The sequence below is a fragment of the Vicia villosa genome, linkage group LG3 (assembly GCF_029867415.1).
Source record: "Vicia villosa cultivar HV-30 ecotype Madison, WI linkage group LG3, Vvil1.0, whole genome shotgun sequence".
NCBI classification, from domain to species: domain Eukaryota; kingdom Viridiplantae; phylum Streptophyta; class Magnoliopsida; order Fabales; family Fabaceae; genus Vicia; species Vicia villosa.
Window position 1 is genome coordinate 167,041,650 of NC_081182.1, and position 70,539 is coordinate 167,112,188.

The window sequence follows — 70,539 nt, forward strand, 5'->3', positions numbered from 1 at the left end:
TTCCGGGACCTCTGCGTTGCTCAGCCATCTCCCTGTCTGTCCTACGCATGGAATCAAGTTGATCAGGCTCAATACCATAAATAAGACATAAGGAATCATACTGATTATACACATATGAGGCAGAATTGTACTGCATTATGATGCGTCCTAGCAAAGTCGAGGATCGACCTGCTCTGATACCAACTGTAACACCCCACACATATTTGTCTAGAATAATATGCATAAAGTATTATAAATGGTTCATAAGACAACAAATACATAATGTTTTGCAGCGGAAAGTAGAAGTGTACGAATACAAAAGCCGAATGTATCATGGCCAAAATACAAGTACATCATAATAGTACATGTCCAAAATACATAAACTAGCAAGCACGATAAGAACTAAAAGAAACATCCAAGCATCGCCAAGAGATCTAATCCATCTTTCCCTTACCGCGATCTTGTCTCGAACCACCTGGAAAAAAATATAATTGGAATGGGATGAGATTACTAAATCTCAGTGAGTCCGCCTATCCTACTAGTCCACTCGGATCTAAAGGGAACATATTATAAATGAACGAATCCACCATTGATTCGGGGTTATTCTTACTTCCGATACAAATACGGAGCAAATAATCAATTCATCCGCCATTGGATGAATAATGCAAATGTACAATTATATAAGAAACCAAGTATGCAAAACCCGCATCCATATACGGGGAATCCAGAAACGCGTTAATGCCTCGACTAGGTTATAAAAACACACCCTCGATGAATCACGCCCATGCCTATTGTCAAGAGACTTGTACAAGCACACCGCAAGATGATTAGACGGGTTCGCACAAGCCTAAACGGCCGCGAGATGACCTTAGCCTAATTGGCGTCATTGTCCCATTAACCATCTTCACGCACATGTGTTAACACTGAGTACAATACGCCATATTGACACATGGGTCCATCGGGCGGAAGCCTAGTGATGTAGCCTACATGGCACCACTAGAGATGGTTTACCTGTCATGCGTAGGCCTACTTGGCCGCATAACGCCACCATACCGAGCACGCAAGTGTGTTAATGCCAAGTGGGAAATGCCTCAAGTCCCTCACAAGCACACTACAACGGTAGCTCAGGTGTGAGCCTAAGATCACGCGATCGGGGCTGTCCCATTGGTCACAAAGCCCGGGATGTAACGCAACCTAGCCCCCGGCCCGTTTCGATTCAAGCATACGAAAATATGACATAAAGTCAAGGTCACAGACAAAGCAATCAATCACATCGTTTAACCAAGACGATGGTGTCATCATATTTTCATGCATAGCATATAATGATATAACTCAGCAGTTGTAAATAATGAAGTGCATTCAGTCTAACATACATAAACCACATGTTATCAGTGTCGCACTTAACCAAGGGTGTGTCAGATATACCGAAAAATAATATTCAAGCACCGAGGCTAATTTTCCTAGATAATATACTTAAATAGCTTTCTAACGGTATATAGTACGCGTCGAACGGACGTACGAAACAGAAGATGTGAATTTTTCCTTCTGCTGAATTTTTTCCTTTTGCGCCCAGTGTAACCGGTTACACCAGGAACCGTAACCGGTTACGGTCACGCAAAATGCCCAGATTCTCAGTTTTTTAACAGCGTAACCGGTTACACCAAAACCCGTAACCGGTTACACTGAACCAGAACCATTTTTCTGCGTATTTAAGGGGTTCTATATCAGTCCCAAGCTTTAAGATGAATCCCTACATTTCCAACTCAGTTCTAACGAAATCAGAGTATACAAACACAATCAGAGACAATAGCAGGCAAGGATTACTTCAGATTAATCATGATTAGCAGTATTAATTCATATATTACTCACATCCCCTAAATCCCCATTTGAACCCTCACATGCAAACCCCAAGGTTACTAACTATGAACTCACCTTAGGAGTGAACAAGATGATGACGACAAAGCTGATACAAGATGGAGATGATGATGGGAACAAGTAGGGGACAGAATTCTGGTACATGCAGAGTTGAAGCTTGGACCAAGATGGGACTCCTCCTCCTCTTCCTCTCTTTCCACGCTTCTCTCCCTTTTCTTCTCTAACCAAAAATTCTGGTTTTTTAGAAAGAAAGAAGATGAGCAACCAAACATGCCCCATTTCTATTTAAGGGTGAAATTACTAATATGCCCCTCTTATTGCTACTAATAGGTTAAGCTAGTCCCATAAACCAATTAGTAGAAATATATATACCATATTTATCCACCTTATTTCATACTAATCATATTAGCAAATATAAAGATTGAATAAATATAATATCGGGTATTACAAAATACATTTATGAAAAATCATTCAACCACCAATACACTCCTCTTTATCATAAAGCATGCTCAATAGGCTTCATAACGCTTCGAACGGCACGTAGAAACGACCTCCGGTTCAAAAGATAGAGCAAAACGAAGTTTGGAAAAACAAGTTTCAGCACTGGCCGCTTAGCGGGTCGCAGCGGGTCGCTTAGCGAACATTCCAGTAGCATAATGAAAAAAAAATGCAAGAAGCTCCGCTTAGCGGCGCACTAGCGGTTTCTGCGAAATTTCCATAAATATCTTCTCCCGCTTAGCGGACCCAGGGCCGCTTAGCGAACCTGCGAAAACTCAGAAAAACCAGTTCTGCAACAGACCTGCTAAACCCAAATCAACCATCTCAAAACCTCATGTAAACTTCCCTACACCTCCTACACAATCCATACATGCCATATATTCATGCTAACAACCAATGATTCATGGTTCATTCACTAAATGTAAATAACCTAATAATTCCTTCATCAATAATAAAACATGGAGAAATGTAAAGCAACCATGATCAATGAAGATATCTATCATCATACAACACATACACACCACAAAATCATATTCATAACTTCAAAACTCACAAAACTCATAACCTAACATTTTTGGCCAAAGCATAGAAAATGTACAAGAACAAGAACAAACTATAAGGATCATACAATCAAGATAAACTAGATTCACCCCCTTACCTTCGTTAATCTTGATTCTAGCTTGGTTTGGATTTCTACAATTCTCTTCTTCTCTTTGTTTTTCTCTTCTTTCTCTTCTCTTCACAAGTTTTCTTTCTTTTTCTCTAAAATATCTCTTTTTCTCTCTATAACTCTTTCTATTTCTCTACTTATCATTTTCACCCACTTAACTCTCATTAATTCCAATTTTGGCCCAAATGTTACTAAACATTAATTCTAACCAATTAACACCCAAAACATAATAATTACACAAATGGAAAGTAATAATTAAAATATTAGCATAATTAATATTTACCAACTGACTCGACTCAAAAACGGTAAAATTTAGGAAATATAGCAAACATCACAATTAATCAGAAAAACACATTTACGGGCGTTACATGCCAGACCTTGGTAAAATGCATTATTTTCTCGGAGTTGAAGTAATTCCAAATGAGGAAGGAATTTTTATTTGTCAAAGAAAATATGTTCTGGAATTGTTAGAAAGGTTTGGCATGGAGAAGAGTAATTTGTCAAGAAACCATGTTGCTCCTGGATGCAAGCTAACTAAAGATGAAAATTGTGTGAAGGTGGATGCTACAAAATATAAGCAGATTGTTGGTTTTCGAATGTATTTAGCAGCCATAAGACCTGATCTAATGTATGTGTTAAGCCTAATAAGCAGGTTCATGAACTGTCCTACTGAGTTACATATGCAGGCTATAAAAAGAATTCTCAGATATATCAATGGTACAATAAATTTGGGAATTATGTATAAGAGGTATGGAAGTGAAAAGCTTGAGGCCTACACAGATAGTGATTATGCAGGTGATTTGGATGATTGAAAGAGTACTTCTGGATATGTTTTCTTGCTTAGTTCAGGTGTTGTCTCATGGTCTTCTAAAAAACAACCAGTGGTGACTTTATCTACCACTGAAGCATAATTTATTGCAGCAACCTCTTGTGCTTGTAAAGGTGGTTGGATGCGAAGAAATCTTGAGAAACTTGGTCATGCTCAACATGGAAGCACCATGGTGTACTGTGATAACAACTCAACAATAAACCTTTCAAAGAGCCCGGTGTTGCACGGTCGAAGTAAACATATTGACGTTTTCCACTTCCTTCGTGATCTTATAAAAGATGGAACATTAGAGCTAGTTCATTGCAATTCTCAGCATCAAATAGCAGATATCATGACAAGGCCATTAAAATTAAGAGCTGCTAGGACTACTGGGAATGTGTTTTATGCCTGATGTAAATTGATAGCAATTAGTGCTATTAGTTTAAGGGAGGGAATGTTGAAAGTGCTTAGCTTAGGTGTCATATTTTAGTAGTATTTATTTTTTTTAATAATTCCTACTAATTAGGAGTACTGATAGGATTGAATTGGTCTTCCCATGACTCACATGTGTATGTTAGTGGGGTGAGTTAGGTTAATTTCTTTTTATTTGTACGGCTTTATAAGCCCCAGATTGCACTTTAATAATAAGAAACATTTTTACTCTAATAGGATTAAGAAATTTTTTGCTTATTAGTTAGGCAATTCAATCCAATGTGGATTTGGCTTTGGTCGAATCCAAAAGACATGATTTTCTTTTGTTAATACATTTTTTTTAGTATTCTTTACCCGGTGGATATTGTGACTAACTTTCTATTTAACAATTTAGATTTGCACCTTTTTCTTTTTTACTATTCCCTTCGCTCACAATCGATGTCATCTTTGTAATTTTCACACATTTAAAAAAATATTAATTATGTTGATTTTAATGATAAAACGAATATCATTTACTAAAATAACCTTATTTATAATTGATAGTGGAGTTGTTATATGAATTAAAATACAATAAATAAGAGTAAGTTAGTGGAAATAAATAATAAATATCACATTGATATTCTAAAAGGAAAAATAATTTAAAACATATAAAAATTGGAAAGAAAATACCTATGGTAAGACGGAGAGAGTAAGTTTTACTTTCTTTGGACTTTCTGATAAGATTTTTAATGAGGAAAATATTGTTAATGGTTTGTTCCCAAGGATTTTGGTCTAAAGTTTATTTATCCTTATTGTATAAAAATAATTAGTAAAGCACCGGAAATGATAGGTGATAGTCGTGGAATGCTAACGAAGCTGAGATATCATATCATCGTATAATGATTCTACACTCTGACTTAGTTATTTCAAAATTTGTTTATCTAGTTATTTGATTTATTCATTTTTGATGATGTAACATCAAATATTTTGGATTTTACCTTCATTTAAAATTTTCCATGCTTCGTTTTAGTTTCCCTTAAAATTCAACTTTAATTTACTATGGTGGCCGTTTGACGAACTTTAAATAAGTACTTTTTAATAATAAATTTTGAACATTTATGGTCCATTTGTTTTGGGTTTTTTTAAAAATAATTTTTATAGTGTTACATAGGACTTATTTGTTTTGGTTTTTTTTTTAAAAATAATTTTTATAGTGTTATGTAATTTTGTGAAATTTTTTTTTGCAAAGAAACTTTTTCATAAAAGTTTCAAATGAAAATTTTGTTTAAATAATTATTCTTAATATGTGGTTTTAGGTATTTCATCTAGTTATGAAAAAAATTTGGATATCAAAATTTTAAAAAATCACTTAATTTTGAAGATATTTCAAATAGAATTTTATAAAAATTATTTTTAAAATACAACTTTTTTTAAAAATTGTAATTTTGACTAAGTTTTGATCTTCAATAATGTGTGATTATGTTATTGGATGTCAAAATTAGTGTTTCATTTTTAAAAAAAAAAAACGAGTATAATTTTTTTTTAATATTTTGAAAAACAATTTTGGAAAATCTATTTTCAAAAACATAAAAAAAATCTATTTTTTTAAAGCTGAAACAAACAAATTCATAATTTTATGAAACTTTTTTTTAAAAAGAAACTTTTTATAAACGTTTCAAATGAAAGTTTTGTTTGAATAGTTATTTTTATAATGTGATTTTGGATATCTCATCTATTTATGGGAAAAAAATTAGGATATCGAAATTTCAAAAAATTACTTAATTTTGAAGTTATTTCAAATAGATTTTCATAAAAATCATTTTTAAAATACAATTTTTTAATAAATTACGATTTTGACTAAGTTTTGGTCTTGAATAATGTATGTTTATGTTATAAGATGTCAAAATCATTTTAGAAAAAATGAATATAAAAAAACTTGTAATATTTTAAAAAAACGGTTTTGAAAAATCTATTTTCAAAATTATACAGAAAATATCCATTTTAAAACTGAAACAAACAGGCACTATAATTTTTTGTTGTTGTATGGTGTATTGAGTGTTGCATTTTTCATATAAACCCAAAATGTGGTCATAAAATTGGGATTAATAATAACAATAATTTCCAAAACAAATTTGACATGTAGTCAATTTGAATAACTTGGAAAATGAAATAATTCAAATTATGATAATCAAGTAATTTCATCTTATTTTTCTAAGAGTTGAATACAAAAGATGAAGCAGTCACACCCTTTCTTATTATGATTTTATGTATTATTCTCATCCAAATACAGCAACTAATCCATTATTCAGTTTGTAATTGAAGGTATTGGACTAGGAGTTTTATTGGTTGATGTTGGTGGAAGGTGTCTACATGCACAATGGTGGGCAACACATACGATCAGTGGGGGTGGACAGGGAAATCTTTGTCTAATACAATCTAGAGGTGTGTTACAGTTTGAGTCTAACTCCTCTTTCACTCTCATGGCCTGCGATTCCATATACATATCTACATACACAAATGATACAAGAAAATAAGAACAATGTTGTATAAAAAAATATGAACAAGTTTATTGGCATACGAAGTGAAAAATAAAAGACAATACATCAAAAAATTTCCAATAATAAATTAAGTTTAGACCTGATACAAGGATTAAAAATGCCAACAAAAATGCCAATTTCACAGAAGAATTTCTTGAAGTCTCCATTTATTTTCATTGAATATGTTACTTAGAAGCATGTTTATATAGACTTGGTGAACTCATCTTTAACATTAAATATCATTGATTGATGCATATGAAAGAAAGTGTAAAAAGACTAAATAAGATTTACTACACTTTAAATATTTTAATATATGCATGTTGAAATAGACTTGAATTATAAAATATTATATTTAAACCTTTTCCTAAAAAATAATTATATCATATGTATATAAAAATTATAAAATTTCAAAATTAATTAAAATATAGTCAAACGGTGCTCTCACTTTTAATTTTAAATAATTCTTAAATATAAAAAACATCCAGCATATATGATTTTAGAAGGAAAAGCTACATAGCTTTAATTAAAATATGTTCTTTAGAGTTTTTCATGTTTTGAGATGCATGCAATAAAATAAATTTAAATTAATTATATATATTATATTTACGACATATACATTTTTGACACGTATTTATAACATATATGATGATGTTTAAGATATAGTCAAACGGCGCTTTCACTTTTAATTTTAAAAAATTCTAAAGAAATATCCATCATATATAATTTTAGAAGGAAAAAATTACATTTTTTTTATTAAAATGTGAACAATAGGATTATTCATATCAATAAGATGAGAACATGTGTGCTTATAATATATATAAAGTAAAAAAGTTTGAATTAAATAAATACTAAATATTATATTCATGACTTATACATTTTTATGCATGTATTTATGAGGAATTCTTGCATGGAAACACAACTAAATTCATATTTATAAACACATCTAATAAGAAGAGAGGAAAATTTTAATTTATTTTAATTATAATTTCTTTTTTAATTAAATGTATGGGATGGAATGGTTCTGATAATAAAGGAGAGACAATTTTGTATTTATTATTTAATTAATTTAAAACTTATGATCAATTGTGTGTAAGACTATTTTTTATAGTTGTGTCTACCTAAGAATTTTCGTGTATTTTTTTGTTGTTGGAATGAGGGCCTAGGCCCAAAAGAAAACACAACTACACAAAAGCATCAGATGGAAAAACAATCCTGCACGAAATACAGGGGTACTGAAGCTTTGTGTATTTCGTGGAATTTTCATTTTAGATCACGTTTCCACGTATCAAAAGAGAACTTGGGCGGGAGGATTTGAATTTCGAAGTATTCTGTGTAACCGAACAAGGACAGATGGCGCCCCAGGGATTCGAGACATATGCATGTGAGCAACGTGGCATTTCGTTAGTGTAGGACCGTTAGGGTCGAAATTAGTATAAATAAGGGTCTTAATATCAGGATCCAGGGTGTTCATTTTGTACAAATCATTCACAAAATTACTCAAGTATCAAGTGTTAAGAGAAAGAGTTCGCTGAGAAATGTACGTATGACACCAACACCACTTTAAATACAGTTGTATTTTCCTTTATTCAAGTATCTTTCCAATTACTTTATCTTTCGTTTGATTTTTATTCGAAGCACTTTACATTCCTGCATTTAACATTCTTGCACTTTACATTCTTGTATTTTACATTTCTGCAGTTTACATTTCTTTTATGTTTCTTTCGAAGTTATATTTACGTGTATAACAAGTTTACTTAGCATGATTAGTCATATGATCACATTGTAAACGAGTTTCGAAGCAAAAACCAACAAATATGAACCAAATTATATCAAAAGACAATTGTTTGACTATGTCCCAGGATCAATCTAGTCGATCCTGCAAGTAACTAAAGTATAAATTATAGTTTGGAAGACCAGCGGTTGTTTACCGAAAATCACCGTAAACACCTATATACCTAAAAACAAGATAAAAAGCGACCTTAGAGGCCGAAGTAAAATACATGGTTGTCGAAGCCAAACATGACAAAAGACAACTGACAAGTCCTGGTAAAGACTTCGATCCTGAACCACTTGATAAGGTTCAAGATGAGGTACAAGGCCAGAGGCTCGACGCCATCTATGATGACGGGCCTTTGGGTTTCAAAAAAGATTCACTGGCGAAGAACACCAAGATGCTAGCGCAGGATCCCCTCAAAGAGAGAGACATAGGCGTAGGGGCGACCAAAAGGCCAACATATATCAGCGCCAACATTATCCCTTAACTCAAGATCAAAGTGATCCAATTGTTGAAAGAGTTCAAGGACTATTTCGCTTGGGATTACGATGAAATGACTGGTTTAAGCAGAGATCTCGTCAAACTGAAGCTGCCAATTAAGGAGGGCTGCAATGAATAAAAAGATACAGGCAATAGAAAATAATAATATTTGGGAGTTGACTAACCTACCAACAGGTGCAAAAATATTGGGCTGAAATGGATATTTAAAACAAAGTTGAATGAGAATGGAGAGGTTGAGAAGTATAAGGTTAGACTTGTAACCAAAGGGTACTCTAAAAAATATGGATTTGACTACACTGAAGTATTTGGACCAGTGTCTAGATGGGATATCATTTGAATGGTAATTGCTCTTGTTGCCCAAAAGAGATGGAATGTGTACCAACTAGATGTAAAAAATCACTTTTTTGCACTGAGAGTTGAATGAAGAAGTTTTTGTTGATCAACCACAAGGTTATGTGAAAAGGGTGACGATTTGAAGGTGTGCATATTAAAAAGGGCATTGTATGGTCTTAAACAAGCACCACAAGCATGGTACAGTCGCATTGAATCCTATTTCACCAAGGAAGGGTTCGAGAGATGTCCATATGAGCACACTTTGTTTGTGAAGCTTGGTGAAAAAGGTAGTATTCTCATTGTTTGTCTTTATGTTGATGATTTGATATTTACCCGTAATGATGAGAATATGTTTAAGGAGTTTAAGAAATCTATGGAAAAGGAATTTAATATGCCATGTAACACCCCAATTCTACCCAGACATATAGGTACAAATATCAGAGTATAAAATTAAATTCATAAAAACAATTAGGGTATTACACTTAAGTAACCACATCTCCAAACATAACATACTCGTAAAAGATGCGTAACACAAATAATCAAAGAGGATGGATTCTCATAAACACTTGATAGTATTCATACTTATATATGTGCATCGGTAAACAGAATATCCACAACATTCCTCCAAAATACAACGTATGATAAGGTATTCAAAATGCATAATATGAATAAATCCAAAGGATCAAATATACATCAAAAGGATCCTATAAGCATCATCTACAAAATAAGTGTTCGATCCCCCTAGGTGTTACGTATCACGAGCGGACGACACCAAAACGGACGACTACTAAAAGAGCACCTACACTTGCGGATCACCTGCACATTACCCACGAGTAGGTAACATTAAGGCAGAAGGGTGAGAATATAATTCATAATGAAAAGCATGATAAATATAGTAATGCCAACAAGTATCATCAAGAATCATACAACAAAGTAATCCACTAAGTCAACCACAATCAATATATAAGTAATGCAACACATGAATGATAACATAAATTATAAAGACAGACGATGATGCATGAGACTCGACTATGCATATGCATGTGGTACCAAATCCGGAGTAAAACTCCTCCTTGTCATTATGACAAATACACCTTGCCGAGCATTATGCTGGGACTTTATTCCACTCAGGAAGCCCGCAGGCTGTCGTCATCGAGCATTTAGCTCCCACTGATGACCTCTTGCCACTCAGGCTAATATACCGTTACCGAGCATTAAGCTCCTACTAGTAACCAATGCCCGCAGGCCATCTGTTAACAGCATTCCGCCATTAACGTATTGAAATGTTATGCTGTGCATACAAACGACTCGATTACACAACAACAACAATAATATAACTCGGTCACATATCCACATCACACCGGTTATATTAATCTACACGGATACATCACCAAAATTGCCACTCAGGCGTTCAAATTCACACAGCACACATATACCGTAAAACATACTCGATTAGCAAATATCATTTCACAAAATACATTTATGAAAAATCATTCAACCACCAATACACTCCTCTTTATCATAAAGCATGCTCAATAAGCTTCATAACGCTTCGAACAACACGTAGAAATGACCTCCGGTTCAAAAGATAGAGCAAAACGAAGTTTGGAAAAACAAGTTTCAGCACTGGCCGCTTAGCGGGTCGCTTAGCGAACATTCTAGTAGCAAAATGAAAAAAAAATGCAAGAAGCTCCGCTTAGCGGCGCACTAGCGGTTTCTGCGAAATTTCCATAAATATCTTCTTCCGCTTAGCGGACCCAGGGCCGCTTAGCGAACCTGCGAAAACTCAGAAAAACCAGTTCTGCAACAGACCTGCTAAACCCAAATCAACCATCTCAAAACCTCATGTAAACTTCCCTACACCTCCTACACAATCCATACATGCCATATATTCATGCTAACAACCAATGATTCATGGTTCATTCACTAAATGTAAATAACCTAATAATTCCTTCATCAATAATAAAACATGGAGAAATGTAAAGCAACCATGATCAATGAAGATATCTATCTTCATACAACACATACACACCACAAAATCATATTCATAACTTCAAAACTCACAAAACTCATAACCTAACATTTTTGGCCAAAGCATAGAAAATGTACAAGAACAAGAACAAACTATAAGGATCATACAATCAAGATAAACTAGATTCACCCCCTTACCTTGGTTAATCTTGATTCTAGCTTGGTTTGGATTTCTACAATTCTCTTCTTCTCTTTGTTTTTCTCTTCTTTCTCTTCTCTTCACAAGTTTTCTTTCTTTTTCTCTAAAGTATCTCTTTTTCTCTCTATAACTCTTTCTATTTCTCTACTTATCATTTTCACCCACTTAACTCTCATTAATTCCAATTTTGGCCCAAATGTTACTAAACATTAATTCTAACCAATTAACACCCAAAACATAATAATTACACAAATGGAAAGTAATAATTAAAATATTAGCATAATTAATATTTACCAACTGACTCGACTCAAAAACGGTAAAATTTAGGAAATATAGCAAACATCACAATTAATCAGAAAAACACATTTACGGGCGTTACATGCCAGACCTTGGTAAAATGCATTATTTTCTCGGAGTTGAAGTAATTCCAAATGAGGAAGGAATTTTTATTTGTCAAAGAAAATATGTTCTGGAATTGTTAGAAAGGTTTGGCATGGAGAAGAGTAATTTGTCAAGAAACCATATTGCTCCTGGATGCAAGCTAACTAAAGATGAAAATTGTGTGAAGGTGGATGCTACAAAATATAAGCAGATTGTTGGTTTTCTAATGTATTTAGCAGCCATAAGACCTGATCTAATGTATGTGTTAAGCCTAATAAGCAGGTTCATGAACTGTCCTACTGAGTTACATATGCAGGCTATAAAAAGAATTCTCAGATATATCAATGGTACAATAAATTTGGGAATTATGTATAAGAGGTATGGAATTGAAAAGCTTGAGGCCTACACAGATAGTGATTATGTAGGTGATTTGGATGATTGAAAGAGTACTTCTGGATATGTTTTCTTGCTTAGTTCAGGTGTTGTCTCATGGTCTTCTAAAAAACAACCAGTGGTGACTTTATCTACCACTGAAGCATAATTTATTGCAGCAACTTCTTGTGCTTGTAAAGGTGGTTGGATGCGAAGAATTCTTGAGAAACTTGGTCATGCTCAACATGGAAGCACCATTGTGTACTGTGATAACAACTCAACAATAAAGCTTTCAAAGAGCCCGGTGTTGCACGGTCGAAGTAAACATATTGACGTTTTCCACTTCCTTCGTGATCTTATAAAAGATGGAACATTAGAGCTAGTTCATTGCAATTCTCAGCATCAAATAGCAGATATCATGACAAGGCCATTAAAATTAAGAGCTGCTAGGACTACTGGGAATGTGTTTTATGCCTGATGTAAATTGATAGCAATAAGTGCTATTAGTTTAAGGGAGGGAATGTTGAAAGTGCTTAGCTTAGGTGTCATATTTTAGTAGTATTTATTTTTGTTAATAATTCCTACTAATTAGGAGTACTGATAGGATTGAATTGGTCTTCCCATGACTCACATGTGTATGTTAGTGGGGTGAGTTAGGTTAATTTCTTTTTATTTGTACGGCTTTATAAGCCCCCGATTGCACTTTAATAATAAGAAACATTTTTACTCTAATAGGATTAAGAAATTTTTTGCTTATTAGTTAGGCAATTCAATCCAATGTGGATTTGGCTTTGGTCGAATCCAAAAGACATGATTTTCTTTTGTTAATACATTTTTTTTTAGTATTCTTTACCCGGTGGATATTGTGACTAACTTTCTATTTAACAATTTAGATTTGCACCTTTTTCTTTTTTACTATTCCCTTCGCTCACAATCGATGTCATCTTTGTAATTTTCACACATTTAAAAAAATATTAATTATGTTGATTTTAATGATAAAACGAATATCATTTACTAAAATAACCTTATTTATAATTGATAGTGGAGTTGTTATATGAATTAAAATACAATAAATAAGAGTAAGTTAGTGGAAATAAATAATAAATATCACATTGATATTTTAAAAGGAAAAATAATTAAAAACATATAAAAATTGGAAAGAAAATACCTATGGTAAGACGGAGAGAGTAAGTTTTACTTTCTTTGGACTTTCTGATACGATTTTTAATGAGGAAAATATTGTTAATGGTTTGTTCCCATGGATTTTGGTCTAAAGTTTATTTATCCTTATTGTATAAAAATAATTAGTAAAGCACCGGAAATGATAGGTGATAGTCGTGGAATGCTAACGAAGCTGAGATATCATATCATCGTATAATGATTCTACACTCTGACTTAGTTATTTCAAAATTTGTTTATCTAGTTATTTGATTTATTCATTTTTAATGATGTAACATCAAATATTTTGGATTTTACCTTCATTTAAAATTTTCCATACTTCGTTTTAGTTTCCCTTAAAATTCAACTTTAATTTACTATGGTGGCCGTTTGACGAACTTTAAATAAGTACTTTTTAATAATAAATTTTGAACATTTATGGTCCATTTGTTTTGGGTTTTTTTAAAAATAATTTTTATAGTGTTACATAGGACTTATTTGTTTTGGTTTGTTTTTTTTTTTAAAATAATTTTTATAGTGTTATGTAATTTTGTGAAATTTTTTTTTGCAAAGAAACTTTTCATAAAAGTTTCAAATGAAAATTTTGTTTAAATAATTATTCTTAATATGTGGTTTTAGGTATTTCATCTAGTTATGAAAAAAATTTGGATATCAAAATTTTAAAAAATCACTTAATTTTGAAGATATTTCAAATAGAATTTTATAAAAATTATTTTTAAAATACAACTTTTTTTAAAAATTGTAATTTTGACTAAGTTTTGATCTTCAATAATGTGTGATTATGTTATTGGATGTCAAAATTAGTGTTTCATTTTAAAAAAAAACGAGTATAATTTTTTTTTTAATATTTTGAAAAACAATTTTGGAAAATCTATTTTCAAAAACATAAAAAAAATCTATTTTTTTAAAGCTGAAACAAACAAATTCATAATTTTATGAAACTTTTTTTTACAAAGAAACTTTTTATAAACGTTTCAAATGAAATTTTTGTTTGAATAGTTATTTTTATAATGTGATTTTGGATATCTCATCTATTTATGGGAAAAAAATTAGGATATCGAAATTTCAAAAAATTACTTAATTTTGAAGTTATTTCAAATAGATTTTCATAAAAATCATTTTTAAAATACAATTTTTTAATAAATTACGATTTTGACTAAGTTTTGGTCTTGAATAATGTATGTTTATGTTATAAGATGTCAAAATCATTTTAGAAAAAATGAATATAAAAAAACTTGTAATATTTTAAAAAAACGGTTTTGAAAAATCTATTTTCAAAATTATAAAGAAAATATCCATTTTAAAACTGAAACAAACAGGCACTATAATTTTTTGTTGTTGTATGGTGTATTGAGTGTTGCATTTTTCATATAAACCCAAAATGTGGTCATAAAATTGGGATTAATAATAACAATAATTTCCAAAACAAATTTGACATGTAGTCAATTTGAATAACTTGGAAAATGAAATAATTCAAATTATGATAATCAAGTAATTTCATCTTATTTTTCTAAGAGTTGAATACAAAAGATGAAGCAGTCACACCCTTTCTTATTATGATTTTATGTATTATTCTCATCCAAATACAGCAACTAATCCATTATTCAGTTTGTAATTGAAGGTATTGGACTAGGAGTTTTATTGGTTGATGTTGGTGGAAGGTGTCTACATGCACAATGGTGGGCAACACATACGATCAGTGGGGGTGGACAGGGAAATCTTTGTCTAATACAATCTAGAGGTGTGTTACAGTTTGAGTCTAACTCCTCTTTCACTCTCATGGCCTGCGATTCCATATACATATCTACATACACAAATGATACAAGAAAATAAGAACAATGTTGTATAAAAAAATATGAACAAGTTTATTGGCATACGAAGTGAAAAATAAAAGACAATACATCAAAAAATTTCCAATAATAAATTAAGTTTAGACCTGATACAAGGATTAAAAATGCCAACAAAAATGCCAATTTCACAGAAGAATTTCTTGAAGTCTCCATTTTTTTTCATTGAATATGTTACTTAGAAGCATGTTTATATAGACTTGGTGAACTCATCTTTAACATTAAATATCATTGATTGATGCATATGAAAGAAAGTGTAAAAAGACTAAATAAGATTTACTACACTTTAAATATTTTAATATATGCATGTTGAAATAGACTTGAATTATAAAATATTATATTTAAAACTTTTCCTAAAAAATAATTATATCATATGTATATAAAAATTATAAAATTTCAAAATTAATTAAAATATAGTCAAACGGTGCTCTCACTTTTAATTTTAAATAATTCTTAAATATAAAAAACATCCAGCATATATGATTTTAGAAGGAAAAGCTACATAGCTTTAATTAAAATATGTTCTTTAGAGTTTTTCATGTTTTGAGATGCATGCAATAAAATAAATTTAAATTAATTATATATATTATATTTACGACATATACATTTTTGACACGTATTTATAACATATATGATGATGTTTAAGATATAGTCAAACGGCGCTTTCACTTTTAATTTTAAAAAACTCTAAAGAAATATCCATCATATATAATTTTAGAAGGAAAAAATTACATTTTTTTTATTAAAATGTGAACAATAGGATTATTCATATCAATAAGATGAGAACATGTGTGCTTATAATATATATAAAGTAAAAAAGTTTGAATTAAATAAATACTAAATATTATATTCATGACTTATACATTTTTATGCATGTATTTATGAGGAATTCTTGCATGGAAACACAACTAAATTCATATTTATAAACACATCTAATAAGAAGAGAGGAAAATTTTAATTTATTTTAATTATAATTTCTTTTTTAATTAAATGTATGGGATGGAATGGTTCTGATAATAAAGGAGAGACAATTTTGTATTTATTATTTAATTAATTTAAAACTTATGATCAATTGTGTGTAAGACTATTTTTTATAGTTGTGTCTACCTAAGAATTTTCGTGTATTTTTTTTTTTGTTGGAATGAGGGCCTAGGCCCAAAAGAAAACACAACTACACAAAAGCATCAGATGGAAAAACAATTCTGCACGAAATACAGGGGTACTGAAGCTTTGTGTATTTCGTGGAATATTCATTTTAGATCACGTTTCCACGTATCGAAAGAGAACTTGGGCGGGAGAATTTGAATTTCGAAGTATTCTGTGTAACCGAACAAGGACAGATGGCGCCCCAGGGATTCGAGACATATGCATGTGAGCAACGTGGCATTTCGTTAGTGTAGGACCGTTAGGGTCGAAATTAGTATAAATAAGGGTCTTAATATCAGGATCCAGGGTGTTCATTTTGTACAAATCACTCACAAAATTACTCAAGTATCAAGTGTTAAGAGAAAGAGTTCGCTGAGAAATGTACGTATGACACCAACACCACTTTAAATACAGTTGTATTTTCCTTTATTCAAGTATCTTTCCAATTACTTTATCTTTCGTTTGATTTTTATTCGAAGCACTTTACATTCCTGCATTTAACATTCTTGCACTTTACATTCTTGTATTTTACATTTCTGCAGTTTACATTTCTTTTATGTTTCTTTCGAAGTTATATTTACGTGTATAACAAGTTTACTTAGCATGATTAGTCATATGATCACATTGTAAACGAGTTTCGAAGCAAAAACCCAACAAATATGAACCAAATTATATCAAAAGACAATTGTTTGACTATGTCCCAGGATCAATCTAGTCGATCCTGCAAGTAACTAAAGTATAAATTATAGTTTGGAAGACCAGCGGTTGTTTACCGAAAATCACCGTAAACACCTATATACCTAAAAACAAGATAAAAAGCGACCTTAGAGGCCGAAGTAAAATACATGGTTGTCGAAGCCAAACATGACAAAAGACAACTGACAAGTCCTGGTAAAGACTTCGATCCTGAACCACTTGATAAGGTTCAAGATGAGGTACAAGGCCAGAGGCTCGACGCCATCTATGATGACGGGCCTTTGGGTTTCAAAAAAGATTCACTGGCGAAGAACACCAAGATGCTAGCGCAGGATCCCCTCAAAGAGAGAGACATAGGCGTAGGGGCGACCAAAAGGCCAACATATATCAGCGCCAACATTATCCCTTAACTCAAGATCAAAGTGATCCAATTGTTGAAAGAGTTCAAGGACTATTTCGCTTGGGATTACGATGAAATGACTGGTTTAAGCAGAGATCTCGTCAAACTGAAGCTGCCAATTAAGGAGGGCTGCAATGAATAAAAAGATACAGGCAATAGAAAATAATAATATTTGGGAGTTGACTAACCTACCAACAGGTGCAAAAATATTGGGCTGAAATGGATATTTAAAACAAAGTTGAATGAGAATGGAGAGGTTGAGAAGTATAAGGTTAGACTTGTAACCAAAGGGTACTCTAAAAAATATGGATTTGACTACACTGAAGTATTTAGACCAGTGTCTAGATGGGATATCATTTGAATGGTAATTGCTCTTGTTGCCCAAAAGAGATAGAATGTGTACCAACTAGATGTAAAAAATCACTTTTTTGCACTGAGAGTTGAATGAAGAAGTTTTTGTTGATCAACCACAAGGTTATGTGAAAAGGGTGACGATTTGAAGGTGTGCATATTAAAAAGGGCATTGTATGGTCTTAAACAAGCACCACAAGCATGGTACAGTCGCATTGAATCCTATTTCACCAAGGAAGGGTTCGAGAGATGTCCATATGAGCACACTTTGTTTGTGAAGCTTGGTGAAAAAGGTAGTATTCTCATTGTTAGTCTTTATGTTGATGATTTAATATTTACCCGTAATGGTGAGAATATGTTTAAGGAGTTTAAGAAATCTATGGAAAAGGAATTTAATATGCCATGTAACACCCCAATTCTACCCAGACATATAGGTACAAATATCAGAGTATAAAATTAAATTCATAAAAACAATTAGGGTATTACACTTATGTAACCACATCACCAAACATAACATACTCGTAAAAGATGCGTAACACAAATAATCAAAGAGGAAGGATTCTCATAAACACTTGATAGTATTCATACTTATATATGTGCATCGGTAAACAGAATATCCACAACATTCCTCCAAAATACAACGTATGATAAGGTATTCAAAATGCATTATATGAATACATCCAAAGGATCAAATATACATCAAAAGGATCCTATAAGCATCATCTACAAAATAAGTGTTCGATCCCCCCTAGGTGTTACGTATCACGAGCGGACGACACCAAAACGGACGACTACTAAAAGAGCACCTACACTTGCGGATCACCTGCACATTACCCAAGAGTAGGTAACATTAAGGCAGAAGGGTGAGAATATAATTCATAATGAAAAGCATGATAAATATAGTAATGCCAACAAGTATCATCAAGAATCATACAACAAAGTAATCCACTAAGTCAACCACAATCAATATATAAGTAGTGCAACACATGAATGATAACATAAATTATAAAGACAGACGATGATGCATGAGACTCGACTATGCATATGCATGTGGTACCAAATCCGGAGTAAAACTCCTCCTTGTCATTATGACAAATACACCTTGCCGAGCATTATGCTGGGACTTTATTCCACTCAGGAAGCCCGCAGGCTGTCGTCATCGAGCATTTAGCTCCCACTGATGACCTCTTGCCACTCAGGCTAATATACCGTTACCGAGCATTAAGCTCCTACTAGTAACCAATGCCCGCAGGCCATCTGTTAACAGCATTCCGCCATTAACGTATTGAAATGTTATGCCGTGCATACAAACGACTCGATTACACAACAACAACAATAATATAACTCGGTCACATATCCACATCACACCGGTTATATTAATCTACACGGATACATCACCAAAATTGCCACTCAGGCGTTCAAATTCACAAAGCACACATATACCGTCAAAACATACTCGATTAGCAAATATCATTTCACAAAATACATTTATGACCCCACACATATTTGTCTAGAATAATATGCATAAAGTATTATAAATGGTTCATAAGACAACAAATACATAATGTTTTGCAGCGGAAAGTAGAAGTGTACGAATACAAAAGTCGAATGTATCATGGCCAAAATACAAGTACATCATAATAGTACATGTCCAAAATACATAAACTAGCAAGCACGATAAGAACTAAAAGAAACATCCAAGCATCGCCAAGAGATCTAATCCATCTTTCCCTTACCACGATCTTGTCTCGAACCACCTGGAAAAAAATATAATTGGAATGGGATGAGATTACTAAATCTCAGTGAGTCCGCCTATCCTACTAGTCCACTCGGATCTAAAGGGAACATATTATAAATGAACGAATCCACCATTGATTCGGGGTTATTCTTACTTCCGGTACAAATACGGAGCAAATAATCAATTCATCCGCCATTGGATGAATAATGCAAATGTACAATTATATAAGAAACCAAGTATGCAAAACCCGCATCAATATACGGGGAATCTAGAAACACGTTAATGCCTCGACTAGGTTATAAAAACACACCCTCGATGAATCACGCCCATGCCTATTGTCAAGAGACTTGTACAAGCACACCGCAAGATGATTAGACGGGTTCGCACAAGCCTAAACGGCCGCGAGATGACCTTAGCCTAATTGGCGTCATTGTCCCATTAACCATCTTCACGCACATGTGTTAACACTGAGTACAATACGCCGTATTGACACATGGGTCCATCGGGCGGAAGCCTAGTGATGTAGCCTACATAGCACCACTAGAGATGGTTTACCTGTCATGCGTAGGCCTACTTGGCCGCATAACGCCACCATACCAAGCACGCAAGTGTGTTAATGCCAAGTGGGAAATGCCTCAAGACCCTCACAAGCACACTGCAACGGTAGCTCAGGTGTGAGCCCAAGATCACGCGATCGGGGCTGTCCCATTGGTCACAAAGCCCGGGATGTAACGCAACCTAGCCCCCCGCCCGTTTCGATTCAAGCATACGAAAATATGACACAAAGTCAAGGTCACAGACAAAGCAATCAATCACATCGTTTAACCAAGACGATGGTGTCATCATATTTTCATGCATAGCATATAATGATATAACTCAGCAGTTGTAAATAATGAAGTGCATTCAGTCTAACATACATAAACCACATGTTATCAGTGTCGCACTTAACCAAGGGTGTGTCAGATATACCGAAAAATAATATTCAAGCACCGAGGCTAATTTTCCTAGATAGTATACTTAAATAGCTTTCTAACGGTATATAGTACGCGTCGAACGGACGTACGAAACAGAAGATGTGAAAATTTTTTCCTTTTGCGCCCAGTGTAACCGGTTACACCAGGAACCGTAACCGGTTACGGTCACACAAAATGCCCAGATTCTCAGTTTTTTAACAGCGTAACCGGTTACACCAAAACCCGTAACCGGTTACACTGAAGCAGAACCAATTTTCTGCGTATTTAAGGGGTTCTATATCAGTCCCAAGCTTTAAGATGAATCCCTACATTTCCAACTCAGTTCTAACGAAATCAGAGTATACAAACACAATCAGAGACAATAGCAGGCAAGGATTACTTCAGATTAATTATGATTAGCAGTATTAATTCATATATTACTCACATCCCCTAAATCCCCATTTGAACCCTCACATGCAAACCCCAAGGTTACTAACTATGAACTCACCTTAGGAGTGAAGAAGATGATGATGACAGAGCTGAAACAAGATGGAGATGATGATGGGAACAAGTATGGGACAGAATTCTGGTACATGCAGAATTGAAGCTTGGACCAAGATGGGACTCCTCCTCCTCTTCCTCTCTTTCCACGCTTCTCTCCCTTTTCTTCTCTAACCAAAAATTCTGGTTTTTTAGAAAGAAAGAAGATGAGCAACCAAACATTCCCCATTTCTATTTAAGGGTGAAATTACTAATATGCCCCTCTTATTGCTACTAATAGGTTAAGCTAGTCCCATAAACCAATTAGTAATAATATATATACCATATTTATCCACCTTATTTCATACTAATCATATTAGCAAATATAAAGATTGAATAAATATAATATCGGGTATTACATTCTCCCCCCCTTAAATAGAATTCGTCCTCGAATTCAAAGGAAACTTACCAAAACAAGTGAGGATAGGATTCCCGCATCACTTTCACGATAGGTATCTCCTTACTCCGGAGGGACTTGCTAGCACGCTCCAAGATACAGCAAGGTTGAGGATCATAGGAAAGATCTGGTTCTACCTCAACAGAATCCGGAAGGATAGGATGGAAAGTGTCGGGCACGAACTTCTGGAGCTGAGATACGTGGAATACGTCATGCAGCCTGGATAGTGAAGGTGGTAATGCCAACTGATAAGCCACCTCACCTACCCGACTCATAATCTGATACGGTCCCACATATCTCGGACTGAGTTTACGCGTCTTGAACGGTCCTCCCAACCTCAATCTTGGAGTAACCTTCAAAAACACATGATCACCAACTTCAAATTCTAACGGTCTCCTCCGCTTGTCCGCATAATTCTTCTGTCGGTCTTGGGCTTTCTTAAGATTATCTTGGATCATCTTAACTTTCTCGGTAGTTTCTTGTATAATCTCCGGTCCAAGAATACTTTTCTCCCCTACTTCGGCCCAACATAGTGGTGATCGACATTTTCTCCCATATAGAGCTTCATAGGGAGCCATACCCAAACTAGCATGGTAACTGTTGTTGTAAGCGAACTCTACCAACGGCAAACGATCTTTCCAACTCCCACCTTCTTCTAAAATGCAAGCTCTCAACATATCTTCAATTGTCTGGATTGTCCTCTCCGTCTGCCCATCAGACTGAGGATGGTTAGACGTGCTCATATCTAATCTAGTCCCTAATTCCTTATGAAACATCTTCCAAAATCTCGAAGTGAATTTTGGATCACGATCAGACACTATACTGGACGGCACTCCATGCAACCGTACAATCTCTGCTATGAAAAGCCTTGCGAGATGAATCACTTTGTGAGTGGTCTTTACAGGTAAAAAGTGAGCAGACTTAGTTAACCTGTCCACTATTACCCATATAGAATCATGTCCGCCTCGGGCACGAGGTAGACCCACAATGAAATCCATAGAGATAGAATCCCATTTCCACGTTGGTACCTCTAGTGGTTGCAACATTCCTCCTGGCTTCTGGTGTTTAATCTTAACCTGTTGACAAATGGGACATTGTGCTACATATTCCGCAATCTCCTTCTTCATACCGGGCCACCAAAAGTCCTTCTTCAAATCTTGATACATCTTGGTCGATCCAGGATGAATAGAAAATTTACTCTTGTGTGCTTCATCAAGAATCAAACGCCTCAACTCAGAATCATTCGGTATGCACATTCTCTGCTTAAACAAGATTACTCCATCAGATGCTCTCACAAAATCAGGCATGCCTTCGCTCGCTTGCAATCGCTCATCATGCCCTTGGGATATCCGAATTCTTTCTCGTAGCTCATTCTGGATGCTCAAGTTACTAATCATCACACCATTGGGCATCCATTCAAACCGAAGGTTAAGATTTCGAAACCTTTCCAACAATCCATGTTCTAACATCATCAACTCAGCAACTCGAAATTCCTTCCTACTTAATGCATCTGCCACTTTGTTGGCCTTTCCTGGATGATACTTCAATTCAAAGTCATAATCCTTGAGGTACTCCATCCATCTTCTTTGTCGCATATTCAACTCCTTCTGGTCAAAGAGATATCTCAAGCTTTTGTGGTCACTAAACATTTCAAAGTGAACGCCATATAGGTAATGTCGCCACACTTTAAGTGCAAAAACTATTGCAGCAAGCTCAAGATCATGGGTCGGGTAATTCTCTTCATGAGATCTCAACTGCCGAGAGGCATAGGCTACCACCTGACCATCTTGCATCAATACTCCACCTAAACCTTTCTTAGAAGCGTCACAGAACACCTCATAGGATCGGTTTGGATCCGGAATCACTAACACGGGTGCAGTAGTCAACTTCTTCTTAAGTTTCTGGAAACTTTGTTCACACTCGGAATCCCATTCAAAAGCAACCTCCTTTCGCGTAAGCTTTGTCAATGGTAAGGCTAACTTAGCCAACCCCATGATAAATCTCCGGTAATAACCTGCCAAACCTAAGAAGCTTCTGGCTTTAGTCACACTCTTTGGCCTATCCCAATTCACCACTGCTTCTACTTTAGAAGGATCCACTGCTACGCCTCCTCCTGAGATGACGTGACCAAGAAAACTTACTTCGGATAGCCAAAACTCACACTTACTGAATTTGGCATACAACTGTTTCCCTCGAAGAGTAGATAACATAATCCGCAAGTGTTCTTCATGATCTTCAGGAGTACGAGAATACACAAGAATATCATCAATGAAGATCACTACAAACTGGTCCAGATATGGTTGAAAGATCTGATTCATGTAATCCATGAAAACTGCTGGAGCATTAGTTACACCAAAAGGCATAACTAAAAACTCGTAGTGACCATATCGAGTCCTGAATGCAGTCTTAGGTATATCTGAACTCTTCACTCGGATCTGATGGTATCCTGACCTAAGATCAATCTTCGAGAACACACTGGCTCCTTTCAACTGATCTAGGAGGTCATCAATCCGTGGTAGAGGATATTTGTTCTTTATGGTAACTTTGTTCAGCTGACGGTAATCAATGCACAGGCGCATACTTTCGTCCTTCTTCTTTACCAAAAGAACAAGAGCTCCCCATGGAGAAACACTGGGTTGGATAAAATGCTTAGCAAGAAGCTCTTCCAATTGGCGCTTCAGTTCTCTGAGTTCAATAGGAGACATCCTATATGGAGTGATGGAAACTGGGGCTGTTCCAGGAACAAGATCGATTGAGAATTCCGCTTCCCTTTCTGGAGGAAGAGAAGTGATATCCTCAGGAAACACATCAGGAAATTCACATACCACCGGAATCTCCGACAATTCAACTCTCACAGAAGGTTCTTTGGAAAGAACCAAAAGAAAGGATCTTTCTTGAGAAAAGAGATAATTAACCGTGCTGATTGTACCTTCTATCAATTTAGTAATTGCATCATTGGAAGGAGTCTCTTCAGCAGGAATGAATATGGCCTTCTCCTTGCAACCAATGTACACCGAGTTAAGAGAAAACCAATCCATCCCTAGAATCACATCAAGCTTCTTGAGGGGTAAACAAATTAAATCAATTGGGTAATCGCGACCATTAAAAGACACCGAGCAATCTTTACAAATCAGTCGAGCTTCCACAGTATCATCCGTTGCCGAAGAAATAATCATGGGTTCAGGTAACGGAATAACCTCCAAACCAAGTCGGTAGACGCACTCGGTGGAGATAAAAGAATGAGTGGCTCCACAATCAACTAAAACACATAAAGGTTGATTGTTAACATAACACGTACCCGCAATGAGATTATGGTTTCCCTTAGCCTTCCTCGAATCCAAAGTGTAAACTCGACCGGTAGTCTTCCCAGAAGCTCTCCTCTTGGGGCAGAATCTGGATATGTGACCTGGCTCGCCACACTCGTAACAAGTCACTGAAGAGTTGGGGCACTCCCTAGTGTGCTTCCTATTACACTTGCGACAATAAGGCGGTTGAGCTGATTGGTCACCATAAACCTGCTTCTTCTTTGATGGAGGGTTACGGGGCCTCAAGTGTTGAGTAGATCTCCCTTGCTCCCTAAAATTAGCCTTGTTCTGGTTCCTCTCTTCTTGAACCCTCTTCAAGCTGTTTTCGGCAACATAGCATTGCCTCAAACATTCAGCATAAGTGGTGAACTCTCTTTAGGAAACACTATGAGCAATGTCGGCCCTCAAACCCATCATGAATTGATCAATCTTCCATAGTTCATCTGGAGCATAAACAGCCTGTCTGGAGTAGTCTGCCAAGTCCTCGAACTTCTCCGCATATTCTGAAACAGACATGTCACCCTGCTTGAAGTTCTGGAATTCTCTTTCCTTCTGAGTCCTCACACTATTAGGGAAATACTTCTCCAAGAATGCCACTTTGAAGTGTTGCCAATCCTTAGGAATCTCTTGAGTGGTGAAACAAGTGGATGCAGTGTTCCACCACCTAAGAGCTGGTCCCTTCATCTTCTAAGTAGCAAAGATCACCTTCTCTTCTTCAGTACACTGAATAGCTTGAAACACCCTCTCCATACCAGCTAACCAATCATGAGCCAAGAGTGAATCAAGTCCGCCAACAAACTCTGGGGGATCCATCCTGAAGAAGGCACGAAAATCAGGTCCAGCTGCAGCTTGAGGAACGGGAGCTTGAGTAGGAGGTTGTTGTCCCTGCATGCCTTGCATCATTTGAGCCATCATCTGGTTCTGCTGCATCATCTGCTGCATCATCTGTTGCCAAGGCACGCCTGCACCTCCGGCCGGTTGCTCGGGCTCCACATTCCTAGTTCTGGGCCTTCCGGGACCTCTGCGTTGCTCAGCCATCTCCCTGTCTGTCCTACGCATGGAATCAAGTTGATCAGGCTCAATACCATAAATAAGACATTAGGAATCATACTGATTATACACATATGAGGCAGAATTGTACTGCATTATGATGCGTCCTAGCAAAGTCGAGGATCGACCTGCTCTGATACCAACTGTAACACCCCACACATATTTGTCTAGAATAATATGCATAAAGTATTATAAATGGTTCATAAGACAACAAATACATAATGTTTTGCAGCGGAAGGTAGAAGTGTACGAATACAAAAGCCGAATGTATCATGGCCAAAATACAAGTACATCATAATAGTACATGTCCAAAATACATAAACTAGCAAGCACGATAAGAACTAAAAGAAACATCCAAGCATCGCCAAGAGATCTAATCCATCTTTCCCTTACCGCGATCTTGTCTCGAACCACCTGGAAAAAAATATAATTGGAATGGGATGAGATTACTAAATCTCAGTGAGTCCGCCTATCCTACTAGTCCACTCGGATCTAAAGGGAACATATTATAAATGAACGAATCCACCATTGATTCGGGGTTATTCTTACTTCCGGTACAAATACGGAGCAAATAATCAATTCATCCGCCATTGGATGAATAATGCAAATGTACAATTATATAAGAAACCAAGTATGCAAAACCCGCATCAATATACAGGGAATCCAGAAACGCGTTAATGCCTCGACTAGGTTATAAAAACACACCCTCGATGAATCATGCCCATGCCTATTGTCAAGAGACTCGTACAAGCACACCGCAAGATGATTAGACGGGTTCGCACAAGCCTAAACAGCCGCGAGATGACCTTAGCCTAATTGGCGTCATTGTCCCATTAACCATCTTCACGCACATGTGTTAACACTGAGTACAATACGCCGTATTGACACATGGGTCCATCGGGCGGAAGCCTAGTGATGTAGCCTACATGGCACCACTAGAGATGGTTTACCTGTCATGCGTAGGCCTACTTGGCCGCATAACGCCACCATACCGAGCACGCAAGTGTGTTAATGCCAAGTGGGAAATGCCTCAAGACCCTCACAAGCACACAGCAACGGTAGCTCAGGTGTGAGCCCAAGATCACGCGATCGGGGCTGTCCCATTGGTCACAAAGCCCGGGATGTAACGCAACCTAGCCCCCCGCCCGTTTCGTTTCAAGCATACGAAAATATGACACAAAGTCAAGGTCACAGACAAAGCAATCAATCACATCGTTTAACATAGACGATGGTGTCATCATATTTTCATGCATAGCATATAATGATATAACTCAGCAGTTGTAAATAATGAAGTGCATTCAGTCTAACATACATAAACCACATGTTATCAGTGTCGCACTTAACCAAGGGTGTGTCAGATATACCGAAAAATAATATTCAAGCACCGAGGCTAATTTTCCTAGATAGTATACTTAAATAGCTTTCTAACGGTATATAGTACGCGTCGAACGGACGTACGAAACAGAAGATATGAATTTTTCCTTCTGCTGAATTTTTTCCTTTTGCGCCCAGTGTAACCGGTTACACCAGGAACCGTAACCGGTTACGGTCACGCAAAATGCCCAGATTCTCAGTTTTTTAACAGCGTAACCGGTTACACCAAAACCCGTAACCGGTTACACTGAACCAGAACCATTTTTCTGCGTATTTAAGGGGTTCTATATCAGTCCCAAGCTTTAAGATGAATCCCTACATTTCCAACTCAGTTCTAACGAAATCAGAGTATACAAACACAATCAGAGACAATAGCAGGCAAGGATTACTTCAGATTAATCATGATTAGCAGTATTAATTCATATATTACTCACATCCCCTAAATCCCCATTTGAACCCTCACATGCAAACCCCAAGGTTACTAACTATGAACTCACCTTAGGAGTGAAGAAGATGACGATGACAGAGCTGAAACAAGATGGAGATAATGATGGGAACAAGTATGGGACAGAATTCTGGTACATGCAGAGTTGAAGCTTGGACCAAGATGGGACTCCTCCTCCTCTTCCTCTCTTTCCACGCTTCTCTCCCTTTTCTTCTCTAACCAAAAATTCTGGTTTTTTAGAAAGAAAGAAGATGAGCAACCAAACATGCCCCATTTCTATTTAAGGGTGAAATTACTAATATGCCCCTCTTATTGCTACTAATAGGTTAAGCTAGTCCCATAAACCAATTAGTAAAAATATATATACCATATTTATCCACCTTATTTCATACTAATCATATTAGCAAATATAAAGATTGAATAAATATAATATCGGGTATTACATTCTCCCCCCCTTAAATAAAATTCGTCCTCGAATTCAAAGGAAACTTACCAAAACAAGTGAGGATAGGATTCCCGCATCACTTTCACGATAGGTATCTCCTTACTCCGGAGGGACTTGCTAGCACGCTCCAAGATACAGCAAGGTTGAGGATCATAGGAAAGATCTGGTTCTACCTCAACAGAATCCGGAAGGATAGGATGGAAAGTGTCGGGCACGAACTTCCGGAGCTGAGATACGTGGAATACGTCATGCAGCCTGGATAGTGAAGGTGGTAATGCCAACTGATAAGCCACCTCACCTACCCGACTCATAATCTGATACGGTCCCACATATCTCGGACTGAGTTTACGCGTCTTGAACGGTCCTCCCAACCTCAATCTTGGAGTAACCTTCAAAAACACATGATCACCAACTTCAAATTCTAACGGTCTCCTCCGCTTGCCCGCATAATTCTTCTGTCGGTCTTGGGCTTTCTTAAGATTATCTTGGATCATCTTAACTTTCTCGGTAGTTTCTTGTATAATCTCCGGTCCAAGAATACTTTTCTCCCCTACTTCGGCCCAACATAGTGGTGATCGACATTTTCTCCCATATTGAGCTTCATAGGGAGCCATACCCAAACTAGCATGGTAACTGTTGTTGTAAGCGAACTCTACCAACGGCAAACGATCTTTCCAACTCCCACCTTCTTCTAAAATGCAAGCTCTCAACATATCTTCAATTGTCTGGATTGTCCTCTCCGTCTGCCCATCAGACTGAGGATGGTTAGACGTGCTCATATCTAATCTAGTCCCTAATTCCTTATGAAACATCTTCCAAAATCTCGAAGTGAATTTTGGATCACGATCAGACACTATACTGGACGGCACTCCATGCAACCGTACAATCTCTGCTATGAAAAGCCTTGCGAGATGAATCACTTTGTGAGTGGTCTTTACAGGTAAAAAGTGAGCAGACTTAGTTAACCTGTCCACTATTACCCATATAGAATCATGTCCGCCTCGGGCACGAGGTAGACCCACAATGAAATCCATAGAGATAGAATCCCATTTCCACGTTGGTACCTCTAGTGGTTGCAACATTCCTCCTGGCTTCTGGTGTTCAATCTTAACCTGTTGACAAATGGGACATTGTGCTACATATTCCGCAATCTCCTTCTTCATACCTGGCCACCAAAAGTCCTTCTTCAAATCTTGATACATCTTGGTCGATCCAGGATGAATAGAAAATTTACTCTTGTGTGCTTCATCAAGAATCAAACGCCTCAACTCAGAATCATTCGGTATGCACATTCTCTGCTTAAACAAGATTACTCCATCAGATGCTCTCACAAAATCAGGCATGCCTTCGCTCGCTTGCAATCGCTCATCATACCCTTGGGATATCCGAATTCTTTCTCGTAGCTCATTCTGGATGCTCAAGTTACTAATCATCACACCATTGGGCGTCCATTCAAACCGAAGGTTAAGATTTCGAAACCTTTCCAACAATCCATGTTCTAACATCATCAACTCAGCAACTCGAAATTCCTTCCTACTTAATGCATCTGCCACTTTGTTGGCCTTTCCTGGATGATACTTCAATTCAAAGTCATAATCCTTGAGGTACTCCATCCATCTTCTTTGTCGCATATTCAACTCCTTCTGGTCAAAGAGATATCTCAAGCTTTTGTGGTCACTAAACATTTCAAAGTGAACGCCATATAGGTAATGTCGCCACACTTTAAGTGCAAAAACTATTGCAGCAAGCTCAAGATCATGGGTCGGGTAATTCTCTTCATGAGATCTCAACTGCCGAGAGGCATAGGCTACCACCTGACCATCTTGCATCAATACTCCACCTAAACCTTTCTTAGAAGCGTCACAGAACACCTCATAGGATCGGTTTGGATCCGGAATCACTAACACGGGTGCAGTAGTCAACTTCTTCTTAAGTTTCTGGAAACTTTGTTCACACTCGGAATCCCATTCAAAAGCAACCTCCTTTCGCGTAAGCTTTGTCAATGGTAAGGCTAACTTAGCAAACCCCATGATAAATCTCCGGTAATAACCTGCCAAACCTAAGAAGCTTCTGACTTTAGTCACACTCTTTGGCCTATCCCAATTCACCACTGCTTCTACTTTAGAAGGATCCACTGCTACGCCTCCTCCTGAGATGACGTGACCAAGAAAACTTACTTCGGATAGCCAAAACTCACACTTACTGAATTTGGCATACAACTGTTTCTCTCGAAGAGTAGATAACATAATCCGCAAGTGTTCTTCATGATCTTCAGGAGTACGAGAATACACAAGAATATCATCAATGAAGATCACTACAAACTGGTCCAGATATGGTTGAAAGATCTGATTCATGTAATCCATGAAAACTGCTGGAGCATTAGTTACACCAAAAGGCATAACTAAAAACTCGTAGTGACCATATCGAGTCCTAAATGCAGTCTTAGGTACATCTGAACTCTTCACTCGGATCTGATGGTATCCTGACCTAAGATCAATCTTCGAGAACACACTGGCTCCTTTCAACTGATTTAGGAGGTCATCAATCCGTGGTAGAGGATATTTGTTCTTTATGGTAACTTTGTTCAGCTGACGGTAATCAATGCACAGGCGCATACTTTCGTCCTTCTTCTTTACCAAAAGAACAAGAGCTCCCCATGGAGAAACACTGGGTTGGATAAAATGCTTAGCAAGAAGCTCTTCCAATTGGCGCTTCAGTTCTCTGAGTTCAATAGGAGACATCCTATATGGAGTGATGGAAACTGGGGCTGTTCCAGGAACAAGATCGATTGAGAATTCCGCTTCCCTTTCTGGAGGAAGAGAAGTGATATCCTCAGGAAACACATCAGGAAATTCACATACCACCGGAATCTCCGACAATTCAACTCTCACAGAAGGTTCTTTGGAAAGAACCAAAAGAAAGGATCTTTCTTGAGAAAAGAGATAATTAACCGTGCTGATTGTACCTTCTATCAATTTAGTAATTGCATCATTGGAAGGAGTCTCTTCAGCAGGAATGAATATGGCCTTCTCCTTGCAACCAATGTACACCGAGTTAAGAGAAAACCAATCCATCCCTAGAATCACATCAAGCTTCTTGAGGGGTAAACAAATTAAATCAATTGGGTAATCGCGACCATTAAAAGACACCGAGCAATCTTTACAAATCAGTCGAGCTTCCACAGTATCATCCGTTGCCGAAGAAATAATCATGGGTTCAGGTAACGGAATAACCTCCAAACCAAGTCGGTAGACGCACTCGGTGGAGATAAAAGAATGAGTGGCTCCACAATCAACTAAAACACATAAAGGTTGATTGTTAACATAACACGTACCCGCAATGAGATTATGGTTTCCCTTAGCCTTCCTCGAATCCAAAGTGTAAACTCGACCGGTAGTCTTCCCAGAAGCTCTCCTCTTGGGGCTGAATCTGGATATGTGACCTGGCTCGCCACACTCGTAACAAGTCACTGAAGAGTTGGGGCACTCCCTAGTGTGCTTCCTATTACACTTGCGACAATAAGGCGGTTGAGCTGATTGGTCACCATAAACCTGCTTCTTCTTTGATGGAGGGTTACGGGGCCTCAAGTGTTGAGTAGATCTCCCTTGCTCCCTAAAATTAGCCTTGTTCTGGTTCCTCTCTTCTTGAACCCTCTTCAAGCTGTTTTCGGCAACATAGCATTGCCTCAAACATTCAGCATAAGTGGTGAACTCTCTTTGGGAAACACTATGAGCAATGTCGGCCCTCAAACCCATCATGAATTGATCAATCTTCCATAGTTCATCTGGAGCATAAACAGCCTGTCTGGTGTAGTCTGCCAAGTCCTCGAACTTCTCCGCATATTCTGAAACAGACATGTCACCCTGCTTGAAGTTCTGGAATTCTCTTTCCTTCTGAGTCCTCACACTATTAGGGAAATACTTCTCCAAGAATGCCACTTTGAAGTGTTGCCAATCCTTAGGAATCTCTTGAGTGGTGAAACAAGTGGATGCAGTGTTCCACCACCTAAGAGCTGGTCCCTTCATCTTCTGAGTAGCAAAGATCACCTTCTCTTATTCAGTACACTGAATAGCTTGAAACACCCTCTCCATACCAGCTAACCAATCATGAGCCAAGAGTGAATCAAGTCCGCCAACAAACTCTGGGGGATCCATCCTGAAGAAGGCACGAAAATCAGGTCCAGCTGCAGCTTGAGGAACGGGAGCTTGAGTAGGAGGTTGTTGTCCCTGCATGCCTTGCATCATTTGAGCCATCATCTGGTTCTGCTGCATCATCTGCTGCATCATCTGTTGCCAAGGCACGCCTGCACCTCCGGCCGGTTGCTCGGGCTCCACATTCCTAGTTCTGGGCCTTCCGGGACCTCTGCGTTGCTCAGCCATCTCCCTGTCTGTCCTACGCATGGAATCAAGTTGATCAGGCTCAATACCATAAATAAGACATTAGGAATCATACTGATTATACACATATGAGGCAGAATTGTACTGCATTATGATGCGTCCTAGCAAAGTCGAGGATCGACCTGCTCTGATACCAACTGTAACACCCCACACATATTTGTCTAGAATAATATGCATAAAGTATTATAAATGGTTCATAAGACAACAAATACATAATGTTTTGCAGCGGAAGGTAGAAGTGTACGAATACAAAAGCCGAATGTATCATGGCCAAAATACAAGTACATCATAATAGTACATGTCCAAAATACATAAACTAGCAAGCACGATAAGAACTAAAAGAAACATCCAAGCATCGCCAAGAGATCTAATCCATCTTTCCCTTACCGCGATCTTGTCTCGAACCACCTGGAAAAAAATATAATTGGAATGGGATGAGATTGCTAAATCTCAGTGAGTCCGCCTATCCTACTAGTCCACTCGGATCTAAAGGGAACATATTATAAATGAACGAATCCACCATTGATTCGGGGTTATTCTTACTTCCGGTACAAATACGGAGCAAATAATCAATTCATCCGCCATTGGATGAATAATGCAAATGTACAATTATATAAGAAACCAAGTATGCAAAACCCGCATCCATATACGGGGAATCCAGAAACGCGTTAATGCCTCGACTAGGTTATAAAAACACACCCTCGATGAATCACGCCCATGCCTATTGTCAAGAGACTTGTACAAGCACACCGCAAGATGATTAGACGGGTTCGCACAAGCCTAAACAGCCGCGAGATGACCTTAGCCTAATTGGCGTCATTGTCCCATTAACCATCTTCACGCACATGTGTTAACACTGAGTACAATACGCCGTATTGACACATGGGTCCATCGGGCGGAAGCCTAGTGATGTAGCCTACATGGCACCACTAGAGATGGTTTACCTGTCATGCGTAGGCCTACTTGGCCGCATAACGCCACCATACCGAGCACGCAAGTGTGTTAATGCCAAGTGGGAAATGCCTCAAGACCCTCACGAGCACACAGCAACGGTAGCTCAGGTGTGAGCCCAAGATCACGCGATCGGGGCTGTCCCATTGGTCACAAAGCCCGGGATGTAACGCAACCTAGCCCCCGGCCCGTTTCGATTCAAGCATACGAAAATATGACATAAATTCAAGGTCACAGACAAAGCAATCAATCACATCGTTTAACCAAGACGATGGTGTCATCATATTTTCATGCATAGCATATAATGATATAACTCAGCAGTTGTAAATAATGAAGTGCATTCAGTCTAACATACATAAACCACATGTTATCAGTGTCGCACTTAACCAAGGGTGTGTCAGATATACCGAAAAATAATATTCAAGCACCGAGGCTAATTTTCCTAGATAGTATACTTAAATAGCTTTCTAACGGTATATAGTACGCGTCGAACGGACGTACGAAACAGAAGATGTGAATTTTTCCTTCTGCTGAATTTTTTCCTTTTGCGCCCAGTGTAACCGGTTACACCAGGAACCGTAACCGGTTACGGTCACGCAAAATGCCCAGATTCTCAGTTTTTTAACAGCGTAACCGGTTACACCAAAACCCGTAACCGGTTACACTGAACCAGAACCATTTTTCTACGTATTTAAGGGGTTCTATATCAGTCCCAAGCTTTAAGATGAATCCCTACATTTCCAACTCAGTTCTAACGAAATCAGAGTATACAAACACAATCAGAGACAATAGCAGGCAAGGATTACTTCAGATTAATCATGATTAGCAGTATTAATTCATATATTATTCACATCCCCTAAATCCCCATTTGAACCCTCACATGCAAACCCCAAGGTTACTAACTATGAACTCACCTTAGGAGTGAAGAAGATGATGATGACAGAGCTGATACAAGATGGAGATGATGATGGGAACAAGTATGGGACAGAATTCTGGTACATGCAGAGTTGAAGCTTGGACCAAGATGGGACTCCTCCTCCTCTTCCTCTCTTTCCACGCTTCTCTCCCTTTTCTTCTCTAACCAAAAATTCTGGTTTTTTAGAAAGAAAGAAGATGAGCAACCAAACATGCCCCATTTCTATTTAAGGGTGAAATTACTAATATGCCCCTCTTATTGCTACTAATAGGTTAAGCTAGTCCCATAAACCAATTAGTAGAAATATATATACCATATTTATCCACCTTATTTCATACTAATCATATTAGCAAATATAAAGATTGAATAAATATAATATCGGGTATTACAAAATACATTTATGAAAAATCATTCAACCACCAATACACTCCTCTTTATCATAAAGCATGCTCAATAAGCTTCATAACGCTTCGAACGGCACGTAGAAACGACCTCCGGTTCAAAAGATAGAGCAAAACGAAGTTTGGAAAAACAAGTTTCAGCACTGGCCGCTTAGCGAACATTCCAGTAGCAAAATGAAAAAAAATGCAAGAAGCTCCGCTTAGCGGCGCACTAGCGGTTTCTGCGAAATTTCCATAAATATCTTCTTTCGCTTAGCGGACCCAGGGCCACTTAGCGAACCTGCGAAAACTCAGAAAAACCAGTTCTGCAACAGACCTGCTAAACCCAAATCAACCATCTCAAAACCTCGTGTAAACTTCCCTACACCTCCTACACAATCCATACATGCCATATATTCATGCTAACAACCAATGATTCATAGTTCATTCACTAAATGTAAATAACCTAATAATTCCTTCATCAATAATAAAACATGGAGAAATGTAAAGCAACCATGATCAATGAAGATATCTATCATCATACAACACATACACACCACAAAATCATATTCATAACTTCAAAACTCACAAAACTCATAACCTAACATTTTTGGCCAAAGCATAGAAAATGTACAAGAACAAGAACAAACTATAAGGATCATACAATCAAGATAAACTAGATTCACCCCCTTACCTTGGTTAATCTTGATTCTAGCTTGGTTTGGATTTCTACAATTCTCTTCTTCTCTTTGTTTTTCTCTTCTTTCTCTTCTCTTCACAAGTTTTCTTTCTTTTTCTCTCTATAACTCTTTCTATTTCTCTACTTATCATTTTCACCCACTTAACTCTCATTAATTCCAAATTTGGCCCAAATGTTACTAAACATTAATTCTAACCAATTAACACCCAAAACATAATAATTACACAAATGGAAAGTAATAATTAAAATATTAGCATAATTAATATTTACCAACTGACTCGACTCAAAAACGGTAAAATTTAGGAAATATAGCAAACATCACAATTAATCAGAAAAACACATTTACGGGCGTTACATGCCAGACCTTGGTAAAATGCATTATTTTCTCGGAGTTGAAGTAATTCCAAATGAGGAAGGAATTTTTATTTGTCAAAGAAAATATGTTCTGGAATTGTTAGAAAGGTTTGGCATGGAGAAGAGTAATTTGTCAAGAAACCATATTGCTCCTGGATGCAAGCTAACTAAAGATGAAAATTGTGTGAAGGTGGATGCTACAAAATATAAGCAGATTGTTGGTTTTCTAATGTATTTAGCAGCCATAAGACCTGATCTAATGTATGTGTTAAGCCTAATAAGCAGGTTCATGAACTGTCCTACTGAGTTACATATGCAGGCTATAAAAAGAATTCTCAGATATATCAATGGTACAATAAATTTGGGAATTATGTATAAGAGGTATGGAATTGAAAAGCTTGAGGCCTACACAGATAGTGATTATGCAGGTGATTTGGATGATTGAAAGAGTACTTCTGGATATGTTTTCTTGCTTAGTTTAGGTGTTGTCTCATGGTCTTCTAAAAAACAACCAGTGGTGACTTTATCTACCACTGAAGCATAATTTATTGCAGCAACCTCTTGTGCTTGTAAAGGTGGTTGGATGCGAAGAATTCTTGAGAAACTTGGTCATGCTCAACATGGAAGCACCATTGTGTACTGTGATAACAACTCAACAATAAAGCTTTCAAAGAGCCCGGTGTTGCACGGTCGAAGTAAACATATTGACGTTTTCCACTTCCTTCGTGATCTTATAAAATATGGAACATTAGAGCTAGTTCATTGCAATTCTCAGCATCAAATAGCAGATATCATGACAAGGCCATTAAAATTGAGAGCTGCTAGGACTACTGGGAATGTGTTTTATGCCTGATGTAAATTGATATCAATTAGTGCTATTAGTTTAAGGGAGGGAATGTTGAAAGTGCTTAGCTTAGGTGTCATATTTTAGTAGTATTTATTTTTGTTAATAATTCCTACTAACTAGGAGTACTGATAGGATTGAATTGGTCTTCCCATGACTCACATGTGTATGTTAGTGGGGTGAGTTAGGTTAATTTCTTTTTATTTGTACGGCTTTATAAGCCCCCGATTGCACTTTAATAATAAATAAGAAACATTTTTACTCTAATAGGATTAAGAAATTTTTTGCTTATTAGTTAGGCAATTCAATCCAATGTGGATTTGGCTTTGGTCGAATCCAAAAGACATGATTTTCTTTTGTTAATACATTTTTTTTAGTATTCTTTACCCGGTGGATATTGTGACTAACTTTCTATTTAACAATTTAGATTTGCACCTTTTTCTTTTTTACTATTCCCTTCGCTCACAATCGATGTCATCTTTGTAATTTTCACACATTTAAAAAAATATTAATTTTGTTGATTTTAATGATAAAACGAATATCATTTACTAAAATAACCTTATTTATAATTGATAGTGGAGTTGTTATATGAATTAAAATACAATAAATAAGAGTAAGTTAGTGGAAATCAATAATAAATATCACATTGATATTCTAAAAGGAAAAATAATTTAAAACATATAAAAATTGGAAAGAAAATACCTATGGTAAGACGGAGAGAGTAAGTTTTACTTTCTTTGGACTTTCTGATAAGATTTTTAATGAGGACAATATTGTTAATGGTTTGTTCCCATGGATTTTGGTCTAAAGTTTATTTATCCTTATTGTATAAAAATAATTAGTAAAGCACCGGAAATGATAGGTGATAGTCGTGGAATGCTAACGAAGCTGAGATATCATATCATCGTATAATGATTCTACACTCTGACTTAGTTATTTCAAAATTTGTTTATCTAGTTATTTGATTTATTCATTTTTGATGATGTAACATCAAATATTTTGGATTTTACCTTCATTTAAAATTTTCCATGCTTCGTTTTAGTTTCCCTTAAAATTCAACTTTAATTTACTATGGTGGCCGTTTGACGAACTTTAAATAAGTACTTTTTAATAATAAATTTTGAACATTTATGGTCCATTTGTTTTGGGTTTTTTTAAAAATAATTTTTATAGTGTTACATAGGACTTATTTGTTTTGGTTTTTTTTTTTAAAATAATTTTTATAGTGTTATGTAACTTTGTGAAATTTTTTTTTGCAAAGAAACTTTTCATAAAAGTTTCAAATGAAAATTTTGTTTAAATAATTATTCTTAATATGTGGTTTTAGGTATTTCATCTAGTTATGAAAAAAATTTGGATATCAAAATTTTAAAAAATCACTTAATTTTGAAGATATTTCAAATAGAATTTTATAAAAATTATTTTTAAAATACAACTTTTTTTAAAAATTGTAATTTTGACTAAGTTTTGATCTTCAATAATGTGTGATTATGTTATTGGATGTCAAAATTAGTGTTTCATTTTAAAAAAAAAACGAGTATAATTTTTTTTTAATATTTTGAAAAACAATTTTGGAAAATCTATTTTCAAAAACATAAAAAAAATCTATTTTTTTAAAGCTGAAACAAACAAATTCATAATTTTATGAAACTTTTTTTTTACAAAGAAACTTTTTATAAACGTTTCAAATGAAAGTTTTGTTTGAATAGTTATTTTTATAATGTGATTTTGGATATCTCATCTATTTATGGGAAAAAAATTAGGATATCGAAATTTCAAAAAATTACTTAATTTTGAAGTTATTTCAAATAGATTTTCATAAAAATCATTTTTAAAATACAATTTTTTAATAAATTACGATTTTGACTAAGTTTTGGTCTTGAATAATGTATGTTTATGTTATAAGATGTCAAAATCATTTTAGAAAAAATGAATATAAAAAAACTTGTAATATTTTAAAAAAACGATTTTGAAAAATCTATTTTGTAATACCCCGGTTCTCCGACACCGGATAGTATCTATTGAATTGTTTAAACGGTGACTAAAGGACACTTTACTCTCGTTCCAACTAAATGAGTAGCATGTATACCTATAAGCTAAGAATGATTGAAAAGGGAGTTAGTGGAGTAATTAGAATAAAAGTGACTAGTTGGAATTGGACAAGATGGCAAACTAGTAATATTGGTTTGGTTGAAGGGCAATTTGGACCTTAAAAACAAGTTGCATGTACTTTAAGCCTTGTTTGGGTGGTTGGAACTTGGATAATCAGAATTTGGAGGATGGGAGACTTAGAAGCAAAGGAAAGGAAGAAAGAACTCATCTTCATGTTTCCATTTTCGCACCTATGGGACAGCCTCCACCAAACAGGTAATAACTCTTCACTCGTAACTCCGATTGAGCTGATTCTGGTCCCGTTGGAAAGCTTACGAATTTCTCTACAATTTGCATATATGGATCGCCTCTTGCATGTTCTTTATCATGGAGAAAAACGCGTTTGAAGTAGAGGGTTTGATGCTGATTTTTAGGAACAACATGCATACGGGTTTGGCACTTTTGGTGGTAGAGTATTGATCAAAGGAGAATCTTCAGAGCACCATTACCATCCTCTCAGCCTCTTCAACTCAGAACCTTCATGGGATGAGGTGAGTTCCATAGTTAGGGATGTGGGTAGGATTTTGGGAATCTTACATGTCAAGGGTTTAGATTGAGATAACTTGTTGCATGCTTGATCAATTCATATAAATGTGTTATTATGATGCTTCCTTATGCTTTGGATGATTAGTATAAGCCTTGGGTTGACATTGTATGTTAGGGTTTGATTTGGGATGGATTGAGATGCAAAGAATGGCTGTTAGAACCCAAAATTCGTATTCTGCACTGTCAGGTTCGCTACAGCGAACTCTGTGTTCGCTGCAGCGAATGTCTGCAGACTGCACTTTTGTGTTTCACTAAAACGACCATAACTTGAGTTCTACAACTCGAAACGGAGCGCCGTCAGAAGCGTTGGAAAGGTCTTTTAGTGCTCTATGTGATATTGCTTAGAAAACATGATTTTGATGCAGACATAAATTATGGCACATGATTAGGTGTTGCTTGGTTTTAGAATAAGCACAATTTAGCCTTGAGTTTATGTCAATAAGATGTTATCCTTGGGTTGAACTTAGACTAGGATGTTACCCTAACTATTAGGTTGTTTAATATTATCCTAAAGGAGTGTATGCATGTCTACTATAGCTTATTATTCGATCACCAATGGCTGCATGTAGAAATTTGGGGCTTGGGGACCCCAAATGCGTCTCTGCATTTTGCTGATTTTGCAGAGTTCGCTGGAGCGAACTTTCATTCGCTGTAGCGAATGGTTCGCTGTAGCGAACTGTGTAGCGAATAAACCTGGAAGTTGAATTGATTTATTCGCTGTAGCGAACTTTCTTTCGCTGTAGCGAATCGGGGCTTCGCTGGGAGTTCGCTGTAGCGAACTAATCTGGATTTGAGGAAGTTTGATTCTGTTTGTGTTCGCTGTAGCGAACAGAAGTTCGCTGTAGCGAACTAGTCTGATGCAGAATTGATAAATCTCCCCTATGAGTGCAGTTTCGCTTCGTATCGGGAACGAAGGCCTCTTATGACTTGTATGATATGCCAGTACTTGTTTTAAGTGTATGAGACTATGATATGATCACCATCTTACTTGTATGGATGTATATTTGAGATATGCAATTGTTGATTGTGTTATGATGTGATCATTGTTGTTCTCGTTCGTTCCGGTTGAACGTTCGTAGACTCTTGCTTGTGTGGCCTGATTGTGTTTGCATATGCTTGAATCGGAGTGGGCCTAGGCTATTAGGGGGTAAATCGCATAGAACACTTGATACCGTTGCAATGTGCATGTGGAGGTCTTTCAGGGCGTTTCTCCACTAGCCGTTAACACATTGGCGTTCTCGGTATGTTCTACACACCTGAGCTATCATTGCGATGTGCATGTGGAGGTCTTATTGGGCGTTTCTCCACTAGCCATTAACACATCTGCGTGCTTGGTATGGTGGAGAGGTAATGCCATGTAGGCAATATTACCTTCGATTCACCTCTAGTGATACCACGTAGGCAAGGTCACTAGGCTTTCGCCCGGTGGGCTCGTATTGTCAAGATGGCGTATTTGCACTAGCCGTTAACACATCGGCGTATAGACAATGATGGGGTCGGACGCCACTTAGGCAATGTCGCGGCTGTAACTCATCTCGGATAGAATCCATTTAGGAAGTGAATCCGATTGGTCTTGCGGTGTGCATGTGCAAGTCTCTTGATGCGATGTACGGGTGTAACTCATCGAGGGTGTGGATTGCGTAGCCTAATGAGCGGGCTGTAACTTACTCCTGGATTCCTCGTACATGGGTACGGGTATGCATATTTGCTTGTTTGTTGTATGGTTCCTGGCTTACATGTGTTATGTGACGAGTGAGACTTATCTGGGATGAGCAATGCCACTAGTAAGACTTGCCTGGGGTAAGCAACGTGGTTCGTCACAAGTCGTAAGTCGTGGAACTGTACTTGTTTGTTGTTGGCTGTGAGCCTATTTGTTGTTGTTGTTGCCTCATTGGATAGTTATGGGACTTCCAATGGTGGTGTATCCTTGTTTGTACTTGTACCAAGCCGTGAGGAAAACCTGGATTCTCGGTGAATCCGTTTGATTGTATGCACCTTGTAGAACTGAGCGAACCCATAAGATAGGGGAACTCACTGAGATTTAGTAATCTCACCCCAATCATCTTAATATTTTTCAGAAACAGGTTAGAAGTAGACGAATTGCTTGATGGATTCCTTTGAAGACTGTGGACAAGTAAATGGCAGGAAGACCTCGTTAGACGTTATCTTTTCGCTGTGTATTGTTGAAGACAAGCCGATCGTATATATCTTAGTTGGAAACTTGAATTGTATATGATTTTAATTTCTTGTCTTTACTGCTTATGTATGTTTCTTATACCATTTATAGCATCACTACATATTATTCTAGACATATATGTATGGGGTGTTACATATTTGCAAAATTATAAAGAAAATATCCATTTTAAAACTGAAACAAACAGGCACTATAATTTTTTGTTGTTGTATGGTGTATTGAGTGTTGCATTTTTCATATAAACCCAAAATGTGGTCATAAAATTGGGATTAATAATAACAATAATTTCCAAAACAAATTTGACATGTAGTCAATTTGAATAACTTGGAAAATGAAATAATTCAAATTATGATAATCAAGTAATTTCATCTTATTTTTCTAAGAGTTGAATACAAAAGATGAAGCAGTCACACCCTTTCTTATTATGATTTTATGTATTATTCTCATCCAAATACAGCAACTAATCCATTATTCAGTTTGTAATTGAAGGTATTGAACTAGGAGTTTTATTGGTTGATGTTGGTGGAAGGTGTCTACATGCACAATGGTGGGCAACACATACGATCAGTGGGGGTGGACAGGGAAATCTTTGTCTAATACAATCTAGAGGTGGGTTACAGTTTGAGTCTAACTCCTCTTTCACTCTCATGGCCTGCGATTCCATATACATATCTACATACACAAATGATACAAGAAAATAAGAACAATGTTGTATAAAAAAATATGAACAAGTTTATTGGCATACGAAGTGAAAAATAAAAGACAATACATCAAAAAATTTCCAATAATAAATTAAGTTTAGACCTGATACAAGGATTAAAAATGCCAACAAAAATGCCAATTTCACAGAAGAATTTCTTAAAGTCTCCATTTTTTTTCATTGAATATGTTACTTAGAAGCATGTTTTTATAGACTTGGTGAACTCATCTTTAACATTAAATATCATTGATTGATGCATATGAAAGAAAGTGTAAAAAGACTAAATAAGATTTACTACACTTTAAATATTTTAATATATGCATGTTGAAATAGACTTGAATTATAAAATATTATATTTAAAACTTTTCCTAAAAAATAATTATATCATATGTATATAAAAATTATAAAATTTCAAAATTAATCAAAATATAGTCAAACGGTGCTCTCACTTTTAATTTTAAATAATTCTTAAATATAAAAAACATCCAGCATATATGATTTTAGAAGGAAAAGCTACATAGCTTTAATTAAAATATGTTCTTTAGAGTTTTTCATGTTTTGAGATGCATGCAATAAAATAAATTTAAATTAATTATATATATATTATATTTACGACATATACATTTTTGACACGTATTTATAACATATATGATGATGTTTAAGATATAGTCAAACGGCGCTTTCACTTTTAATTTTAAAAAATTCTAAAGAAATATCCATCATATATAATTTTAGAAGGAAAAAATTACATTTTTTTTATTAAAATGTGAACAATAGGATTATTCATATCAATAAGATGAGAACATGTGTGCTTATAATATATATAAAGTAAAACAGTTTGAATTAAATAAATACTAAATATTATATTCATGACTTATACATTTTTATGCATGTATTTATGAGGAATTCTTGCATGGAAACACAACTAAATTCATATTTATAAACACATCTAATAAGAAGAGAGGAAAATTTTAATTTATTTTAATTATAATTTCTTTTTTAATTAAATGTATGGGATGGAATGGTTCTGATAATAAAGGAGAGACAATTTTGTATTTATTATTTAATTAATTTAAAACTTTTGATCAATTGTGTGTAAGACTCTTTTTTATAGTTGTGTCTACCTAAGAATTTTCGTGTATTTTTTTTTTGTTGGAATGAGGGCCTAGGCCCAAAAGAAAACACAACTACACAAAAGCATCAGATGGAAAAACAATTTTGGACGAAATACAGGGGTACTCAAGCTTTGTGTATTTCGTGGAATTTTCATTTTAGATCACGTTTCCATGTATCGAAAGAGAACTTGGGCGGGAGGATTTGAATTTCGAAGTATTCTGTGTAACCGAACAAGGACAGATGGCGCCCCAGGGATTCGAGACATATGCATGTGAGCAACGTGGCATTTCGTTAGTGTAGGACCGTTAGGGTCGAAATTAGTATAAATAAGGGTCTTAATATCAGGATCCAGGGTGTTCATTTTGTACAAATCACTCACAAAATTACTCAAGTATCAAGTGTTAAGAGAAAGAGTTCGCTGAGAAATGTACGTATGACACCAACACCACTTTAAATACAGTTGTATTTTCCTTTATTCAAGTATCTTTCCAATTACTTTATCTTTCGTTTGATTTTTATTCGAAGCACTTTACATTCCTGCATTTAACATTCTTGCACTTTACATTCTTGTATTTTACATTTCTACAGTTTACATTTCTTTTATGTTTCTTTCGAAGTTATATTTACGTGTATAACAAGTTTACTTAGCATGATTAGTCATATGATCACATTGTAAACGAGTTTCGAAGCAAAAACCAACAAATATGAACCAAATTATATCAAAAGACAATTGTTTGACTATGTCCCAGGATCAATCTAGTCGATCCTGCAAGTAACTAAAGTATAAATTATAGTTTGGAAGACCAACGGTTGTTTACCGAAAATCACCGTAAACACCTATATACCTAAAAACAAGATAAAAAGCGACCTTAGAGGCCGAAGTAAAATACATGGTTGTCGAAGCCAAACATGACAAAAGACAACTGACAAGTCCTGGTAAAGACTTCGATCCTGAACCACTTGATAAGGTTCAAGATGAGGTACAAGGCCAGAGGCTCGACGCCATCTATGATGACGGGCCTTTGGGTTTCAAAAAAGATTCACTGGCGAAGAACACCAAGATGCTAGCGCAGGATCCCCTCAAAGAGAGAGACATAGGCGTAGGGGCGACCAAAAGGCCAACATATATCAACGCCAACATTATCCCTTAACTCAAGATCAAAGTGATCCAATTGTTGAAAGAGTTCAAGGACTATTTCGCTTGGGATTACGATGAAATGACTGGTTTAAGCAGAGATCTCGTCAAACTGAAGCTGCCAATTAAGGAGGGCTGCAATGAATAAAAAGATACAGGCAATAGAAAATAATAATATTTGGGAGTTGACTAACCTACCAACAGGTGCAAAAATATTGGGCTGAAATGGATATTTAAAACAAAGTTGAATGAGAATTGAGAGGTTGAGAAGTATAAGGTTAGACTTGTAACCAAAGGGTACTCTAAAAAATATGGATTTGACTACACTGAAGTATTTGGACCAGTGTCTAGATGGGATATCATTTGAATGGTAATTGCTCTTGTTGCCCAAAAGAGATGGAATGTGTACCAACTAGATGTAAAAAATCACTTTTTTGCACTGAGAGTTGAATGAAGAAGTTTTTGTTGATCAACCACAAGGTTATGTGAAAAGGGTGACGATTTGAAGGTGTGCATATTAAAAAGGGCATTGTATGGTCTTAAACAAGCACCACAAGCATGGTACAGTCGCATTGAATCCTATTTCACCAAGGAAGGGTTCGAGAGATGTCCATATGAGCACACTTTGTTTGTGAAGCTTGGTGAAAAAGGTAGTATTCTCATTGTTAGTCTTTATGTTGATGATTTGATATTTACCCGTAATGATGAGAATATGTTTAAGGAGTTTAAGAAATCTATGGAAAAGGAATTTAATATGCCATGTAACACCCCAATTCTACCCAGACATATAGGTACAAATATCAGAGTATAAAATTAAATTCATAAAAACAATTAGGGTATTACACTTAAGTAACCACATCACCAAACATAACATACTCGTAAAAGATGCGTAACACAAATAATCAAAGAGGAAGGATTCTCATAAACACTTGATAGTATTCATACTTATATATGTGCATCGGTAAACAGAATATCCACAACATTCCTCCAAAATACAACGTATGATAAGTTATTCAAAATGCATAATATGAATACATCCAAAGGATCAAATATACATCAAAAGGATCCTATAAGCATCATCTACAAAATAAGTGTTCGATCCTCCCTAGGTGTTACGTATCACGAGCGGACGACACCAAAACGGACGACTACTAAAAGAGCACCTACACTTGCGGATCACCTGCACATTACCCACGAGTAGGTAACATTAAGGCAGAAGGGTGAGAATATAATTCATAATGAAAAGCATGATAAATATAGAAATGCCAACAAGTATCATCAAGAATCATACAACAAAATAATCCACTAAGTCAACCACAATCAATATATAAGTAATGCAACACATGAATGATAACATAAATTATAAAGACAGACGATGATGCATGAGACTCGACTATGCATATGCATGTGGTACCAAATCCGGAGTAAAACTCCTCCTTGTCATTATGACAAATACACCTTGCCGAGCATTATGCTGGGACTTTATTCCACTCAGGAAGCCCGCAGGCTGTCGTCATCGAGCATTTAGCTCCCACTGATGACCTCTTGCCACTCAGGCTAATATACCGTTACCGAGCATTAAGCTCCTACTAGTAACCAATGCCCGCAGGCCATCTGTTAACAGCATTCCGCCATTAACGTATTGAAATGTTATGTTGTGCATACAAACGACTCGATTACACAACAACAACAATAATATAACTCGGTCACATATCCACATCACACCGGTTATATTAATCTACACGGATACATCACCAAAATTGCCACTCAGGCGTTCAAATTCACACAGCACACATATACCGTCAAAACATACTCGATTAGCAAATATCATTTCACAAAATACATTTATGAAAAATCATTCAACCACCAACACACTCCTCTTTATCATAAAGCATGCTCAATAAGCTTCATAACGCTTCGAACGGCACGTAGAAACGACCTCCGGTTCAAAAGATAGAGCAAAACGAAGTTTGGAAAAACAAGTTTCAGCACTGGCCGCTTAGCGGGTCGCAACGGGTCGCTTAGCGAACATTCCAGTAGCAAAATGAAAAAAAAATGCAAGAAGCTCCGCTTAGCGGCGCACTAGCGGTTTCTGCGAAATTTCCATAAATATCTTCTTCCGCTTAGCGGACCCAGGGCCGCTTAGCGAACCTGCGAAAACTCAGAAAAACCAGTTCTGCAACAGACCTGCTAAACCCAAATCAACCATCTCAAAACCTCATGTAAAATTCCCTACACCTCCTACACAATCCATACATGCCATATATTCATGCTAACAACCAATGATTCATGGTTCATTCACTAAATGTAAATAACCTAATAATTCCTTCATCAATAATAAAACATGGAGAAATGTAAAGCAACCATGATCAATGAAGATATCTATCATCATACAACACATACACACCACAAAATCATATTCATAACTTCAAAACTCACAAAACTCATAACCTAACATTTTTTGCCAAAGCATAGAAAATGTACAAGAACAAGAACAAACTATAAGGATCATACAATCAAGATAAACTAGATTCACCCCCTTACCTTGGTTAATCTTGATTCTAGCTTGGTTTGGATTTCTACAATTCTCTTCTTCTCTTTGTTTTTCTCTTCTTTCTCTTCTCTTCACAAGTTTTCTTTCTTTTTCTCTAAAATATCTCTTTTTCTCTCTATAACTCTTTCTATTTCACTACTTATCATTTTCACCCACTTAACTCTCATTAATTCCAATTTTGGCCCAAATGTTACTAAACATTAATTCTAACCAATTAACACCCAAAACATAATAATTACACAAATGGAAAGTAATAATTAAAATATTAGCATAATTAATATTTACCAACTGACTCGACTCAAAAACGGTAAAATTTAGGAAATATAGCAAACATCACAATTAATCAGAAAAACACATTTACGGGCGTTACATGCCAGACCTTGGTAAAATGCATTATTTTCTCGGAGTTGAAGTAATTCCAAATGAGGAAGGAATTTTTATTTGTCAAAGAAAATATTTTCTGGAATTGTTAGAAAGGTTTGGCATGGAGAAGAGTAATTTGTCAAGAAACCATATTGCTCCTGGATGCAAGCTAACTAAAGATGAAAATTGTGTGAAGGTGGATGCTACAAAATATAAGCAGATTGTTGGTTTTCTAATGTATTTAGCAGCCATAAGACCTGATCTAATGTATGTGTTAAGCCTAATAAGCAGGTTCATGAACTGTCCTACTGAGTTACATATGTAGGCTATAAAAAGAATTCTCAGATATATCAATGGTACAATAAATTTGGGAATTATGTATAAGAGGTATGGAATTGAAAAGCTTGAGGCCTACACAGATAGTGATTATGCAGGTGATTTGGATGATTGAAAGAGTACTTCTGGATATGTTTTCTTGCTTAGTTTAGGTGTTGTCTCATGGTCTTCTAAAAAACAACCAGTGGTGACTTTATCTACCACTGAAGCATAATTTATTGCAGCAACCTCTTGTGCTTGTAAAGGTGGTTGGATGCGAAGAATTCTTGAGAAACTTGGTCATGCTCAACATGGAAGCACCATTGTGTACTATGATAACAACTCAACAATAAAGCTTTCAAAGAGCCCGGTGTTGCACGGTCGAAGTAAACATATTGACGTTTTCCACTTCCTTCGTGATCTTATAAAAGATGGAACATTAGAGCTAGTTCATTGCAATTCTCAGCATCAAATAGCAGATATCATGACAAGGCCATTAAAATTGAGAGCTGCTAGGACTACTGGGAATGTGTTTTATGCCTGATGTAAATTGATATCAATTAGTGCTATTAGTTTAAGGGAGGGAATGTTGAAAGTGCTTAGCTTAGGTGTCATATTTTAGTAGTATTTATTTTTGTTAATAATTCCTACTAACTAGGAGTACTGATAGGATTGAATTGGTCTTCCCATGACTCACATGTGTATGTTAGTGGGGTGAGTTAGGTTAATTTCTTTTTATTTGTACGGCTTTATAAGCCCCCGATTGCACTTTAATAATAAATAAGAAACATTTTTACTCTAATAGGATTAAGAAATTTTTTGCTTATTAGTTAGGCAATTCAATCCAATGTGGATTTGGCTTTGGTCGAATCCAAAAGACATGATTTTCTTTTGTTAATACATTTTTTTTAGTATTCTTTACCCGGTGGATATTGTGACTAACTTTCTATTTAACAATTTAGATTTGCACCTTTTTCTTTTTTACTATTCCCTTCGCTCACAATCGATGTCATCTTTGTAATTTTCACACATTTAAAAAAATATTAATTATGTTGATTTTAATGATAAAACGAATATCATTTACTAAAATAACCTTATTTATAATTGATAGTGGAGTTGTTATATGAATTAAAATACAATAAATAAGAGTAAGTTAGTGGAAATCAATAATAAATATCACATTGATATTCTAAAAGGAAAAATAATTTAAAACATATAAAAATTGGAAAGAAAATACCTATGGTAAGACGGAGAGAGTAAGTTTTACTTTCTTTGGACTTTCTGATAAGATTTTTAATGAGGACAATATTGTTAATGGTTTGTTCCCATGGATTTTGGTCTAAAGTTTATTTATCCTTATTGTATAAAAATAATTAGTAAAGCACCAGAAATGATAGGTGATAGTCGTGGAATGCTAACGAAGCTGAGATATCATATCATCGTATAATGATTCTACACTCTGACTTAGTTATTTCAAAATTTGTTTATCTAGTTATTTGATTTATTCATTTTTGATGATGTAACATCAAATATTTTGGATTTTACCTTCATTTAAAATTTTCCATGCTTCGTTTTAGTTTCCCTTAAAATTCAACTTTAATTTACTATGGTGGCCGTTTGACGAACTTTAAATAAGTACTTTTTAATAATAAATTTTGAACATTTATGGTCCATTTGTTTTGGGTTTTTTTAAAAATAATTTTTATAGTGTTACATAGGACTTATTTGTTTTGGTTTTTTTTTTTAAAAATAATTTTTATAGTGTTATGTAATTTTGTGAAATTTTTTTTTGCAAAGAAACTTTTCATAAAAGTTTCAAATGAAAATTTTGTTTAAATAATTATTCTTAATATGTGGTTTTAGGTATTTCATCTAGTTATGAAAAAAATTTGGATATCAAAATTTTAAAAAATCACTTAATTTTGAAGATATTTCAAATAGAATTTTATAAATATTATTTTTAAAATACAACTTTTTTTAAAAATTGTAATTTTGACTAAGTTTTGATCTTCAATAATGTGTGATTATGTTATTGGATGACAAAATTAGTGTTTCATTTTAAAAAAAAACGAGTATAATTTTTTTTTAATATTTTGAAAAACAATTTTGGAAAATCTATTTTCAAATCATAAAAAAAATCTATTTTTTTAAAGCTGAAACAAACAAATTCATAATTTTATGAAACTTTTTTTTACAAAGAAACTTTTTATAAACGTTTCCAATGAAAGTTTTGTTTGAATAGTTATTTTTATAATGTGATTTTGGATATCTCATCTATTTATGGGAAAAAAATTAGGATACCGAAATTTCAAAAAATTACTTAATTTTGAAGTTATTTCAAATAGATTTTCATAAAAATCATTTTTAAAATACAATTTTTTAATAAATTACGATTTTGACTAAGTTTTGGTCTTGAATAATGTATGTTTATGTTATAAGATGTCAAAATCATTTTAGAAAAAATGAATATAAAAAAACTTGTAATATTTTAAAAAAACGGTTTTGAAAAATCTATTTTCAAAATTATAAAGAAAATATCCATTTTAAAACTGAAACAAACAGGCACTATAATTTTTTGTTGTTGTATGGTGTATTGAGTGTTGCATTTTTCATATAAACCCAAAATGTGGTCATAAAATTGGGATTAATAATAACAATAATTTCCAAAACAAATTTGACATGTAGTCAATTTGAATAACTTGGAAAATGAAATAATTCAAATTATGATAATCAAGTAATTTCATCTTATTTTTCTAAGAGTTGAATAAAAAAGATGAAGCAGTCACACCCTTTCTTATTATGATTTTATGTATTATTCTCATCCAAATACAGCAACTAATCCATTATTCAGTTTGTAATTGAAGGTATTGGACTAGGAGTTTTATTGGTTGATGTTGGTGGAAGGTGTCTACATGCACAATGGTGGGCAACACATACGATCAGTGGGGGTGGACAGGGAAATCTTTGTCTAATACAATCTAGAGGTGTGTTACAGTTTGAGTCTAACTCCTCTTTCACTCTCATGGCCTGCGATTCCATATACATATCTACATACACAAATGATACAAGAAAATAAGAACAATGTTGTATAAAAAAATATGAACAAGTTTATTGGCATACGAAGTGAAAAATAAAAGACAATACATCAAAAAATTTCCAATAATAAATTAAGTTTAGACCTGATACAAGGATTAAAAATGCCAACAAAAATGCCAATTTCACAAAAGAATTTCTTGAAGTCTCCATTTTTTTTCATTGAATATGTTACTTAGAAGCATGTTTATATAGACTTGGTGAACTCATCTTTAACATTAAATATCATTGATTGATGCATATGAAAGAAAGTGTAAAAAGACTAAATAAGATTTACTACACTTTAAAGTATTAATCATTTCCAAAAAGATTTACTACACTTTAAATATTTTAATATATGCATGTTGAAATAGACTTGAATTATAAAATATTATATTTAAAACTTTTCCTAAAAAATAATTATATCATATGTATATAAAAATTATAAAATTTCAAAATTAATTAAAATATAGTCAAACGGTGCTCTCACTTTTAATTTTAAATAATTCTTAAATATAAAAAACATCCAGCATATATGATTTTAGAAGGAAAAGCTACATAGCTTTAATTAAAATATGTTCTTTAGAGTTTTTCATGTTTTGAGATGCATGCAATAAAATAAATTTAAATTAATTATATATATTATATTTACGACATATACATTTTTGACACGTATTTATAACATATATGATGATGTTTAAGATATAGTCAAACGGCGCTTTCACTTTTAATTTTAAAAAATTCTAAAGAAATATCCATCATATATAATTTTAGAAGGAAAAAATTACATTTTTTTTATTAAAATGTGAACAATAGGATTATTCATATCAATAAGATGAGAACATGTGTGCTTATAATATATATAAAGTAAAAAAGTTTGAATTAAATAAATACTAAATATTATATTCATGACTTATACATTTTTATGCATGTATTTATGAGGAATTCTTGCATGGAAACACAACTAAATTCATATTTATAAACACATCTAATAAGAAGAGAGGAAAATTTTAATTTATTTTATTTATAATTTCTTTTTTAATTAAATGTATGGGATGGAATGGTTCTGATAATAAAGGAGAGACAATTTTGTATTTATTATTTAATTAATTTAAAACTTATGATCAATTGTGTGTAAGACTATTTTTTATAGTTGTGTCTACCTAAGAATTTTCGTGTATTTTTTTTTGTTGGAATGAGGGCCTAGGCCCAAAAGAAAACACAACTACACAAAAGCATCAGATGGAAAAACAATTTTGGACGAAATACAGGGGTACTCAAGCTTTGTGTATTTCGTGGAATTTTCATTTTAGATCACGTTTCCATGTATCGAAAGAGAACTTGGGCGGGAGGATTTGAATTTCGAAGTATTCTGTGTAACCGAACAAGGACAGATGGCGCCCCAGGGATTCGAGACATATGCATGTGAGCAACGTGGCATTTCGTTAGTGTAGGACCGTTAGGGTCGAAATTAGTATAAATAAGGGTCTTAATATCAGGATCCAGGGTGTTCATTTTGTACAAATCACTCACAAAATTACTCAAGTATCAAGTGTTAAGAGAAAGAGTTCGCTGAGAAATGTACGTATGACACCAACACCACTTTAAATACAGTTGTATTTTCCTTTATTCAAGTATCTTTCCAATTACTTTATCTTTCGTTTGATTTTTATTCGAAGCACTTTACATTCCTGCATTTAACATTCTTGCACTTTACATTCTTGTATTTTACATTTCTGCAGTTTACATTTCTTTTATGTTTCTTTCGAAGTTATATTTACGTGTATAACAAGTTTACTTAGCATGATTAGTCATATGATCACATTGTAAACGAGTTTCGAAGCAAAAACCAACAAATATGAACCAAATTATATCAAAAGACAATTGTTTGACTATGTCCCAGGATCAATCTAGTCGATCCTGTAGGTAACTAAAGTATAAATTATAGTTTGGAAGACCAGCGGTTGTTTACCGAAAATCACCGTAAACACCTATATACCTAAAAACAAGATAAAAAGCGACCTTAGAGGCCGAAGTAAAATACATGGTTGTCGAAGCCAAACATGACAAAAGACAACTGACAAGTCCTGGTAAAGACTTCGATCCTGAACCACTTGATAAGGTTCAAGATGAGGTACAAGGCCAGAGGCTCGACGCCATCTATGATGACGGGCCTTTGGGTTTCAAAAAAGATTCACTGGCGAAGAACACCAAGATGCTAGCGCAGGATCCCCTCAAAGAGAGAGACATAGGCGTAGGGGCGACCAAAAGGCCAACATATATCAGCGCCAACATTATCCCTTAACTCAAGATCAAAGTGATCCAATTGTTGAAAGAGTTCAAGGACTATTTCGCTTGGGATTATGATGAAATGACTGGTTTAAGCAGAGATCTCGTCAAACTGAAGCTGCCAATTAAGGAGGGCTGCAATGAATAAAAAGATACTGGCAATAGAAAATAATAATATTTGGGAGTTGACTAACCTACCAACAGGTGCAAAAATATTGGGCTGAAATGGATATTTAAAACAAAGTTGAATGAAAATGGAGAGGTTGAGAAGTATAAGGTTAGACTTGTAACCAAAGGGTACTCTAAAAAATATGGATTTGACTACACTGAAGTATTTGGACCAGTGTCTAGATGGGATATCATTTGAATGGTAATTGCTCTTGTTGCCCAAAAGATATGGAATGTGTACCAACTAGATGTATAAAAGCACTTTTTTGCACTTAGAGTTGAATGAAGAAGTTTTTGTTGATCAACCACAAGGTTATGTGAAAAGGGTGACGATTTGAAGGTGTACATATTAAAAAGGGCATTGTATGGTCTTAAACAAGCACCACAAGCATGGTACAGTCGCATTGAATCCTATTTCACCAAGGAAGGGTTCGAGAGATGTCCATATGAGCACACTTTGTTTGTGAAGCTTGGTAAAAAAGGTAGTATTCTCATTGTTAGTCTTTATGTTGATGATTTAATATTTACCCGTAATGATGAAAATATGTTTAAGGAGTTTAAGAAATCTATGGAAAAGGAATTTAATATGCCAGACCTTGGTAAAATGCATTATTTTCTCGGAGTTGAAGTAATTCCAAATGAGGAAGGAATTTTTATTTGTCAAAGAAAATATTTTCTGGAATTGTTAGAAAGGTTTGGCATGGAGAAGAGTAATTTGTCAAGAAACCATATTGCTCCTGGATGCAAGCTAACTAAAGATGAAAATTGTGTGAAGGTGGATGCTACAAAATATAAGCAGATTGTTGGTTTTCTAATGTATTTAGCAGCCATAAGACCTGATCTAATGTATGTGTTAAGCCTAATAAGCAGGTTCATGAACTGTCCTACTGAGTTACATATGCAGGCTATAAAAAGAATTCTCAGATATATCAATGGTACAATAAATTTGGGAATTATGTATAAGAGATATGGAATTGAAAAGCTTGAGGCCTACACAGATAGTGATTATGCAGGTGATTTGGATGATTGAAAGAGTACTTCTGGATATGTTTTCTTGCTTAGTTTAGGTGTTGTCTCATGGTCTTCTAAAAAACAACCAGTGGTGACTTTATCTACCACTGAAGCATAATTTATTGCAGCAACCTCTTGTGCTTGTAAAGGTGGTTGGATGCGAAGAATTCTTGAGAAACTTGGTCATGCTCAACATGGAAGCACCATTGTGTACTGTGATAACAACTCAACAATAAAGCTTTCAAAGAGCCCGGTGTTGCACGGTCGAAGTAAACATATTGACGTTTTCCACTTCCTTCGTGATCTTATAAAAGATGGAACATTAGAGCTAGTTCATTGCAATTCTCAGCATCAAATAGCAGATATCATGACAAGGCCATTAAAATTGGAAGCATTGGAGAGCTGCTAGGACTACTGGGAATGTGTTTTATGCCTGATGTAAATTGATAGCAATTAGTGCTATTAGTTTAAGGGAGGGAATGTTGAAAGTGCTTAGCTTAGGTGTCATATTTTAGTAGTATTTATTTTTGTTAATAATTCCTACTAATTAGGAGTACTGATAGGATTGAATTGGTCTTCCCATGACTCACATGTGTATGTTAGTGGGGTGAGTTAGGTTAATTTCTTTTTATTTGTACGGCTTTATATGCCCCTGATTGCACTTTAATAATAAGAAACATTTTTACTTTAATAGGATTAAGAAATTTTTTGCTTATTAGTTAGGCAATTCAATCCAATATGGATTTGGCTTTGGTCGAATCCAAAAGACATGATTTTCTTTTGTTAATACATTTTTTTTAGTATTCTTTACCCGGTGGATATTGTGACTAACTTTCTATTTAACAATTTAGATTTGCACCTTTTTCTTTTTTACTATTCCCTTCGCTCACAATCGATGTCATCTTTGTAATTTTCACTCATTTAAAAAAATATTAATTATGTTGATTTTAATGATAAAACGAATATCATTTACTAAAATAACCTTATTTATAATTGATAGTGGAGTTGTTATATGAATTAAAATACAATAAATAAGAGTAAGTTAGTGGAGATAAATAATAAATATCACATTGATATTCTAAAAGGAAAAATAATTTAAAACATATAAAAATTGGAAAGAAAATACCTATGGTAAGACGGAGAGAGTAAGTTTTGCTTTCTTTGGACTTTCTATTAAGATTTTTAATGAGGAAAATATTGTTAATGGTTTGTTCCCATAGATTTCGGTCTAAAGTTTATTTATCCTTATTGTTTAAAAATAATTAGTAAAGCACCGGAAATGATAGGTGATAGTCGTGGAATGCTAACGAAGCTGAGATATCATATCATCGTATAATGATTCTACACTCTGACTTAGTTATTTCAAAATTTGTTTATCTAGTTATTTGATTTATTCATTTTTGATGATGTAACATCAAATATTTTGGATTTTACCTTCATTTAAAATTTTCCATGCTTCGTTTTAGTTTCCATTAAAATTCAACTTTAATTTACTATGGTGACCGTTTGACGAACTTTAAATAAGTACTTTTTAATAATAAATTTTGAACATTTATGGTCCATTTGTTTTGGGTGTTTTTTAAAAATAATTTATATAGTGTTACATAGGACTTATTTGTTTTTGTTTTTTTTTAAATAATTTTTATAGTGTTATGTAATTTTGTGAAATTTTTGTTTGCAAAGAAACTTTTCATAAAAGTTTCAAATGAAAATTTTGTTTAAATAATTATTCTTAATATGTGATTTTAGGTATTTCATCTAGTTATGAAAAAAATTTGGATATCAAAATTTTAAAAAATCACTTGATTTTGAAGATATTTCAAATAGAGATTTATAAAAATTATTTTTAAAATACAACTTTTTTTAAAAATTGTAATTTTGACTAAGTTTTGATCTTCAATAATGTGTGATTATGTTATTGGATGTCAAAATTAGTGTTTCATTTTAAAAAAAAACGAATATAGTTTTTTTTTAATATTTTGAAAAACAGTTTTGGAAAATCTATTTTCAAAAATATAAAAAATATCTATTTTTTAAAGCTGAAACAAACAGATTCATAATTTTATGAAACTTTTTTTTACAACGAAACTTTTTATAAAAGTTTCAAATGAAAATTTTGTTTGAATAGTTATTTTTATAATGTGATTTTGGATATCTCATCTATTTATGGGAAAAAAATTAGGATATCGAAATTTCAAAAAATTACTTAATTTTGAAGTTATTTCAAATAGATTTTCATAAAAATCATTTTTGAAATACAACTTTTTAATAAATTACGATTTTGACTTAGTTTTGGTCTTGAATAATGTATGTTTATGTTATAAGATGTCAAAATCATTTTAGAAAAAATGAATATAAAAAAACTTGTAATATTTAAAAAAAACGGTTTTGAAAAATCTATTTTAAAAATTATAAAGAAAATATCAATTTTAAAACTGAAACAAACAGGCACTATAATTTTTTGTTGTTGTATGGTGTACTGAGTGTTTCATTTTTCATATAAACCCAAAATGTGGTCATAAAATTGGGATTAATAATAACAATAATTTCCAAAACAAATTTGACATGTAGTCAATTTGAATAACTTGGAAAATGAAATAATTCAAATTATGATAATCAAGTAATTTCATCTTATTTTTCTAAGAGTTGAATACAAAAGATGAAGCAGTCACACCAGTTCTTATTATGATTTTATGTATTATTCTCATCCAAATACAGCAACTAATCCAGTATTCAATTTGTAATTGAAGGTATTGGACTAGGAGTTTTATTGGTTGATGTTGGTTGAAGGTGTCTACATGAACAATGGTGGGCAACACATACGATCAGTGGGGGTGGACAGGGAAATTTTTATCTAATACAATCTAGAGGTGTGTTACACTTTTAGTCTAACTCCTCTGTCACTCTCATGGCCTTCGATTCCATATACATATCTACATACACAAATGATACAAGAAAATAAGAACAATGTTGTATAAAAAAATATGAACAAGTTTATTGGCATACGAAGTGAAAAATAAAAAGACAATACATCAAAAAATTTCCAATAATAAATTAAGTTTAGACCTGATACAAGGATTAAAAATGCCAACAAAAATGCCAATTTCACAAAAGAATTTCTTGAAGTCTCCATTTTTTTTCATTGAATATGTTACTTAGAAGCATGTTTATATAGACTTGGTGAACTCATCTTTAACATTAAATATCATTGATTGATGCATATGAAAGAAAGTGTAAAAAGACTAAATAAGATTTACTACACTTTAAATATTTTAATATATGCATGTTGAAATAGACTTGAATTATAAAATATTATATTTAAAACTTTTCCTAAAAAATAATTATATCATATGTATATAAAAATTATAAAATTTCAAAATTAATTAAAATATAGTCAAACGGTGCTCTCACTTTTAATTTTAAATATTTCTTAAATATAAAAAACATCCAGCATATATGATTTTAGAAGGAAAAGCTACATAGCTTTAATTAAAATATGTTCTTTAGAGTTTTTCATGTTTTGAGATGCATGCAATAAAATAAATTTAAATTAATTATATATATTATATTTACGACATATACATTTTTGACACGTATTTATAACATATATGATGATGTTTAAGATATAGTCAAACGGCGCTTTCACTTTTAATTTTAAAAAATTCTAAAGAAATATCCATCATATATAATTTTAGAAGGAAAAAATTACATTTTTTTTATTAAAATGTGAACAATAGGATTATTCATATCAATAAGATGAGAACATGTGTGCTTATAATATATATAAAGTAAAAAAGTTTGAATTAAATAAATACTAAATATTATATTCATGACTTATACATTTTTATGCATGTATTTATGAGGAATTCTTGCATGGAAACACAACTAAATTCATATTTATAAACACATCTAATAAGAAGAGAGGAAAATTTTAATTTATTTTAATTATAATTTCTTTTTTAATTAAATGTATGGGATGGAATGGTTCTGATAATAAAGGAGAGACAATTTTGTATTTATTATTTAATTAATTTAAAACTTATGATCAATTGTGTGTGAGACTATTTTTTATAGTTGTGTCTACCTAAGAATTTTCGTGTATTTTTTTTTGGTTGGAATGAGGGCCTAGGCCCAAAAGAAAACACAACTACACAAAAGCATCAGATGGAAAAACAATTCTGCACGAAATACAGGGGTACTAAAGCTTTGTGTATTTCGTGGAATTTTCATTTTAGATCACGTTTCCACGTATTGAAAGAGAACTTGGGCGGGAGGATTTGAATTTCGAAGTATTCTGTGTAACCGAACAAGGACAGATGGCGCCCCAGGGATTCGAGACATATGCATGTGAGTAACGCGGCATTTCGTTAGTGTAGGACCGTTAGGGTCGAAATTAGTATAAATAAGGGTCTTAATATCAGGATCCAGGGTGTTCATTTTGTACAAATCACTCACAAAATTACTCAAGTATCAAGTGTTAAGAGAAAGAGTTCGCTGAGAAATGTACGTATGACACCAACACCACTTTAAATACAATTGTATTTTCCTTTATTCAAGTATCTTTCCAATTACTTTATCTTTCGTTTGATTTTTATTCGAAGCACTTTACATTCCTGCATTTAACATTCTTGCACTTTACATTCTTGTATTTTACATTTCTGCAATTTACATTTCTTTTATGTTTCTTTCGAAGTTATATTTACGTGTATAACAAGTTTACTTAGCATGATTAGTCATATGATCACATTGTAAACGAGTTTCGAAGCAAAAACCAACAAATATGAACCAAATTATATCAAAAGACAATTGTTTGACTATGTCCCAGGATCAATCTAGTCGATCCTGCGAGTAACTAAAGTATAAATTATAGTTTGGAAGACCAGCGGTTGTTTACCGAAAATCACCGTAAAAACCTATATACCTAAAAACAAGATAAAAAGCGACCTTAGAGGCCGAAGTAAAATACATGGTTGTCGAAGCCAAACATGACAAAAGACAACTGACAAGTCCTGGTAAAGACTTCGATCCTGAACCACTTGATAAGGTTCAAGATGAGGTACAAGGCCAGAGGCTCGACGCCATCTATGATGACGGGCCTTTGGGTTTCAAAAAAGATTCACTGGCGAAGAACACCAAGATGCTAGCGCAGGATCCCCTCAAAGAGAGAGACATAGGCGTAGGGGCGACCAAAAGGCCAACATATATCAGCGCCAACAATATCCCTTAACTCAAGATCAAAGTGATCCAATTGTTGAAAGAGTTCAAGGACTATTTCGCTTGGGATTACGATGAAATGACTGGTTTAAGTAGAGATCTCGTCAAACTGAAGCTGCCAATTAAGGAGGGCTGCAATGAATAAAAAGATACAGGCAATAGAAAATAATAATATTTGGGAGTTGACTAACCTACCAACAGGTGCAAAAATATTGGGCTGAAATGGATATTTAAAACAAAGATGAATGAGAATGGAGAGGTTGAGAAGTATAAGGTTAGACTTGTAACCAAAGGGTACTCTAAAAAATATGGATTTGACTACACTGAATTATTTGGACCAGTGTCTAGATGGGATATCATTTGAATGGTAATTGCTCTTGTTGCCCAAAAGAGATGGAATGTGTACCAACTAGATGTAAAAAAGCACTTTTTTGCACTGAGAGCTGAATGAAGAAGTTTTTGTTGATCAACCACAAGGTTATGTGAAAAGGGTGACGATTTGAAGGTGTGTGTTATACCCCAAAATTTGCCCACATCTTTTTTCAAGAAAACTCCAATCTGAAAATTAAGAGTCTCATATAATTATGGATTATTTCAACAAATATCCTAACATATGAAACACTTAGTTTTTAGAATTTTTCTTATACAGTAATTTGGCCTGCAGTTGAATTTATTCTTACGCAAACGCCAAATACTGTTTATTACTTCACACATGCTATTTATTTATTTACAGATAAATGGTACTGACACAATTGGTACAGAGTTAAATCTTTTTGCAGGCGCAAAATCAGGAAACTCAGACTGTACTGGTAACAGTAAATATTAGTTATTTATTATGTCTGTGTTTTTTTAACAAGTCATGTAAATAAACTTTAATCTTTCACATAAAACAAAAAAACAAAAACAACAAAAAAGAAAATTAACTTTGACTGTTGATTTTTCACTCTAACTGCTACATCAATACCTGAACAGTCAGTTGACAGCCAAACTGCTGGCAGTACAATTCTCAGTGTTTTGTACCATCAATCAAATCAATCTTTCACAATTCAAAATTCCAAGATTTTTGTTCTAGAAGTCTTCTGAATATCACGCGATTAGCAGAGACTCAACACTGCGCAAAAATCAGGTACGCTTAACTGTCTCCTACATAAACAGTCCCTGACTAGGGTTTTTCTTGTTTTTACAGGAGCAACAAGTTTTTGAGAGCTCAAATGGATTTCATACACATCCATGTATCTCAAAGTACCAACATACAAATTTTCAAACTTCAATTCACTCAGACGCACCGTCAGCAGCTCAAACAGTCAACAGACGACCCGTTTGACCAAAAAGTCAACAGACAGTCAAAAATGAAATTTTTTGTCAAAATCCATATTTTGTCAAAGGATTCATCATTTGATCATTGGATGATCATAATTCATCAAGGAAAGATCAAAAATCAACAAAACCCTAAGATTCAAAATTAGGGTTTTTGCCTGAAAAGTCAACTCAACTTTGACTGATCATAACTCTCTCATCCTTCATCCAAAAAATTCAAACCAAAGCTTGTTTTGAAGGAAATTCAATTATCTTTCAAATTCCATTGATCCCATGGTCATTGGATTCACCATTTGAAAAATATGATCAAAGACATTACAGGTCATTTTCAAAGTCAACAAAAAGACACTTTTTTCAAAAGGACACACAAGGAGCTTCAAAAATCATTTTGACATGAGACCAAAGGCATTGGTTAGAGGACTCTTTGAGGTTTCCAAAAAGTGCAAGATCTCCTTCATATGACAAAAATTGAAGGATTTACACCTTGTTGAAGTTGGCTAAATTTTGGGAAAATACATGAAATCAACATTGATTAAAATGGCATTTTTTCCAAATGGGGCCAAGTTTTCAGCATTCAAACATCATTTCCATGATGATATGGGCCTCCCACGACCAAGACTAAGCCCATACCTTTTTTTATCCATTTTTGCATGATTTTATCTTATTTTAAGATTAAAATTAAAAGGAAAATGCATGGATAAATGGTAGCTTACAATTCAAGCATGACTCATCAAAGAATCTCCATTTTTCTGCAGCCAAATGAAGTACAAGGCAAGTGCATTGAAGGAGAGCAAGACTATTGAAGAGTAATTCAATATTCAGAAGATGGACTGATCTTCTGATGGTTACTCAGAAGATAGTATTGACCAGAAGATGCTGTCTGGGTCCCATTAGCTTAGTTGTTTAGTAGTAAGGGTACTTTAGTATTTTGTAGTACTGTTTGTACCTTAGACTTGTTCACTAAGTTTACTGTTTTAGGGCTTATGTGGCAAGATTTTCTTTTCTTATAAATAGCCTTGTAGTAGCTGTCATTTATTAACAACGCAAGTAGAATACAACATTTATTCTCTCATCTCTTTTGCGCCGTTATTCTATTATTCTCTTTGTCACCATCTTTATTCTTTGTGCACCAACAATTGGTATCTAGAGCTCCGGTTCCAAACACAGGGAAACACGAGTGAACGTGAGTTTGTGTGACTGTGTGATTGATTTTGTTTCTGGGAAACAAAGTTGTGTTGAATCACATTTTTTTCTTGATTGTTTGTGGGTTGGGAAACACTGTGTGAGTGTGAGTGAAATCTGTTTTTTTCTGCACAAGTTTAAAGATGAGTGGAAGCAACTTGAATACCAAACTTCCAGTTCTTGATGGTAAAAACTGGAATAGATGGATGATTCAAATGCGTGTATTATTTGGTGCTCAAGATGTTCTAGATCTTGTCACTGGAGGATATATTCCGGTTGCAGCGGATGCAACGGAAGAACAAAGAGAAGCGCAGAGAGAGACGAAGAAGAGAGACCAAAAGGCGTTGTTCTTCATTCATCAGTGTGTGGATGTGAATGTGTTTGAGAAGATTGCTGATTCTATGACGTCAAAGGAGGCGTGGGATATACTGGTCAGGTGTTACGGTGGTGACATATCAGTAAAGAAGGTGAAGCTTCAATCCCTGAGAAAGCAATATGAAAATCTCAACATGAAGAACAATGAGAAAGTCTCTGAGTATATCTCTAGAGTGATTGTGATCACTAATGAGATGAAGGCTTGTGGAGAAACTCTTTCTGAACAAGTAATCATAGAGAAGATATTGAGGTCACTTACTCCTCAATTTGATTATATTGTTGTATCCATTGAACATTCTAAAGATCTGGAAACCATGAGAATAGAAGAGTTGCAAAGCAGTTTAGAAGCACAAGAGTTGCGTCTGACTGAGAGAACTTCTGAGAGAGAAGTTGAGCAAGCTCTGAAGGCTTCTTTTGTCAAGAAGGACCAGAAGTATAGACGTGGTGATAGATTTCAGAAGGAAGCCTCAACTTCTGATGATAAGAGATATCAGAAGGGAAAGGATAAGAAGAAAGTTCAATGTTACTGTTGCAAACAGTTTGGCCATTTTGCTAGAGACTGTTTGGCAAACAAAGGAAGGAGATCAGAAGAAGCAAATATAGCCAGAGGAGGATCAGATGATGAACCTGTGCTATTGATGGCTTCAGAGTCGGACAAAAGATGTTCGTCAGAATGGTGGTATATGGACACTGGGTGTTCAAATCACTTGACTGGAAACAAACAATGGCTGATAGACTTTGACTCTGAAAGGAGGACAAAGATCAGATGTGCTGATGATAAGTACCTATATGCAGAAGGTATGGGAAATGTCAAAGTCAAAGTGAAGAATGGAAAGACTGTTCTGATCAAGGATGTTTGGTATGTTCCTGGAATCAGAAGCAATCTGATGAGTGTGGGTCAGCTCATTGAGAAAGGTTTCTCAGTTGTTATGAAGAATAACCTCTTGAAGTTGTATGATTCCAATCAGAAGTTGATTATGCAATCTGAACAGGGAAGCAACAGAACATTCAAGGTGAATGTAGAAACAGCTGAAATAGAGTGTCTGAGTGCTGAAGGCTCAGAAGGTGATAGTAAGCTGTGGCACAAGAGGTTGGGGCACTTGAACTATAGAAGCCTGGGGCATCTAAGTTCTAAGAAGCTTGTACATGGCATTCCAAAGATTGTGAAGCCTGAGAAGTCATGTGAGGTATGCATGAAAGGCAAACAACCCAGATTGCCATTTGTATCAGAAGTTGCTCCAAGAGCAAAGCATGCTCTGGGAGTAGTGCACTCTGATGTGTGTGGACCATTTCCAGAACCTTCACTTGGAGGAAATAGGTATTTTGTGTCTTTTGTGGATGAGTTCACAAGAATGACGTGGGTAACTCTCATTAAGTTTAAGAATGAGGTGTTTACAGAATTCCAGAAGTTCAAGGTGAAGGCTGAGAAGCAGAGTGGTCAGAAGATAAAGATTCTCAGAACGGATGGTGGAGGCGAGTATAACTCTACAGAATTCCAGAAGTTCTGTGATGATAATGGAATTGAGCATGAAGTTACTGCTCCTTATACTCCTCAACACAATGGTCTTGCTGAACGTAGAAACCGTACTTTGCTTGATATGACGAGAAGTATGCTTAAAGAGAAGAAGCTTCCTCATAATCTATGGGGAGAAGCTGTTGCTACTGCAGCATATGTGCTCAACAGGTGTCCAACGAAGAGGCTGAAGGAAATTGTTCCTTTAGAGAAGTGGACTAAAGAGAAACAGAGTGTTAGTCATCTGAAGGTTTTTGGTTCTGTGTGTTACAAACACGTTCCAGAAGCAAGAAGGAAGAAGCTGGATGATAGAAGCAAAGTGATGTTATTGGTGGGGTACCACAGTACAGGTGCATACAAGCTCTATTGTCCAGAGACTAACAAAGTTGAAGTCAGCAGAGACGTCATTGTGAAGGAATCAGAAGTTTGGGATTGGAAAGAGTCTCAACCAACTTCTGATGTAGAGATAACTTTTGAAGAAAAGTTAGAGTCAGAAGATGAATCTTCTGAAGACGAGTCAGAAGATGAAGCATCTTCTGAAGATGAGTCAGATGGAGAATCTGATTCTGATCCAGATTCTGATGATGATCCAGATTCTGGTGGTAGTCATGATTCTGGAAGGGAAAACTCTGAAGACATAGGGTCTGGAGGACAAGCTTCTGGAGATGATCATGGAGGTGGTGACTCAGGAGTAGCTGACTCTGAAGTAGCTCAGCGACCACAAAGAGTCAGAACTATACCAAGAAGGTTTGCAGATTTTGACATGTTGCAAGACACAGAAGTTGACTCAGAAGGAGAGGTCATTCAGTGTGCTATGTTAGTAGATTCTGAACCAGTGAGTATAGAAGAAGCGCTCAAGAAGAAGGTCTGGCTGAATGCCATGAAAGAAGAACTTGAGGCTATAGAAAGAAACAAGACTTGGAAGCTGACAGAACTTCCAAAGAATAAGAAAGCCATCAGCGTCAGATGGGTTTTCAAAGTAAAGCTGAAGCCAGATGGATCAGTTGGTAAACACAAAGCAAGGCTAGTGGCTAGAGGTTTTCTTCAGAAACCTGGACTAGATTACTTTGAGGTGTTTGCTCCTGTAGCTAGACATGAAACAATCAGACTGGTGATTGCGTTAGCTGCGAACAAAGATTGGTCCTTGATGCATCTGGATGTAAAGTCTGCATTTCTGAACGGTCCATTACAAGAGGAGGTATATGTGTCACAACCCCCTGGCTTTGTGAAAAAGAATAAGGAAGGGATGGTGTACAAATTACACAAAGCTCTGTATGGATTGAAGCAAGCACCCAGAGCTTGGAATTTGAAGATTGATTCATTTTTCAAGAAGCAAGGGTTTCAGAAGTGTGAGATGGAATATGGAGTTTATGTGCAACATTCTGGAAGCAATATGATTCTGTTGTGTCTGTATGTTGATGACATATTGCTTACAGGGAGTTGTCCAGAAGATCTGATGAAGTTCAAGAAGGTGCTGATGAATGAGTTTGAGATTACAGACCTTGGGAAAATGTCATATTTTCTAGGGATGGAGATTCTGTACTCAGAAGATGGTATCATTCTGCATCAGTTGAAGTATGAGTTAGAACTTCTGAAGAAATTCAAGTTGGAGAATTGCAAAGCTGCTGTTACACCGTCAGAAGTGAATCAGAAGTTGGACTCTGATTCTGAAGGTGAAGATGTTGATGCTACGGTATTCAAACAGCTGGTTGGTTCTCTAAGGTATTTGTGTAATACCAGGCCTGATATATGCTATGCAGTTGGATTGGTTAGTAGGTTCATGAGTAAACCTAAGTGGTCCCATTACCAAGCTGCTGTCAGAATCTTGAGATATATCAAGGGAACTCTGAAGTTTGGCATATTGTTTCCTTCTGGGAGAAAGGAAGAATCAGAATTATTGAGTTATTCTGATTCTGATTGGTGTGGAGACAGAGTTGATAGAAGGAGTACTTCTGGATATTTGTTCATGTTTCTGGGAGGCCCTATCTCTTGGAGTTCCAAGAAGCAACCTGTTGTTGCTCTATCAACCTGTGAAGCTGAGTACATCGCAGGCGCTGTAGCTGCATGTCAAGCTGTGTGGCTTCTGAATCTATTAGAAGATCTGAAGATTAGAGTAAAGAAGCCTTTGAAGCTGATGATTGATAACAAGTCTGCAATCAATCTTGCCAAGAATCCGGTGTTACACGGAAGAAGCAAGCATATTGAGACTAAGTATCATTTCTTGAGAAGCCAAGTCCAGAATGGAACATTAGAAGTTGTGCACTGTAGCGCTCAGAAGCAAGTGGCAGATGTTCTGACAAAGGCGATCAAGACGGATCAATTTCTGCTCTTGAGGGATGGAATTGGCGTTGTCAGCTTTGATTGAAGAATATGAATTAAGGGATGGTATTGAAGAGTAATTCAATATTCAGAAGATGGACTGATCTTCTGATGGTTACTCAGAAGATAGTATTGACCAGAAGATGCTGTCTGGGTCCCATTAGCTTAGTTGTTTAGTAGTAAGGGTACTTTAGTATTTTGTAGTACTGTTTGTACCTTAGACTTGTTCACTAAGTTTACTGTTTTAGGGCTTATGTGGCAAGATTTTCTTTTCTTATAAATAGCCTTGTAGTAGCTGTCATTTATTAACAACGCAAGTAGAATACAACATTTATTCTCTCATCTCTTTTGCGCCGTTATTCTATTATTCTCTTTGTCACCATCTTTATTCTTTGTGCACCAACAAAGACTTGGTCAAGTTTTCAAAGATTTTTAATATTTAAAAATCAAACTTTCAACAAAGCAATCAATGCTCTTAGCTTCACTTCCAAGCAGCCCTTGGCCTATAAAAGAAGTGGAATACATCAACAACAAGAGGACCCACGAAATATAGCAAGAGTATAGCAAGAAAACTCATCAAATCTCTCAAAAATTCCATATACTTTGTAATTTTCAAATTCAATATTCCAATCAATATCAATACCAAACAATCATTCTAATCATCTTCTAAGGTCATATAAAGTAAGAATAAACTCTTTGTGTGGTCCCATGAGAGTCGTATCACGTGCATAAGTGTTCTTCATATTCATACATAATCAATTTTCGTTTTCCTATATTTAATTAACCTCAATATAAACTAATCATTCTAATGAGTTCATGAGGCCTCATAGGATAGATCTGGGCTTTAACATGAGAGTTTCCACGTGAAGATAGCTCTATGCCATGAACAAGTGTTCTTGCATGCTTAAGCTTCAACCTCTTCGAATCCATAGATACAGCGCCCAAATAGCAAAACTAATACCACCATCGTGTTCAGGAGGTGATTTTAAGTAGATCTGGGTCCTTTATTTTTATTCATAACGCTTATTTTTGCAGGTGTGGGAAGCTACCAAAAGTTGTGTTTCTGACGTACAAATAGGGGAGGTTTAAAACCCCCGCTATTTGTTTAAAAAATAAGGCAGACGGAGGTTGAAGACGACCACGCGTCCAAGCGTGGTTCGTCCGTCAAAAGTTGACCTTTCTATCTGCACGCGTGGCAGATTTCCTTCTCCTCATTCGCTGGTCAGCCAGCGTGGGTCCCAGTGTGGACTTTGAATATCTGACTAATCATGTGCACTGATTCCCACATGGCTATCATGCTCCCTCATGATCTGAACCCTTAGATCAATCTCCAAGCCAATCCAACGCGTCAGACAAGCAGCCCTATGCTATGGACTTCATTGATTTTCACACAGGATCAGTATCCTTTTTATATTTCTATTTTATTTTAATTTCTTTGTTAAATTAATTAAAAATAGTTTTAAAAATCCAAAAAATACACAAAAAATATTTTTAGACTTCTAAAATAATATATTATTTTCTGAAATAAAAATATTTTATTTTTCTTCATAATTTCAATATTTTGCATAATTAATTAGTATATATTTATATATTGGCTTTTTAATTATTCTAACCAATCAAAAAATCATAAAAAAATTGTTCTTTATATTAAATATTGTTTATATATTATAAACTAATTTTGTACATATTTTGAATAATTTTCTCTTTAAGTTTTAATTAGTTGTATAATTATTTGTATAATTATGTTTTAATTAGCTTAAATCAATTTCAAATCAATTTCAAAAATTCCAAAAAAATTAGTTTTGTTTTAAAATTAATTGACAAATATTTTGTACATATTTTAAACTTAATTTCTAGGTTTAAATCTATTTTCATCTTTTTTCTTCATTTTAATTTAATTAATCATGCATTAATTATAATTAAAACCAATCATAAAAATTCCAAAAACATGCCTTTTATTTTTCTTGCAATTTAAAATTCCTAGATAAATGTATAGGATGTCAAATTCATGTAAATAGGCTAGTTTACGTTTCCTGCACAATCGATGTAATAGCGTAGATTTACTTTCCGCACTTTACATTTCCGCATTTTAATTTCCAGCACATATAAACTGCGTGTATGTCAAAGATAAAATTGAACCGTTAGATCACTAACTTCAAAGATAAATATCTGAATCCAATCACAATCACACTTGCACATCTTAAGGTAATCCCTTCTCATTCCTTTCAAAATCAAAGTCAAAATTCCACTGTTTTGAGTACAAAATCGAACCTTGCTTTTATTTCCGGTGAAAGGATAGATTTTTAAAGGAAATAGGATAAAGACCTTACAACTCAGGGTAGACCTCCTAGTTTGCTTGCTCAAATCAAAACAAACAAAATTCTCATACACTGTTGATTTTTCAAAACTTTCAAAAAAAGACAATACTTTGTATACATCCAAACACGGGTTATTACAAAGTTAACGTTCTTTCCAAAACATCTTTCGAAAGATAAACAAGCATTTTGTATACATCCACACACGGATCATTACAAAATTCAATTTACAAAAGTATGTGAAACCACATATGAGCAATTTCAGAGCAATTGAAAAGTGATCGAAAAACAAGTGAGCTAAGCAAACTTAAGAGCCCATGGATAACCATGGATACAAAGGGTGCTAACACCTTCCCTTTGTATAACCTACCCCCTTACCCAGAATTTCTTAAAGGTCTTTTTTCTGTTTCTTTTATAAACCTTTCCTTAATTGGATAAAATAAAAGGTCGGTGGCGACTCTGTGAATTTTCAAAAAAATGCGAAAGCATTAAGCGATAAAAAAGAGTCAGTTCACGTATCTCTACAGATCAGAGGTATGGCCCGGTATTAAAAAAAATCGGAGGTCCACAGTACTGGCGACTCTGCTGGGGAGATACTTTCAAAAACAAAATGTTTTCAAAAGGGGTTACCTTAAGAGAATAGATCACTTCGATGTTTTCAATTGTTTGACTTGATTGCTCTATTTTTCAAAGGCTTGCTTGGGTATTTTGCTTGTGTGAAAGATTCTAACCCGAATCTCGAGATACCTTAAGTATATGACAATAGACCAAGGAAACTGTACGGCATGTACCGATACGGTTGATCTGGTAGTCATCGTTAGTGCGATACTTTGGTTTATACTAATGTCCCTTGAAAACGATCAAGGAGTATATTAGGCTTCCGAAGTGTCATTAAACACTAATTTGTCTTAGAACCTTTTTAGTTGAACTTGACTTGTGGCCTATTAAGTGGCTAGCTTTGAAATTGATCGAAGTTAGTTATCCTCGAGGAATATCTTGATCGGCCGCTCGAGCGCCGTATTGAGATGTTACTTCCAAGGATCATAGAACCCGAATGCTATTCTAGGACAGGTTTTAACCAACTCAACTTCAGTGGGGAGGGTATCACCTATCAGCTTCATACAAGCCTTTAAACCTAAGGCTATTGTTTGATTTGTTTTTGTGTGCCACATGTTTGCATCATAAGCATATCATTTTTGCACCAAACACTTCAAGGATCAAAGAGTTTACCTTTGTTTTTGCAGGTAATGGCTCCCGCCACCAAAGATTACATCCGAATCAACATCTCAACGGTACCGTCTGAACTAAAAGACTTAGTGTCAGAATTCCCCAGGAATGTTCAATTCACCGAAAGGCATGGTCACCTACTCCATTTGGTTACCTCAAAATTTGAAGAAGACATGATACGGGTCCTGTTCCAGTTCTTTGACCCTGAACATCATTGCTTTACCTTTCCTGATTACCAGTTGGTACCCACTTTGGAAGAATTCTCTGAACTAATTGGATTGCCTGTTCGAAATCAATTACCTTTCACTGGTTTAGAAAGGATTCCAAAACCTGAAGTCATTGCTGTTGCTTTACATCTGCGGAAATCAGAAATCGAGTCCAATTGGGAAACAAAGAGTGGAGTTAAGGGTTTACTTGCCAAGTTCTTATTGGAAAAGGCTCGACTACTGCTAGAAAACAAAAGTTATCCAGCTTTTGAGGAAGTTATGGCACTTTTGATCTATGGGTTGGTTTTATTCCCAAATCCCGACCAGTTCATAAGTGTACACATCATCAACCTTTTCCTAATCCGTAACCCGGTACCAACATTGCTGGGAGACATTCTACATTCTCTACACACTCGTACCGTGAAGAAACGAGGAACTCTCATGTGCTGTATACCACTACTGGCTAGGTGGTTTACATTTCATCTTCCCCGATCAGTGTTGAGAAATGAACAAAGAATGCAATGGTCTCGCAGGATTATG

At 35.0% G+C, this 70,539-nt stretch overlaps 4 long non-coding RNA genes across 4 annotated transcripts; all 4 read right to left on the reverse strand.

Moving 5' to 3' along the window:
• Positions 1–6,459: 6,459 nt before the first annotated feature.
• Positions 6,460–6,945, reverse strand: LOC131656887 (uncharacterized). The gene is made up of 2 exons (XR_009300358.1): positions 6,879–6,945; positions 6,460–6,746 (listed from the first exon to the last, which is right to left on the reverse strand). It is a non-coding gene; the product is annotated as an uncharacterized LOC131656887 (long non-coding RNA).
• Positions 6,946–15,005: 8,060 nt separating this feature from the next.
• LOC131656888 (uncharacterized) lies at positions 15,006–15,502 on the reverse strand. Its single transcript, XR_009300359.1, has 2 exons — positions 15,425–15,502; positions 15,006–15,292 (listed from the first exon to the last, which is right to left on the reverse strand). It is a non-coding gene; the product is annotated as an uncharacterized LOC131656888 (long non-coding RNA).
• A 26,452-nt stretch (positions 15,503–41,954) lies between these two features.
• On the reverse strand, positions 41,955–42,543 carry LOC131656889 (uncharacterized). Its single transcript, XR_009300360.1, has 2 exons — positions 42,413–42,543; positions 41,955–42,280 (listed from the first exon to the last, which is right to left on the reverse strand). It is a non-coding gene; the product is annotated as an uncharacterized LOC131656889 (long non-coding RNA).
• Positions 42,544–50,551: 8,008 nt separating this feature from the next.
• Positions 50,552–51,036, reverse strand: LOC131656890 (uncharacterized). Its single transcript, XR_009300361.1, has 2 exons — positions 50,971–51,036; positions 50,552–50,838 (listed from the first exon to the last, which is right to left on the reverse strand). It is a non-coding gene; the product is annotated as an uncharacterized LOC131656890 (long non-coding RNA).
• Positions 51,037–70,539: the final 19,503 nt, after the last annotated feature.